General features: G+C 35.3%; 2 protein-coding genes across 2 annotated transcripts; both read right to left on the bottom strand.

Moving 5' to 3' along the window:
• Positions 1 to 22,389: 22,389 nt before the first annotated feature.
• On the bottom strand, positions 22,390 to 33,124 carry LOC145662471 (uncharacterized). Its single transcript, XM_081728077.1, has 3 exons — positions 32,978 to 33,124; positions 25,927 to 26,784; positions 22,390 to 22,964 (listed from the first exon to the last, which is right to left on the bottom strand). The coding sequence occupies exons 1-3, from the start codon at positions 33,034 to 33,036 to the stop codon at positions 22,469 to 22,471; spliced, it is 1,413 nt and encodes a 470-aa protein (XP_081584203.1). The 5' UTR covers positions 33,037 to 33,124; the 3' UTR covers positions 22,390 to 22,468.
• Positions 33,125 to 43,654: 10,530 nt separating this feature from the next.
• LOC145661977 (uncharacterized) lies at positions 43,655 to 52,614 on the bottom strand. Its single transcript, XM_081727321.1, has 3 exons — positions 52,521 to 52,614; positions 48,447 to 49,319; positions 43,655 to 44,195 (listed from the first exon to the last, which is right to left on the bottom strand). The coding sequence occupies exons 1-3, from the start codon at positions 52,577 to 52,579 to the stop codon at positions 43,682 to 43,684; spliced, it is 1,446 nt and encodes a 481-aa protein (XP_081583447.1). The 5' UTR covers positions 52,580 to 52,614; the 3' UTR covers positions 43,655 to 43,681.
• Between the last annotated feature and the right edge of the window lie 2,396 nt (positions 52,615 to 55,010).

Below are 55,010 nucleotides of genomic sequence, written 5' to 3' on the forward strand. Positions count from 1 at the left end.
AATTTTTACTATAATGGCTTTTCTAACTAAACCGAATTTCATGGTCGTTCACAGAGCGTACGTTCCACTGGTGATGCGATGTGAGCGTATTAACTACCAACATAATTATTTCTGACTTTATACTACGAGTTCACTACCTCAATTCAATTGGCTTCCCAATTGTGAATACCGAGAAGTATGTGCTCAATTATGAACCAAACCCGAGGATCACGCATACCGAATGTAAGCGAATTAACCATTTGGCTACACGAAAGACAGTGTTTTTTTCTTTTTTAAACTGAGGTTGACAAATTTTTTAAACTATTTTAAAGAGGTTTCCAATCCTTGAATTCTCCAGAAGCGAATCTGGAATTTCTATCACTGATTTGTAGCCCTATTCTTAATCTCACTTCTTGTGCCACTCGCAGAATACAAATGCATCCAATAAAGATTTAACACATCGTTATGCAGTGCACAGATATATCTTGACGAATTTCCTCTTACTCCAATTTTTGAGATGCATTATTTTCATGTCTTTAATGAAAGGTTTTTAGTACATATCTAATGAACTGCTTTTACCCCAGATTGATGTGTCACTGTATTTATGGATTGGAATTTAACAAATTGAGGGTGGCTGTGGCCTACCAATGGTGCTTAGTAGACTTACTCACTGGAATCAAACCCACTAGCTTCATGTAAAATTAGGAAAACACTGGGTGAAGGAGGATCTAAAGAAAAAGCTGCACTAATGTTATCAGAATTAATAGCTTCACTGGAATTTCATTTATATTTTACCGTTCTGCTGGTCTAGTAGGTATGCGCAAGGCTTTGGTGCTTTTCCCGGGTTCGATATCGAATGGGGGAGCTTAGAAATTACAACGCTTTACGTTGATTGGTATTTCACATTAAATAATTGGCTTACGTGTTTTGTAGCTTTGGTGCTGAAAGAGGGAGCTAAAGTTCAACTAATCAAACTAACTAACTAACTAACTAACTCTATGATCTATGGAGCCCGGAGATTCAATGCCGCGTTCACAAAAGCTTTCCATTGACTTCTGTCCTTAGTCAACTGGATCCATTTCTACTTTGTATTCCTGTTTCTGCGAGATCCCTTAGTATTGTCATCCCATCTGCGCCTATGTGTTTCTAATGGACGTTTTCCAGTTGGTTTTCCAGGAAAATACGAAACACGTATTCCCTCATTTTTCGTCTTGAATAGCTGTGCACAATTTCATTCACTTCGATCAGTTCTTCTTGCCTTTCGGGTGTCAACTTTCATAATTTTGGGTGGGGGCTTTTGCCTCCTAAAACCGTTTTTCCGCAGAAAATAAAAAAAAACTCATATTCGTTTGTTTCATGTTTAATATCTACTTGCCAAATTTTATCAAAATCGGAGTGTTATACTTGGGAAGTGTTACATCTTACAGTTAGATAAAACAGATATTCCTATTTACATTAAAATCAGAGGGTTGAGCACCTGAAACTCTTTTCTCTAGCTTCCTAAATAATATGCTTTTTTGAGCCTTAGGAAGGAGTCTATGATCATCTAGTAGCTTAGAACTATCTGTTAATTCAGAACTAAGTTAACACTGAAATTCATAAGCACGAACTTCCTACCCAAGATATGTGAAGAGGTAGCATCTTTTTTATTTTTATTTTCCTTCTAGATGTTATTCGGTAGTGCACTGCAGTTCGAAAACTTCACAAAATAAATTGCATCTCAAGTACTATTTGGTTTTTCGACGGATTGTTTTGTTCTGTATGTTTCATAGAGATCTTGTCCATTCCAGATATGCAGTATTTTTTCTATAACTTTCTTTCCAGTACTTCTGTATACAAATTGTTAGCATTGGAAAAGGATTAATTTTGACAGAATGAACTGTATCATTGTAGCAATAATTTTATCTGTGCGTCCAGTCTCTGACGTTTAAAATTCATAATGAACTTGGAAATTCACGATAGAAATTTGTTATTGCCAGTAATTAATGGAACATAAGCTCCTACTGCGGAACAAACTGTACGTCCCATAATACTCTATGTACTCTATGACCTATTGATTGTTTCAAATCCATATCAGTTCCTACGACAGTGAGTTTTTGATTGAACCTTTTAGCAATATGAATACATTGAGTACTTCAGTATGTGTCTGCTCTAACCTTCCCGTGCTTTCCAAATACAGAGAACTCCAATAGTTAATACGGTTGAACACAGTACACAGAGTTTGCGGTTTTTTCAATAATATTTATATGAGGATCCCACAGTCCTTCTCTATCAGAATATACTAAGTTTCTGAGCAATTTAATCGTGTGCAATATATTATCTCAATATAGAAATTTCTCTGAAGACTTCCTACTTTGCTCTATAATGACCTGAAAATCTTTAATAAGTTGTGCTAGATTAACGGATTGATATTGCATTGCACTTTTGGATTCTTCAGCATATCCAGGCGTTAAAAATTTTCTCTCAATTTCTGAAGTTCTTGCCAGTCTTTCGTGTAGTAGTTACCTTGATGCTCCTTTAGAAATATCTGAACTTGAAGATGAAACATTGTTTCACCCATCTCACCTCCTAGGGTTTGGACGCAACCCCCCAAATTTACCATTCTCCAGCTTGATTGTACCATTTTCAATTAAAAATGATTACCCGTAAACAACCTCAGGGCGAAAAAAGCCCCTAAAATTCGCCTGTGTGTATCTCTGATTTCACCTAACATGAACATATTGTTTGCATTTTGCATGCAGTTCTTACCTTCAAAAACCACAAAGTTAATCACAAAATAAACAAACAAGCTTTATGCGCAACACTACACTCAAATCTGCAAACTTTCTGGGTGAAGACATTTTGCCAATTCTGATTTTACTCCGAAGTTGCCACATCAAACAGTGTTACTTGGAGTGTGCTAGAATTGGATCACTTGATATGCACAATATAGAATATATTCTTCAGCTTTAAGAATAGAACAAAATTATCGTGCTCTTCGAAGACCTTACATTGTGATTTCATGTTAATTTTTCAATATTTCTTTACTCTTAAACATAGGCGGCGCCACAGTGAGTGCAGTGGGTGCAGCTGCACCCACATCAACTTCGATTTTCAGATTTCCTAGAATAATTCTTTCTATTTTGTATATTTCTTGTTTCCTATTTTTGATATATTTGAGTGACTGCTTAAGTCTCTCATAAGTCACTTGCTATCATAGTGTTTTTCTATTTTTTTAAAAAGGTAAAACCTAGTTATTACTTTTGAGATCTTAAGGCTCAATTGTGCAGAGCGTTCTGGCAACAATGTTAGCCTTCCGAGCCTGCACCCACATTACCAAACTCCTGGCGCCGCCTATGCTCTTAAATGCACAATTTATACTAATTTATATCAGCACTTGAATATTCTATATTTGCAGTTTATATTTACATTAACTGTAAACCATGTTTCATTTTCGGAGTTGGGAGTGGCATTGAAGTATATTTTTTATTTATGGTGAGCTTGTAATTCACTTACATTTAATAAAATTTAACATTCAAATATCTTAATCTTGTGCAAAACAGTATTGTAAGCTGTTATTTATTTATTTACTGACAATTTATTTTGGATCGAATCGAAGTCTTTCAGAAAGGGGATGGACCCGAAAGAACAGTAAGGAACTATATTAAATGAGCATAATGTTAATTACATGTGAAAATTAAAAAAAAAAAAAAAAAAAACTTCGACGGCCTTCGAATTCTCAGGAATCTTCCTTTCAATATGTCCCTGGATATTGATGATGTAAATATTTAAATATAGTGTAGTTACGTACTGTTGAAAATTAAGCACAGAGAGCTTCAATTTACAATAATTTGCATTCGTCACTGAAGTCGTTGTCGGCATGTGGAATCTTATCAGGTTAGAGTTCCTACATTTTGCACTAAACGAACTCAATATCTTCCTTAGGTTTTTACATGGAGTAATGATTTTGACACCTTTTGAAGGCTCTTATATTAGTTTTTCATGTTTATTTTAGGGTCTTTCTTTATATACTGTATCTGATAGTTTTTACATTTGTAATTGAATGCAAAAATTACTTTGACGAAATATAGCTTTTTGTCATTTGTGACACTACTTTTACACAGGGAAGAAATACATAATTTATGTATCTTTAAATATATTTAGGCATTTATTTCCAACGATTCGGTGCAAACGATAACTTTTTATCTTCATTCATTCACGTACTATAAAATTTTCAAGATTTAAAAGTAATTTCGCTTGGCCGCTATGTTGACACCACCATGACAAAAAAGTGTTGGGGATAGGGGACAAGCACCCGGCTTTATTTTCTTCCCTACATAGCCTATGCAAGAATAAACCAGTAATTATATCAACCGGACAAAGACATGCATACAGAAGTGCTGCCAGCTGGTGGATTATAGCTTAGCTATCCAAGTGATAGTTCTCATAAGTTATGATGTATCCAGAAGATGGCAGTAAATGCTGTTTTGCATTATTTCCATCTAACGGAACCAATACTAACTATTTGTAGGATGAAGTCAAAATGGATAAGAGAAAATATTAGGTTACCTATATGACCAGTTACCGCGTTTGTTTAATGGAATTGCTGTTGTTTTATATCGTATTCTATTGGTTGAAGGAGTTGTCGGGAAGAAACATCTGATTGATGAACACTAAAAGCCAATACACATACAGGTAGTCGATTTCTTGGTTAATGTTGTAGTATTCTTAAAGTAATTATAGTGATTTGAAGTGGAAAATGAAGAAAAAAAAAAACTCCCCCAAATTAATACATTCCGATATTAGAACTTAATAGCCTATACCTAGGTAAAATGTTAATAATTTTGTAGAAAAGAAAGGAAAATAAGTGGCCTCGTATTGAATTTAATAAAACAACGGCAATGCCTGCTCGTGCGGCAGACAGAAAATGGCACGGTGGCTCAGGGGTAGAGCGCTTACCTCTGGTGCGTGGAGTCCCTTATTCGATTTCCGGCCAAATAAGTTTATGGTGGCTAACATTGTGTCCATGAGTTTTCTCGACGTACTCCCGTTTTCTCCCACATTTTTATTCTACCAGTTCTTCCATCATTATTCACTTGCCTAAATCTTCCGTCTTCCTTAATCTAACGGACATAACCATGGGACGTAAATCAGTGGCGTAGGCAAGGACCTGAAGCTCTCAAGCCTACCCTCTTCTCTGTTAGTACTTACAGTGATATAAAAATTTATTCTGCGAATATGCAGTATGTTCCATTGTGATTCCTAGAGGCACAAGTAAGTAGCGTAGCCAGGATGTGTGTTTGGGGGGGGGGGCAAGTGCTGTTATAGGCACATATAGAAAAATTACAAACAAAAAAAATATATAAACATAAAAATATATTTTAAAAATACAAACATCAAAGTACCAAAGTATATTGTCGGACCTCTTAGGGGGGGCGGCCCCTCCGGCCCCCCTTCCCTACGCTTCGAAATGCACGACGAAACGAAATGCGTCAGAATTAAGTAATTTTCAGTTTCTTGACGTTTTATGATATTCTATGTCTATTTTCATTGGTTTCCGTTGCGCGATTAAACGCGAAATTTCTAACAATACGCGAGATTTTAAAACTACGTGTTCATTAATTTAAAAACGGCAGTTTTCCGCTGACCGAACGGTAGAACATGGCATGAACGGGGTATTTTGGGTGATTCGGACACAGCTATAGAGAACATGTTGCGTGTTAGTTATCACCATCGCAGCTAGATGGGGAGGAGTCGTTTTAGTTAGCTAGCCAATGGCATGGACAGGTGATGAGTGACAAACTTACAACAATGAAAGAGGAAAATGTGGAAACATGTAACATGCTGATGTTTAATGCTTAAATGTAACGTGTTCCTATGTTTTCAGAAGACAGCCAAACTTTCCTATACATAGTAAGTTGAGTTACTGATTTATCTTAAGTTTGATTTAAAAAATATAATTTTCTATAAGTGAAATTTACAGTGTCAAGTAAAATATTCAGTGTACTGTGTTTTCAGGTAATTAATGGATTATTTCTGTAGTGATCTCTGAATAAAAGGAACAATTTTAAAAATGCCAGGGAATATCCTTTCCACAAGAGCTACGAAATGCGAAACTTTATTTAGAGAATGCAACAAATCACGAAAAATATGAAAAACGGAACGCGAATTTTTCAAATTCTCGGTGCGAAAAAGTCGTGCCCCTAGTGATTCCCAATAATTTGACTTCTCTTATAATTTATCACAAGTATTGGGATCAATCGAAATGAAATCAACCAATTTCCAGGTTAAAGGTTGCTGACAAAATTTATTTATTTTTGATTTTTTAATCTAAGATTGTGCCACATTTAGGGAGTTGAAAACGAATATTCATTTATTTTCTAGCCGCGCATGTTTGTTTGTGGCGGCCATTTTGTATAGGCGCCTGAGCGTATTTTGCACTTTCCAGAGGATTCCGTTAAATGCTGTAACTAGAGATGCAAGGGCTCGGAAAAAAACCGGCTTTTTTGGAAAAAAACTCGGTTTTTTTTTGCTTTGCTTTTTTGCTTCGGAAATTTTGGGCTTTTTTCAAAATACTGCTTTAAATTGATAAAACAGACTTTGTATCGCTTCTCTATAACACAAAAAAATCATTTAATTAGTGGTTGATGCTGATAATAATATAAAACATCGAAAATAAACTATGAATTTCGAAAAAAATATTTCAAACAATTTTTCTTCAACATATTTACATTATGAATTCCACAGGATTAACCAATGTATATAATAAGAATTTTTTAACCTCCTATATACAAAAGTAAGCAGAGTTGGCAAGAACCGTGGTTGTTTTTGAAAATGCCAAAAACCCGTTTTTTGGGGGATGTTTAAACCAGGCTTTTTTGGTTTAAACCAGGCTTTTTTGACTTAGATTTTTTGCTTTATGTATTTATATTACATATTCACAGAAATAGCCGAAGTTTGTTTCGCCTTGATGTTACTATGCAACAGCGGGGTTATGCCGGAAGAACTCCTATAAGCTTAAAGAAGTGCGGTCAGTAAATTTCTTAAGTTGAGAATCTCCCGCCCTAGCCATTGGGAAAATCCCGTCATTACTTGAAATGTAAGACAATAATGGGAAAATCCTGTTATTGCTTTGCATGTAAAATTTAAAGGTCAACGTACCATAATCAGTACGCTAAAACTGAGGTATTAAATTACAAATTTAGTACCGGTACGTAGATATCATTGAAAGTCCAATCCAAGCTAATGTTGGAAGCTACATAGGCAATCGATAAATTTTGCCAATTTCTATCAATATATTTAAGCAATATTGGCTTCTTTATAAAACAACACGCATTTAGGCATGTAGAAATATACAATTTGGTTTGTTTCGTATATTTAGGCTTAACATCCTTACGAAATACCGAGGTTATCAAGGAGAAGACTTTCGCTTAAACTGACATCCGAACCGCTACTTGGGTTACGCATGAAAGAAGGATTTTGGTTCGACCGAGAATTGAACATGGGACACCTTGATTAAAAGGTGAAAGGGAAATAAAACTATTGCAGGTAGTTTGATATCTGGAAACGTTACCATGAAGTTCACACGATTCGCATTTTTTATTCTTTTTATTTTTGTGGTTTAAACCAGTTATTAAAAAAAAAGTTGGTGTAAATCAGCCAACCCTAAAAGTAAACACTTCTTTTTAAAAAATACACAAATAACTAGCAAAATAGTATGTAGTATTTTTACTTCAAAATATTCCATACCCTCTTTTTGAAACAAAATAAAATTAAAATAAAACATAAGAGAAATACTTAGATTTATATGATACACTTAAAGGCTGCACATCTAGAGCTTTTGGTTCTGTATATTCTTGAAATTCTACAGTTAAGTTTTATAGAACCACCATCACAGTTTACCCAATCCTCAAGTTTTCTGAATTTTTAACAAGAGGGATTCAACATATCATTACGGAACTCCCCCCCCCCCCCAAAAAAAGACTACGGAATATATTTAAGTTAAGCTAAATACAACTGCACAACAAACATGACTGAGTGATTAGCTTTTGCGCTTCTATCGGGAAGTCCGGAATTCAACCAGCATTCGACCATTCTGACAAAGCTTTTCTTCATTCCATCTATGAATGTAGAAATAGTGCGTGTACTGTGAGTTGGGCGACTTCCTTTTTTATTGTTTTTAAATCGTTATTATTACTAATTACCAGCAGTGACGGTTTTGCGAAGGTTAGGGGGGCGGTCTTTCGGACTGAAGCCCGTTCCCCAAAGTTACGGAATGTCTGCAACAAACGAAATACCGTATCTATTATTTATGCCTTTACTCATAAACTTTAAGCTCCCGTCAAATAAAAATTACGAATGTTTAAAAAAAACTAAACATTAGTAAGAAACCCTTCCCAAAATACTTTTCTAAATCCGCCACTGATTCTCAGTATAAAATGATTTTTAAAGTTGTATCCGGAAGATTATTGCTAAACATATAAACGAAACGAAATATTAGTTATGCCTGTACTCATAAACTTCAAGCACTTCCCAAATAAAATTACGACTTTTTAGGAAACGAAACAATCAGAAAAAACCCTCCTAAAGTACTTTTCTAAATCCGCTACTGATTATTTGTATAAATTGGTATTCAAGGTTGTGTCCGGAAAATTATTGTTAAATCACTTCACAGCTACAGTATAACAGAAATGTGGAAGTACGGTTTGACGGATATATTGAAAAACGTACGCTTTGACGGATAAATAGAAAAACGGGCAAATTTAACTTTTGCGCTAGAAGCTAGAGTACTAAAAGCTCTTAGAAATGAAACACGGATGACAAACTAGAGAAGAAAAAAGATATCGATAACTCAAAAGTTAAAATAAAGTTAAATAGCCTCTAAAATTACCCTCAAATACTACATTCTTCATGTTAGCTTTAATTCGTAAAACATGTGCTCCATCCATCTTGATGGTGAATTTCAGAGCGAAATATCACATTCAGGTCATGGAATTTTTATCTAACTATAGAATATACGAGGGCAAGTCAAGAAAGACTTGGACTGATTTTTTTTCTAGGCAATTTATTATTACTCAGCAACAGGCACATGATCCTTTTCAAAGTAGTCCCCGCTCATTTGAATGCACTTTTTCATTCGAGTCTTCCAGTCCTCAAACACGTGTCGCAGGCCATTCTTTGAGAGGTCCTTCAAAACCGCCTCCGATGCCTTCAGAACCTCGGAATTATCGGAGAAGCGCCCTCAGGATCGAAATGATGAAGCCATGACTCATCGCCGGTGACAATTGACTCCATATAGGCGTCTCCACCATCCTCAAACCTTTGCAACAGCTCCCTGCAAGTCTCCACTCGAACGGCCTTCTGCTCTGGTGTCAGGAGTCGCGGAATCCATCGCGCACACACTCGGCTCATGTGGAGGTGGTCATGCAAAACTTTGAAGGCACTGCCATGAGATATGCGTAGTGCGGCTGCCAGATCGTCTATACTGATGCGGCGATCTTCTCTAACAATGACTGCTGCCGTGTTAATGTTCACCTCAGTAACAGCTGACGCTGATACACCTGGTCCACCAGCTTTCGTGATTGTCATTAGGCCCTCTTTAAACTCTTTGAACCACCAGAACACGGTACTTCGTGGCAGAGCGTCATCTTTGTAGGCTGCTCTCAACATTCCTAGAGTTTCTGTTGCACTTTTCCCCAGGCGATAGCAGAACCGTATAGCTGCAAATTGTTCATCTCGTAATGACTAAATTTCTTCTACAGGCGACTTCTAGAGGCGGCGCAGAACATCACCTGCAATAAAAAGTCGTGGTTACCAAACATGCAATGATTCCTTAACAACATTTTATATATATGCACCGCAAGACCCACCCTACTTGTATGCCAAACTATGAAGCTCCAGCGTTAACAGAACTGCAGGGAAAAAAATCAGTCCAAGTCTTTCTTGACTTGCCCTCGTACTATAAGAAAGCTATTTAGATAGAAAAATCATGAAGTTGAAAAAAAGCCAAAATTTCCAAAATTCTTGTTTTTTTCCCAAAAAAGCCGGCTTTTTATGTGAAAAAAACCATCGATTCAAAAAAGCCGGCTTTTTTGCATCTCTAGCTGTAACCTTTTAGTTTTTAAAGATAATGAGTTCAAACCAAAACCATATGAAAGATAATGGAATGGACAACATTCTGTTCTGTGCACATTGAGATGTACTTTAGAACGTCGAAAAAAGAAGCTCTGAACATTGAGGTTGGAAACCTAGAAATGGTCATTTTTGAATGTACACTTATGTCCAAAATTGTTGTCGCATGTCTTTAGAAATTACATAAATAGAAATAACTCTCTTTCTTGTGATAGAAAATGTCACATTTCTTCTTGGAAATAAGCAGAGAGACAAAACACATATTTCCAAAAAATATTTCAATAAAAAATTAAGAAATAAGCAAGTTATAATTAAAAAAAGAAATCTCCGAAACTTTCATCGAAAAATTCTATCTCCGAAACTTTCATCGAAAAATTCTAAGTTCCATTTTCGTAAACGTGGCAAACGCGCAGCGAAATTTACAAAGAGGGAGGGAATTTTTTGCTTTGTTAGAAATACAACGTAAATCTGTCATAAGGTTAGTTACTATACATGTGGCACAGCTCTAATAATCATTGCTATTAAGCATTTTACATTTAAACAAAGGACTAAATAGAAATAAGCTACAAAATGTGCGAAGCGATCAGGCATTTTGTGTTAGTGGTTTCGTTACATGCGTCTTCCAAGATGCAACCTTTACAGTGTTTTCGTAGAGAAGTCGGTTAAAGCTTCTTCTTTACATACTTTATTTTTCCACGATCATCACTTCGAATCCCATACCCTATAGTAACTTTTTTTTTTTTTTTTTTTTTTTTAAAGAAAAGCTTGATTCTGTGAATTTCTTAAGGAACAATATTTTGTTCTAATAATGCTCCTTAGTATTATGCTTTTCATTCTAGTTTGTTTGAATATTTCCAAATAATTTAGAATTATGTCTTTAAAAACATTAAAATTGTTAAGAATTTTATAAAAAAGCGGAAGCTTCGTTTATAATCATTTTCATAGCCGAAATGAGAAACTTACAAATAGTGGAATTTTAATAACAATTGACTAAACTTTCATAAAACTGTAATTAAATAAAACATTTATTCCGCATAGTTTCTGCAAGTAATATGCAGGTAATAGACAGAAATAATGAACGTAAACTATTAGGTGTCGATTAAAAATTAGTAGGGATAGTTCTAAAGCCAAGTTGAAAATTCTCTCTGCTTCGTGAAAATAATGAACATTTTACAAAAATAATTGTATTTTTGCTATATCGGAAATTTGTTTAGTAAATAAATAAATAAATAAAATACAATTATATAATTCAATCACGGTTACTCGATAGCTTGAAGAGAAACTGTGTCGGCCGCGATCCTTTGGTTTTCTTCGTAGCACACGAAGGGACACCAAGTTGATCCGAACCAAAGGAAAGGGTGTAGAAAGAAATATTGGCACGCTACAGAACGGCATGATATGTGTGAATGGTCACGGCAGTGACACGGACGGATCATGGCAGGGGAATGACATGGGCATGATACACTATGTGTGAATTGATCTTTAACTGAAAACTGGCATTTTCAGTGCACAGGGGAGTCAAGTTCACTTTTGATATTTTAGACATGTTTTATCTTTAAGATCTCTACTTGAATCTCCTTTCAGAACGCACAAGGTTCAAAGATTTATGTTCAGAGATTGTTAAAAATGCGAAGTATATCTGTCATAATGTTAGTTACTATACATATGGAATAGCTCTAATAATGATATTAAGCATTTTACATGGACACAAAGGAATAAACAGAAATAAGGTACAAAATATGCGAAACGATCTTTTGCGTCGAAAAGGCGTACGTGAACCTTATGATCACGAAGGAACAGTTTTCACTTCAAGGAGAAATCCCAATTGGAGGTGACTTGAAAGAGTTTATTTCGGAAGAAAGATTAAATATTTGCATGAACTTCAGAATGGTTAACTTTTTCAGGTCTGAAAAACCTATTTAGTTGCGTTTGAACTTTTGGAAATGTCATTTTGAAGGTAGATAGAGTCTTGGGTGTGTGTGTTTCATAATGTATTTTACAGTGACCTTATTGTTTCTCATAGTCATTCTCTGAAATGAAGTTTTTAAAGTGGCAATTTTAGTCGAAGTCTTTTATTTTAAGGTATATGTATGAAATTAAGTTAGAAATCCCCCATCAGTAGTGTTTGAAGGATTGATCTTAAACGCTTCATACTTAACACGTTATCTTTCACCCAGTGCTTCTTCCGGACAAGCTCTGACAGTGTCCCCTCCCCCGTAATACTGACAAGGAGAAGGCAGAGTTTGGTAAGTGAGCTTCGGAGCCATTTTTTTGGGAGGTGGTAGTGCACATTTAAAGAGTTAATATTACAAACTGGGAGAGCGCAATGGCCAAAAATAACGGAGAAAAACCGTCTTAAAGTTTTCTACTCGCCGCATATATCGTACGATGTACGAATTTACCAGTTGACGGTGTGGCAGAGTGAGTAAAATCTGTAACTCGTGTGTAAAGTGTCCCGGATTCAATTCCTGTTCGAGTCATACATCTCTTTTTTTCTTCAACCAATAAAGTAGCCATTTGTAACTATAAGTAAAATATTAATTCATCGTACGTTTATAATGAATAAAACAATAGAAATTTTCAAATAACTTGTAAAATCTTTCAATGTTCCATGTTAACTGGCAAACCAAATTTAATCTATTCCGTAAATATACTGATATCACGAGTTATATTATGGTTACGACATTTAAGATATTTCATTTACTTTAATATAGTAAATAATATTTCGGGGGGGCTTAAGCCCGGAAGCGCCCCCAATAAATACGCCACTGGTTACGACAGTCATTGTGCAATAAATGTTCTTGACGCTTCGTGTCTACATCTGTTGACAATGTACGAATTACAAAGGAGTTGAGGGGGAAATCCCCTTTGCTAATACTGGATGTTGCTATAACCAAAGGAGATTTCCTCCTCATTTCCCTTGTAATTCGTACACTGTCTACAGATGTAAAGACAAAGCGTCAAGAACATTTTTTTACACAACGACTGCGGTAACAATAATATTTACGGAATAGATTAAATTTTGTTTCTACCGTAGTTAAAATGGAACATTGAAAGATTTTACAAGTGATTTGAAAATTTCTATTGTTTTATTCATTATAAACATATAATGAATTAATATTTTACTTATAGTTACAAATGGCTACTTTATTGGTTGAAGCAAAAAAAGTATGACTCGAACAGGAATTGAATTCGGAACCCTTTACGCATGAGTCAAAGATTTTCCTCACTTTGCCACGCCGACACTTTGTAAATGTGTGTGTCGTACAATTTATGCAGCGAGTAGAAAACTTGAAGACGGTTTTTCTCCGTTATTTTTGGCCATTGCGCTCTCCCAGTTTGCAATATTAATTCTTTAAATGTGCACTGACAACTCGCAAAAAGTGGCCCCGAAGTTCACTTACCGAAGTCTGCCTTCTCCTTGTGAGTGTGCAACCCCCCCCCCGGAACATTAATTCTGAAAGAAACAGTGCTTTCACCAAATACTGATTTTTGTTTCTAATCTTGTAGACATATCTGCTGAGGTGGTAGTCATAATTTACGTTTTAGCGAAATATTTCTGAATAGAATTTCGTTCAGACAAAGGATGACTTCAAACCTATACTTCGTACACATTATGGATTACAGGGGATACCTAGTACTTTGCCGTACTATGTAAGGTATGCCGAACAATTTTTCGTAAGGAGAGTGCACAAGAAAGTAAAAAAGCAGTGTCATCTTTAGATTTTTATTCAAAACTTTCAATTGAAAAATAATTCGTTGAGCATTGAGACAATTTTAAACAAATTCAAAATACTTTGATGGATTCCTAATTGTAATTCTTAATTCAGAAATCTGAGGACGTCTGTATTCTAAGTGACGAAAATACCAGAGTTTCTTGTCTAACGAGTTGATTGGCTTCCTAGCGTAATTCTTTATTTCTTTTCTGTACACGAAAATACATAGATTAATACCTATGATATTAATCAAAGAAGCTTCTTTCTGACGTAACAAAGCAATTATTATAACCACACTTATTTCTAATTTAATATGATGTATAACTCTTGTTATAGATGTTATATCAGCTTGAGAGTTTATACTGTAAAAGTTATAGGAAGAGAGTCCTTAGCTATCTGATGATTAGGCTGCTCTAGAGTGTATTAACTGCTAAGGGGTGTGGGATTAAGCATTGTTCTATTGTTAAATTATTATTTATTAGTTAACACTATTTTGAAGAGGGAACATAATTAAATTAACCCTCGCAGAAAATAATAAATATTTTACAAAAAACAATTGTTTCAAAAACTTTATCACATGCATGATAACTAATGAATGTAGGTGTGCAGTTAGCACTGGCGCTTCAAAATCAGGAGTCTCCGTGTTTCAATTAAATATCTGCCTTCTTGGCTAGAGATTCTCCATCCCATTACGCGCAGGTAGGGATACATATATTCAATATATAGACCATGGCTGAATTAATAAATATTCTGTTCATTTTTTGTTAATGTTTCAGTGCACCTGGATCTTTTGGGCTATCAACTTTATCTAAAATCTTTTAAATAAATAAAACACATAACGCAATCACCATAATTTGATCCCACATTGAATACAAGAGTGAAGTCAAAACATACCCTTTCAACACATTATACAGCTCAATGAAGACAGTAAATATAAATTATTTATTCTAAATGAACGTTTAAAATAAATGTGAATACCATATTGTATGTATACTGATAATCAAATAATTTCCCTAATTTCAGAGATTCAGTTATTCAGATAAGATTGAATACTAGCATGTGTAATCCTTCTAGTTAGTGGTTGTATACAGGGTGTTTCAAAATATTTAGGATGTGATTAATGACACCAAGATAGGACAAAAAGTATAGACCAGTCTGGGTGTACAAATGCTTCCTTTCGGAGTTATAGTATGCCAAAAAATATGAAAAATGAACTTCAAAGGTCCATAGGTCCAAACCTATGGCACCCACCGTGGTCGGGTCAAAACTTCACTTAGGAACTATATGTGCTCTCTCCAAATATCAAACTTTCACAATCCTGCCGTACTTCCGCAACAATTTTTAAAGAGGTAGTTGGTGAGTACTTCAAATTATATGCCTTTAACCAAACTTCCTCTATAGAAATTGTTGCGTGAGTACCTTAAGATTCTGAAACATGCATTTTTGGATAACGCACATATTAGTTTCTAAATGAAGTCTTGACCCGACTACGGTAGGTCCCATAGTTTTGGACCTATAGACCTTTAAAATCCTTTTTTTTTTTTTTTTTTCATGTTTAAGGCAGCCTATAACTCCGAAAGGAAACATTTCTGAATTCAGGTTGGTCCATATTTTTTGTCCTGTCTTGGTTCAGGAATCACCACCCAAATGTTATCGGTGTTGTTTTGAAATATTCTGTATATTTAATACCAAATAATAGATATGGTTCAGAAGTATAAAAAAGATAATAATCAAACTTCAGCAAGGTTTATCAAATTTGCTTTGGAAACACGCGAAAATCTAGTTAAAATTTTCAAAAGTACTTTAAGAAATTTATCCCAATTTAGAGATACGAATCCACTTTATTTTAATGACGTAGAGGACTCGGATTCGATTCCCGGTGGGAGCTCATATGGTTCGGATTCCACGTGAGTTAGTAGGTCCACGTCTAATATATTCTCTCTGCTGAACGGGACGTTAAACTCAAAGTCAACTCAACTCAACTTCATTTCAAGTTTGGTTATGAATTTCCTTTAAATCACTTGCAAAGAAAATACAGCTTTCGACTATTGCATTTTCCTTTTTCATCAGTCAATAATGAAGTCCTACGTTTTCAATGCAAGAGACGTCTTCTTAATAATGCCAAACAATGGTAGTAATTAGGTATCTCTCTTGTATATAATTTTTAATTACGAAGGAATGTTACGTATGAAATTTTGGCGGCTTGGCAGCAATTGTGCAAGGAATTTGTAGGCGTAACCGCTAGTGAGAGGCTAGAGTAGAGGTAGCATTTCGGCTTTTCGTAGTGAGGGTTGCGAGATCGAATCCCACTCAAAGAAAAATTTATTTTAAAAAAAATATATTTCGATGATTGCATCACAATTTTTTCTGCATGCTTAATCACATATTCACATAACATTTTATGGATGAAATGTAGCCCTTAAAAGGGCTGTTTGAAACTAAACACGTTCTTAATATGATGTCCAGTGACCACCTGCTTCAACAACCGCTAACATTCGCCGAGGCATTCTTTCTATCATTCGACGGACATAGCCCGTGCCATTCGTAGCAAGATCTTCCCAAGCATTAACGACCGAATCCCAGAGCTTATTGGAAGTCTAGGAACTTCATTAGCCCATATCTCCCTCAAACACCTCTTTACCTCTGCACAGACATTTTCTATTGGGTTAAGATCTGCTCCGCGTGGAGGCCAATTGATTACCTCTACATCATATTGCTCTGCCAGCCATTCTTGGACAACTCGTGACATATGGACAGATGACCGATCGTGTTGATAGTGGATTGCTCCCTCAGGATAACGTTCGCGAACAGATGGCAGCATAATATTCTCCAAGATGAACTTATACTGCGCACCTGTAAGACGCCCATCAATCCTGTGAAGATATCCAAATCCATCTGCAGAGATCCAGCCCCAGACAGCCACTGATATGCGTCCGCTGGAACGCTTGTGCCATATGTATCGAGGATCGAACCTGGAATCTCTCTCACGAAAGACACAGACTGGTCCATCATTTGCAGAATAAAATATACATTAATCGCTGAAAATGTCACTTGTTCAGATCCCTTGCATATTTTCCTCTGCAAATTGACGTCGTCGTCTGATGTGTTCCGCAGAAAGAAATTCCTTAATGGCTGCACGCCGAGCGAAGAGATTAGTCTCCCTGAGTCGCCTAATAGCTGTTTGACGTGATCCAGGAAAGTCAGCGGCTTGTCGCAGTTGACGCGAATTTGAATGGGGAGTTTCCTTGGCTTGTTCAACCAGACGACGGTCTTGCTCGTTTGTGGTAACTCGCCGTCTCCCATTACTACGACGACTAATTGTTTCCCCGGTAACGCGATATCTGTGTGCCCACTGCTGACCTGTTCTAGGTTGAATGCCTACATGTTCCGCGGCTTGCTTAGCGCTGTAACCTTCGTCAAGAAGCGTTATGAAACGAATTCTTGCTTCCTCCATGACGCCTGCCACTCAAATGTAAGTGAATGTCTATCTAAAACAATCCCATGTATTACGTGGCATTTACTAGACACGAATTCTTTTTTATCGAATTTTGATTGGTTGTCATATCAGATATTTGGTAGTGTGAATTGAGTCCTTAATAGCCTTATACTTAATAGCCCTACAGTATCACACGAAACACAGCCAGAGGCGTTTTCTTTCAGCTTTACCTTTGAATGTGCATAATGTAACTTGTATTCTCTAGGCGTTTCAATAACCAAACACACTTAACTTCAGAACTAGTAACAGTATATGTGTATATCCCTCAGTTTCATTCAATGACATCTAGAATACTTCTTACAGCACCGAGGTTATATAAGACGTAGACTTACAGACTAGCGTTTAATTTGAACCAATGCACATTCACCGATAATCGAATCAGGCCCGTATCCAGGGGGTCTAGGGGGGCCGGCCCCCCCTAAATTTTAGCTGCCTCCTAAAAGTTTCACGGTAAGCTTGAAAATGAAATATAATATGGTTGGATCGGGCCTCCCCTAACTTCAGCCGGACCCCTTTACATTTTTGGGCTGGCTACCGGCCTGAATCGAATCCAAAGAGCCCCCATTGCTTTCACAAGGATACCCCTTAGCCGCAAGTGAACGCAACATTCCTTTAAATTATATATACCTAAACCATTTTAAATCACATATAGATCCTATTTGATTCATTTTTAATTTTCTTCGTAACAATAAATCCTATTTAATGTATGTATACAATTTACCGGTAAAATAAGTACAACTGAAATAGGAAATAGCGATGGTCAATTCCAGAATTTTTACTTCCCGGAATCCGGAAAGTAAAATCGGAAACATTCTAGATTTCGGAAAGTTCCGATTTTGGAAAAAAAATCAGAATTCGGAAAAATTCCGGATTTCAGTAAAATTCCGATGTCGGAAAAAACTCGTATTTTTTCCGAAGTCCGGAATATTTCTAAATTCCGGAATTGTTCAGGCATCGAAATTTTTCCGAAATCCGGAAAGTAAATTTACCCATTCCGGAAAATAAATTTTCTGGATTCCGGATCGCGAAAAATTTTCGCCATCGCTAGGAAATAGTAGGTTGTAATCTATTTATCAAGGGTGCATTTCGTGCTTGCGTTTTAACCTGCATCTGATTGCTTCAGAGAAAAACGTAAAATTTCTACATTTATTTCTTTAATAGCAAAGATGTCCGTTCATTGTACGGGAAAAGTAGTTTTATTTGAAAAATATTTTGAAGGTTGTTTGGACCTTCTTCCTCCTCTCAGAATGCATATTTGAATTGAAGTGAACTGATGAAAACTAAGCTCGACTCAAGTGCTTACTATGTGCACAAATTCATTTCAGATGGTTGAGTCGTTTTTCGTGGTGAAACAGAAAATATCGATGCAATTTTATACTGTTTATTGAGAAAACATAGAGGAATAATTGCGCTTCCTCCTAAAAGCGAAATTTTTGGAAACTTTGGCTCTTGTGCCCATCGAGTTTTAACAAGGAGTTTATATACCGGTACCAGATTCCATATTCCAATCATTTGGGGTTCGTGATATACTATATATATATATATATATATATATATATATATATATATATATATATATATATATATATATATATATTTGCATAATTTTTAAACCGACTATCTCCCTAGAGCATTTTAATGAAATTGACATGACAAAAGCAATGTCGAGTTGACTGTTCTAACTTCGATTTAAACACTTAAGAAATTTTCCTATCATGATGAGACTGTATTGTATTCGAATGCGAAAAAAGTAATGGTAGAAATTGCTCCTTCCCTACGTGAAAACGGAATTGTTCAAAATACTAGAACGAGTGCCTATATATTTTAAATTAGGAATATATACAATGACCTTCATATTCTCAACTTAAAGATTTCGTAAGATACTTTATTTTTATGTATACTTTGAATCATGTTGCCCTCCTTAGTATATGTGTCCGTCCTTATTAAAGTAAAATAAATAAATAAATGAATAAAACATTGAGGTGGAAGACAGTGCTAACTATACGTAGCTATTATCATGTTACCTTCATTAAAATATGTTTGCTAAAAGATTAGAGATATTCAAAATGTATGCCAAAAATATATCTTGGAAATCACTCAAGTTTAACAGATGAAACTCAGTATATAAGTTACTTATTAAATCTAAGCTAGTATGAGTCCCAGCGCTTTCGAACATTTCGATTTATGGGTATGAGGATATCAATTTCCATATTATTCTAGTTTCCCATAGTCTGTTCATAAAATAACCAAAATGTGAAAATGGTTACATTGTTTAAAATGAATTTGTGGCTTGCGTCTGCCTGAGTTTTTATTATATCACTTTAATTCATAGAGGCATCCTAAAAGGGGAAGAGTCCCCAAATATACCTTTCTTCTAATCTTCCAGTGACAAGAACCGGCATTTTTCAACTAGTATATTGCGTAAATGAAATCAATCTTGACTATATCGTCGAAACGTAAAAATAAAAGAAGAATTTTAGGAATGATCCAAAAAATGAATCAAAAGATTGCGATCTACGCCAAGAATTAATTTCTGAATCAAGGGCACAAAATTTTTGAATGGTCCCTAAATCAAGTGTTCGTATTTTCAACGGAATAAGCACATTACACTGAGTTAAGTGATAGTTTGGGTTTGGCTACACTAAGGAGCATTATTAGAACAAAATATTGTTCCTTAAGGAATTCACAGAATCAAGCTTTTCTTTAAAAAAAAAAAAAAAAAAAGTTACTATAGGGCATGGGATTCGAAGTGATGATCGTGGAAAAATAAAGTATGTAAAGAAGAAGCTTTAACCGACTACTTTACGAAGACGCTGTAAGGGTTGCATCTTGTCAGACGCATGTAACGAAACCACTAACACAAAATGCCTGATCGCTTCGCACATTTTGTAGCTTATTTCTATTTAGTCCTTTGTTTAAATGTAAAATGCTTAATAGCAATGATTATTAGAGCTGTGCCACATGTATAGTAACTAACCTTATGACAGATTTACGTTGTATTTCTAACTAAGCATAAAATTCCCTACCTCTTTGTAAATTTCGCTGCGCGTTTGCCACGTTTACGAAAATGGAACTTAGAATTTTTCGATGAAAGTTTCGGAGATTTCTTTTTTTAATTATAACTTGCTTATTTCTTAATTTTTTATTGAAATATTTTTTGGAAATATGTGTTTTGTCTTTCTGCTTATTTCCAAGAAGAAATGTGACATTTTCTATCACAAGAAAGAGAGTTATTTCTATTTATGTAATTTCTAAAGACATGCGACAACAATTTTGGACATAAGTGTACATTTTGAAACGGAAATAAATAAGACTCAGCTTCAATTCTTTGTCTACATAGAGACTAGATAGTAAACAACATCCCAAACAAATTTCAGATCTGAGAACCTTTTACTTGATTTTTTGGAAATTTTAAAGCTTTTGCGAATTTTCGAAAATCGTGTATTTTCACTACCAAATATCTCAGGGAAGACAGAAGTAAAAAGTCACATGTATAACGTGAAACGTTTCTTTTGTGCAACATAGATGAAAGAACGAAGTAAACGCTTCAAAACGAGAAAGTGAAAGAATAAATACAAATTTAGATTAATTTGTATATGAAGAAAGGATTTTGTAATAAATAATGAACACAACATTACTTGAACATGCCTTTCTTCCCTAATTATTTAGAAACGATTTTCTTTTTTTTTTTCTGCACATACACTAACATTCTATTAACAAAGACATTTTGAGTGCAAATAATATTTTTCCCAAGCATTGAGTGTTAGACAACATTGCGTAACTTTCGTTGGGAATTGCAGAAAAGATGGTACGGATTAGACGTCAAAAAGTTTGAGCCAGACAGTAGTATGGACGGAAACCAAACGGCTAGTGCGATTGGAAGAATTCTACCGTTTTCCAACAAATTCACTTTCTTTTCATTTTTTCGTATTTTTAATCATTACGAAGATAGCATATGGCCCCAGTCTTTCGTTACATTCAGTATAATTCTTACATCAGAACCATTCTATTTAGCTCGTAAGGGGGACACAGTGGTTCAATGATAGAGGCTTACCTCTAGTGCGTAGGGTCCCTGGTTCGATACCCGACCAAGTAAGTTTGTGGTGGATAACACCGTATCCGTGTTTTTTCGGTATACTCCCATTTCCTCCCACTTTCTTATTCCACCACTTCTTCTATCATCATTCACTGGCCTTAATCATCGTCTCCTTCAGATTAAAGGACATAATTGTGGTGCGTTAAACTGAAATATTTTATTTTATTTCAATATTTAGCTCGTAGATGTTTATATTTATCGGACTTTCATCAGAGAAGATGATGATCACGAGGTACCTTTTTTTTTTATGCCCAGCCATAACTTGTGTTCATATACTCCTAATCCTTCACACTGCATGCTTTTGGAAAAGTTTGCTCAATCAACGCATATCAAAAGTTGCTTTTTTCTTTAAAAAAAAAAAAAAGTTAATTTCTTTCTCTCAGACAAAGGTAAAAATATGAGTGGAATATGAACACTCTTCAAAAGCACGCATCTTACGAGAATATTATGAATGAACGAACACACCGTATTAGTAATACACATGCACATAGTACTCCCTATGAAAATTCTTAGTACACTAATAATTATGCACTTCCTTCATGCTGAAACATTAGGAAAAATCCAGGACATCTGGGATCCGTACACGCACGGAACTTCTTCTGTTTACATATGCTCTTATATTTTTGTAAGCGATATATACAAGCAATATTCAATTTCATGTTTTCTCATTATTTTTATTTTAAATTGTATTCTTTCTATATGGAAATTTTTATTTTTTCGTAGTATTTTTCTTAATATCATATTTCATATATGAAGAATATGTAGGTTGTCACGCTCTTTTGTAATTATTTGTATTCTTATCATATTTAATATATTTTAGGTGCAACGTATGCATGTAGTTAACAGCTATGAAAAGATTACAGAACCTGAACTTCGCCACGTTAAAGAAGTCGTCAATAGGCCTGAATAAGTAAATTAGTTTCCTTGAATCATGTGTGGCACCATTAATCTTTTGAAGTTTGAAATAAACAAGGTTGAAATGAATCAGAATGTATAATAACAATGTGTTTTATTATTATTACTAAGTGAATGACAGTTTTATATAATTACAATACAATGAGATATTTCTGTCTATTGAGTTCTAAAAGTTATAGCACCTTTAGGTGGAAGTTGCTCGTATGTGTAAACCTGTCCGTTGAGTTCAACCGAAACGTCTTCAGCTGTATTCTCGTTCCTGTTGAAGACAACAACTCCAATTGAGTCATCAGGGTTCTCAAAGGCTACAGAAATGAGAGTTCCAGTTTGACCAAAATTTTTGGGACTTCCAATGCGAGTAGCACCAGGAGATGCGGCTTTGTTCATGTGGCCAATGGCATGGTATTCAATGCTTTTCACGATTTTACTATCATCAGAATAAAGAGTCACAACGCCTCGACAATTCTTCCAGCCTCCGGTTCCGTTGTACGTTGGTCCAGAGTTTTCGTTGAGAACTAGATTCCAGAGGATTCCAGTAAGAGCTCCATTTTGTACTTGTTGGACGAATAGTGTGCCTAAGTTGTAGTCAAACACACGAGGCCAATCTGTGTTATTAGTAGTGCCGGTGAATTCAGTAAAGTAATAGTTCATTCTGGAATTTAAAAAAAAAAAATGAAATTACGACAATATTAAAAACTCATTTTAAACTTTTTCATCGTGAATGGAGCGTTCGATTCTGTAATGTGATATTTCTCAAGTTAGACGTCTTACTATGTACTATGTTAACGTTTTTCATTCTAAAGGTAAAGAAGAACATTACTATCATTTCGTGAGTCTAATGAACATAATAGATAATGCACGATATAATACTTCAATTCTACATAAATCGAACAAAACTGTGATAGATGTTTAAAGTCAAACAGCAATGCAAGTTTCTCGTTAAGTTATTGAACATAAATTCTTAGGCAAAATATCATTAAGAAATATTTTTTTTAGAAATAGGAATTAAACCATGTAGTATATACCTAGATATTTAATGACCCAATGCTGTTTTTAGGTCTTTTTTAATTGACCAAACAATTGGGATCACAGTTTATAATGTCATTGTTAAATGTTCGAATTTCTGCCCTATATTATTGAATATTTTTAAATGATATTTTGCCTAAAATTTTACCAAAATCAACAACTTGCAGGAAACATGTATTGCTGTTTGATTTTAAACATCTGTCAGATTTGTTCGATTGTAAAATTGAAGTATTATGTCGTGCATTACCTATTGTATTCATGAAAGGTCTTTCAAATAGTTAGTACACTTAATAGCAATTCGTAATAATTAAATGAACTGACTTCTCAAAAACTATCATATTTTTTTTGTTGGTAATCTATATATGTATACAAGGTGTTACAAAAATGTATCACAGTATTTTGGGAATAGAATCTTCATATCAAAATAAGAAAGAAAAAGTTCATATGGACCTGTGCTCAAAAGTGGATAGTTTCGGAATTATAGGGTGCCGAAAACGTGAAACAAGTGAGCTTTAAAAGTTCATAGCTCCACTTTTATGGGATCTATCGTAGTCGAATCAAGACATCACTGAGAAACTAGTATGTGAACTATCCAAATATCAATGTTTAAGAATGATCCAATACTTGCACACCAATTTTATAGAGAGGTAGGTGGAAAGTAATCAGGTAATCCCAAACAGTCTTTAAACTTAAGCTGAAACAGAAACTTAAGCTAACTTAACATATATATTAGGGTGTCCCTTATATAAGGTAAACTCGTGTTACGATACGCATATCCACTAAATATATTCTATGTGACCGTAAAAACACATTAGTTAAATAGCGGCTCCCTACAAGAACGTCGTTAACCTGTGGCAATTTGACGACAAAGTCATGAAATGACGTTTCCACATTATAATGTAATTTAGAATGTCCATCCACGATAACGGAGAAACCAAAAGAGACAGAGAAACGAAACTTTGCATGAAGTAACTAGAGAAAGGAAGACACCTGCCCGTGTATTGACGATCATCACCAATGAACAATATTGCCAACTCCAAATAGAGTTGTGTTAGGAATGACAGAAGGTTGTGTATATTGCTGTTTGTGTTCTAACGGTGACACAACTATTCCTAACATTGGCAGATATACAATTAGAAGACTGTGTCTATTATTGTTTGTGTTCTAACGGTGAACAAATATTCCCAATATGGAAAATATACAATTAGAAGATTGTGCATATTATTGTTTGTGTTCTAACGGTGACACAATTATTCCTAACATTGACAGATATACAATTAAAAGAATGTGCATATGTTTGTGTTTTAATGATGACACAAATATTTCCAACAATGATAGGTGTAATTAGAAGATTGTGCATATTATTGTTTGTGTTCTAAGGTGAGACAAATATTACTAAGAATGACAGATATACAATTAGAAGTTTAAACATATTGTTGTTTGTGTTCTAACGATGACACACATATTCCTAACATTGACAGATATACTTCCAACAATTAGGCACATATTATTATAAAAAGAGGTAGATGAAAGTATAATGAATTTAAAAATAAATGAAAAATGTTTGGAGGATTCCTACCTTAGTTCTGAACACAGTGGTAATTGTGTAATGCACTAATTGTACTTATGGGAAAATCTAACATTTCCTATCAGAATATGAACTCACATTGATGTTCAACTAATTTATGAAAATTAAAGAAGACAGGGCCTTAACTACTATAATTTGATTTATTACATAAAAATCTGTTCTTATCTTGATTAATCTTTCGCAACATTGATCTTCATTTGACAAAGATTTCGAAACCATACACGTGACTGCATCTTTTCCGTGTGATAATTACAGTGTAAATGCTTTAGCTAATTAAGCGAAATGCATAGCAATTCCATTTCGATACTTTTATTAATATAGTTTGCAACTTTAGTTTGTTTCAGAGACAGAAAACATATTACTTTAATTTTGAGTTCCGTTCACACTTTCTTAAAAGAGTATTAGAAATTTGTACCTAATAATAAGTTTTGTTATTGCTTTATAATTACAGTAAAATACATTAAATTTTTCGCTTCTATGCTGAATGTCTAATTAATTTGGCCATATATCTCTGGAATCATGAAGATATACTAATATTATTTTATATGATTCTATAATACTGTATTTGTGTGAATTACACTTTTTAAATCAATTTAAGCTGGTTTTACTTATAACAAGAAACTGATTTTCTTAAAAATTAATCTTGAAAATTGTATGACCCTTATTTTGATTTAATTTAGACTGGAAAGATGGAATAGTTTTATATTTCGGGATACGTTATAGAAAAATAACACGATTGAAGGCTAACTAAAATCGTTGTAGGAAAATGCCTTGAATAAGATATTAGTTTCGACAAATGTTATATTTAAATATCATGATAACGATTGTAATTTTAAAATAATCATTATTTAGAAATATCAAAATAAAATGAAGTTTCGAACATCATTATCGAATGTGTAATATTAAAATTAAGGTAAAATATTGCTTTAAAGAAATTACTATAAAGATGACCAAATACAGTGCATAACTTAATATATTAGTAATGAAGTGAAGTACTTACTCAGGATAAACTGCAAATACATCCAAAGCTCCATCTGGATCACCTCCATAACCGTGGCATGCAAATCCGTCGATGTTTTCTCTTGCCTCGTCGTCACCCAAGACCTCCAGAGCATAGTCAACAGTGTCCCAATCATAATCCCAAATTACAATTTTGGTATCAATTCCAGCATCACGAAGTTTTGGACCAAGAATTTTGGAAATGTTGGCTTCGTCTTTTGCGCTTAGAAGCATTGTTGGGTACTCTCGCTCTAAGACTGGTTCATTCTGTAAACTTAGGGCATCTATAATCACACCATTGTCCTTAAAACCTTGTAAATACTTCAGAAAGTAGTTGGCATAAACTTCTGAGTATTCACTAAGAAAGTATCCACTGTTGTAGTCATTGTTGGACTTCATCCATGGAGGAGCTGTCCAAGGAGCTGCAATGATTTTAATATCTGGATTAATCTCTCTGGCAGCCAATATGGTTGGAATAACGAACTCCAGTTCGGATTCAATGCTGAAATTCTTTAGCTCAGGATCATAAGTGTCATCAAATGTATAAGCAGGTCCCCTGGCCATGAAATCAGAAGCTCCCATAGGCAAACGAATAAAACTAATGCCTACTCCTTTTGTGGGGCTGAACAGAGTTTGTAACAGCTCCTCTCTGCGTGTGCTATAGTGGATGAGATAAGCTGCAGAGTTTGTGAGACCTCCTCCAAATCCATAAACCTTCTGGAATCGTTGTGTTGGATCTACAGTAACTGTTCCTGCTCGTAGCTTATTTCCTTCTGAGGGAGAAAGGCAACCTGGTCTTTGTCCCGCATCGGTGTCATTGTAATGTTCCTGCGGGTCAGTTACCCAATATTGTAGTTGTCTGGAAAAGTAAGAAGAAAGTTTTAGTTTTATATATTAAAACTACTCAAATATTTATTTGTTATATTTATGTCCGTCTATGAGGTTGATTGGTTTGGAGTATGTATTATACGCTGCAGAAACAAGGGAACTAAACAAAAATAATGAAAAGCGACTAAATACCCTAGACCGAGAAACAAATGAAGGGCCTTTTGCAAAATCGGGAAGTAGAAGAACAATAGGAGGAATATATATATATATATATATATATATATATATATATATATATATATATATATATATATATATATATATATATATAATGAAACTGTAAGATTTGAGAAGACATTGTATCTCGAGAGATGTGATCGAAAGTGTAGTGGAACGTAAGGGCGATAGGAAGAAAACTGGAATTGATGGACGATGTTAAAGTACACATTTTTTACGTAAAAACAAAATGTAAAAATGCTTAGCAAGAGACTGTGGTGGATAAAAATATTATAAGATGTTTTAGCGATATTTATTCTTAAGTTTGTTCATGGTCTGACCATGGGAGCCCACAGAGGGGGGCAAGAGGGGGTAATTGCCCCCTTGCATTCTCGAAAAAGTTTAACTTTTATAGGCTCTTCTGGTGACAAAAGTTTAAGTTTAATTGCTTTCGGAAGCCAAAGATGCTTTCATTTATTTTTTTTTAAATATTTGTTAATGGTGTAGTGTTCAGAACGGATATAAGACTTTTTTTCTAAGAGGCAAAAAGATGAGAATAGCGTTCTCCGAATTGCGGAATCAAGCAAGTTGAGAGTAACAGAAAGAAAGCTAGTTCCTATATTATCTTGCATCTTTTCATGCACAACACATGATATATCTCTTCGAAGTAATAAATCAAGCTCGGTCGTGTTCCTTGATCTGTTAGACTTTTGTGTCGAGGCTGGAGAAACTCTGCCTTACGCAGAGTCGTTTTGAGGTATAATTAGCGCCGTACTAAAGGCCTGACTGAATTGTTTTCAGTTTGTGAAAATGAATTTTAAAATGTTTTAGTTAAGGAAGCAAAATAAAGAAAATCATTCTGAGTAATTGCTGGTGAAAGTGTGGGCATTTCTGATGTAGAGCAGTTGTCAATAGGAATTAGATATTTAGACTCAACTCTAAATCAACCCAAAATAGAAGAATTCCTTGGTTTCGTGACTCTACAGGATCTTAATGCAAAGGCAATTGTAACTGAAGTTTTATCCTATTTGTCAAAATGTGACCTTGATATGTCGAAATTATGTGGACAGGGTTATGACGGATGCGCCACAATGGTAGGAGCGGAAGGTAGTGTGAACCGAATAATACAAAAACAATATCCTAAGGCTTTATTTCTTCACTGTACTAGCCATAAATTAAATTTAGTTATTAATGGCACTAACGAAGTTAAACACATTCGAAATTCAGTTGCAACTATGCAAAATATAATAATTTCTTTTCGTGAAAGGTCTGTCAGAAAAAAAATCTTTTTCTAATGTGCCTTTATGCTGTGAAACAAGGTTGTTTGCAAAGAACAAAAGCATCAGAATATTTTTGGAAAAATCTCAAATATAGTGAATTGCCTAAAACAGCTGTCCGCTTGTGGAAACAGAAGCGCGCAACAAAGTGCTCATTACGTACTTACATTCTTCAGCGTCATCTGGTACATTTATAATATAAATGCACATCATTGCTAAATACAGTGCTATTTTAGAGCCAACTACAAATGCTCTGCAGGGAGAGGCAATAGCTCTTTCCAAGGTACAAGAACACATTGAAGTTATTTTGGACATGCTTGAAAATCATCGCTGAGATGTCACCAACTGCTTTCACCAACTTTCACATTTGGTACATGAAGTCCTCGGTTCGATCCCAGCTCGCGCCAAGTGAACTTTGTTTTAGACAAACACCGTGTGCATGGTTTTTTTTATCGGGTTTCTCCCATTTTCTCCCACTTTCTTCATTCCAACATTTCATTCATTTCTCATCATTACCATTTCCTTTAGCCTAGCCGGCATAATCGTGGGACGTAAAACTTAAAGATTTCATTTGCTTTCATTAACTTTACACAGCTACCATTGTGTAAAGTTACTGTCACTGTTGGGAGTGTAACAGAAGTATTTCTTTCGCTTCCAGCGACTAATTAAAATAGTAGAACGTTCATTTAGTACTTTAATGAGAGTAAAAACTTGGTTACGCTCAAAAATGGAGGAGGAAGGACTCAGTGGACTGTGTATTTGTGTCCACCGGAAACATGTGCTTGTAAACAAAAATATGTTCATAGAGCAAGCAATTACAAGATTCGCTAAGGAAGGTCCTTGTCGGCTAGAATCTCTGTTCAACGAACACCAGTGAATGAAGTGTAGGCTAAGTAGATTATTTGTGTTGTGTCTTTTTCGTGTTAATGCTATCCTAATATCTAATCTGTTGATTTTTTTATAAGAAGATATACTATGTGCTAAAATAATTGATCAGTTCGATATGAAGGATTACGTGCATACGTCTTTTGATGTGATTGTGTGAGAGTGGGATATATATCTACGTATCTATATATCTATATCTATCTATCTACCTACCTATATATATATATATATATATAATATGTATGTATGTGTGTGTGTCTTGCCCCTCCTTGGAAAAAATCCTGCGGACGCGCATGGGTCTGAGCAATGTTAACTAATGGGTAATGTTCTTGCTTACAGATTGAGAATTTAGGTATTCAAATCCATGATTGGCCTCTTGACTAGATTTTTTAGTTTCCTTCAGTTCCACTAGGTAAATGGTGAAATGTTACTTTAAATATAGGACGTGCGGGACTTCCTAGTTATTGTAGCTGTTAATGTTGTAAATACTGTCACTGACAGCTAGGTTGGATTCACACATGATAATGTGACTTTTATACAACAAAGTGGTTGAGGGGGTCATGGTGGTGCGTGAAGTACGTGGTACGATCCACCTCGTGCCAAGTGGGCTTTGTGGTGGACAAGCATCGTGTGTAGTGACGTGTCGTGACACTTTGACGATTGTTACCGGTTGCTGATACTACAAGTAACTCTCGTTTCTCAATAACAGAAAATCTAGTACTCACTTTTTCTTTCAGAGTATCAACCATTTCAAACTATAGGCATTGGCAAAGGGGTCAAATCCCACTTCATTTACTCTTGATCTTTTTGAACAATGTGACTCTTCAGGTTCTTTCAGTTTTTTTACTAAATATTATTGAAACTGTCTCTCAATGATCTTAGACATTATTCAAACTCAACTCTTTTCTTTCTGCAGTAACCTACATCATGAACTTTCTTTTGTAAGATATTGAACAAGATTTCTTATCTTGATGCTATAACAGAAAACAGTTCAAATAAAAAATTGAAGTCAAAACCGTGAAATGTTTGATAGATTTTTGCTACACAAACTTTGGTTTGAGAATCCTATTCGTCCGTTTTATCCATCATGGATTTAAAGACTTCTAACATTTCATCCCTACTTCTATAGTTCCATACCCTGTGTTTGAGACTGTTGGGATACTTTCGTTGACTAAATAATCCAGAGCATTTGTTCTTTTTGAAGACTTCGAGGAAGAAGAAGCAAGTCCCAACACAATTAAAAAAAAAAAAAAAACACCTTATACCCTTTTCCAGTAGCGTAACTTGAAGCTTCAGTGCCCCCGCAACCTAGTTATGCGCCCCTAGTTTCGATATATTTTGCGACCCTGGAGCTCGTTTGCGCCCTCCCCCCGCCACAAGGGTTGCGGGGGTGCTATTTACGCCTGTGCCCTTTTGTATAATCAACGGACTTTTCTAAAACTAAATTAAGTCTATGGGCATAAGAATGAAAATATAATTAACAAGAGGCTGCAGTTCCCTACCTCACCAAACATAACTGGAGTTTCATCGTATGTTTGAGCAACAAGTTTTCCGTATTGAAAATTAGTCAGACAGTCAAACTACGGTTCGATGAAGACGATTGCACAGTTCTTTTTCAACACATCAAAGTGCATCAAAGTGCAAATTCAACTAGTAGGCTAGCGGCTAGAGTTGGAAATTTGTTGCATCGAAAGTTTTCTATACTAAATTAAAAACAAAATATTTTCAACTTAATTAGCATAAATCCTAAATAATAACAATTACTCCAATTGGAAGGAGCGCGGGCAACATCTCTGCTTTGCTCTAATTATTACTATTCCCCCTTGCTCTTGAAACAGTTCCTATATAGCACAATGTGTTTCATCGATAGGCATTTCTATATATTTAATGACACTTCAGGGACTGACAATATCTTTGCTCCTTCAGGCATGAGATAACCATCTAAATTTATATATACCGTTTAAACAGAAATAAAATCTCAATTAAAAAAAAAAAAAAAACAAATAATGCCCGTAAGCTCAAATTAACATTTAATGAGAAACTTTATTTTGAACCAAAGTAAACCTATATTAAATTTTTGTTAGAATATCCTATGGAATATATTCTTCTTGTTCACTGTTGCTGTATTATTCAAAATTAAAGATAACGTAGGTCTATTAACATACAAAAGTCGTGTAAAAATGATAGACTAACATATAAATAATGCACTGGAACATCAGTCTCACAGTAGCACGTGTTAAATGCTATTAGTATGAAAAACCTGCTACTTATATTTGTCCGAAATTGTATGCTGTTAAAACAGTGAAATAACCTTATGAATACTGAAATTACAGCGAAGTTTCTATCCTTAGAATGGGGAAGCAAACGAAACAGTATAGCAGAGTTACCGCCCGCTCGATCCTCTACAGCGAGAGGAGAGCGAATAGACTCCTAAGCGGGCGGTGAGTAGAACATACATGTTGATGATATTCTAGATTCTCCTTCTTTTGACAGGGAACGTTCCTATTTTTTCCTGTTCCACTCAGCCGAACGGTAACATAAGGGCTATTCCGAAAGTCCAAATACGAGCGCGCAGGATGCTTCTGGCTGGCACGCTAAAAGGTGCTTCTGGAGTGAACGAACGCTATCGGGGTTCGCGTTACCTCTGAAATCTGCGGTATCAACAACAGTATGCTCCTATTTGGTGTTGGCATGTTGCATTCGTTCACAATGTAAATGAAGCATGGGTTATCCAAACTTATATATATATATATATAAAAAAAAAAAAAAAAAAAAGAAAAAGCAAATGTAAACATCTTCCCATGTCGATAATGAAATTTGAAGATATATGAAAAGAACGAAAAACTAATATTTTTACCGTTACCGCCGGTAACAGCGGTAATATGCACTACACGTCCCTGATCGTGTGTGTGAGTTTTCTCAGGGATCTCTAGTTTTCTCCCAATTTTTCATATCCCCATTATCATCCATCTTATCATCATCGTCTCTCTTAGTCTTGGAGCACAAACGTGGGACGTTAAATTTAAGCAATGTGTTCACAAGGTTTAAGCTTAATATTTTTAGTCTTCAACATCTTTATATGAAAATCAGAGAAATAATTACTATTCTCGAATGGATTTAACCAACTTAACTCACGTTTCTTCTTCTTCTATTATTATTATTATTACTGCTGTATCGCGGTTTAAACCGGTTTCAGCATAATAATCTGTCGGTCATCTCTGGCAAGTGCAGATTATTTGAAAAGTTCTCCAAAGAACTTCTGACCACATGATAGGTGTCTAGTATTACTGATTTTTGTAGGTTTGTTAGAAGATGTTTTGCGTTTATCTGTTCAAGTTGTGTCACAGCACTCGTGCTTTTAGGGACTATTGAAGTAGCTTGGATAATTACCGGATAATAAACATGATTGGTCTTACCCGTAACTTTCTGGCATTTTCATAGTTTCTTGATTTCGTCTGTCAGGTTTTTGTATTTCCTTATTTTTGTACTGAATGTTTTTGTACTTCTTATATTATTATTATTATTATTATTATTATTATTATTATTATTATTATTATTATTATTATTATTATTATTTCATTATTTAACTATTCATGGTTATATTCCTAAGAGTGAAAATGCTAATTTTAATAAAATTTCTTTTTCTGAATAAGAAAGCTTAGCTAGCGCGTCATAAACCCTGTTCGATGCCAAATTTAAGATTAAGTATGATCCCCGAACATAAATGAATTATAGATTCAACTAGGAAAGTACTAATATTAGGGAAAAAGATGTACATCAATACAGTAATTTAAAAAAAAGTTTACTACTATGATAAATATTATTAAATTAGGTAACGTTACTTACCTCTCCGGACAAGCAGAGGTTGCAAAATGAACAAGTGCTAATACCAAAAGAACCTTCATTTTTTTTCTACGGTACACAGTCCTGTACGAAGTGATATTGTACCTTCTTGGTTATAAAGAGTGCAGGCCTCTGTAGAAAGCCAATCACAAAGCAGAATCTCTATATTATTATTGTTGTTATTACTTTTATCTATAGTTGAAACTAGGTTTTCTAACTTGATATCGTATTGTCACTAAACATGATTGATAAAATCATGTAATAGATATTTCACTGACGATATTGCACTGTCAAAGATATTGACTTTTTCCGTGCTTACAAACGAAAAATAAAAGTATCTTTATCGTTTGTTTCATTGTTATATAATCGATATTAACCTTCCCGTAACAACAAAACTATCATTAAAGTAGGTCGATGATAAACTAACACTTGACCTTATATATTTGTTGTTACTATACAACTAAAAGCTTAGTCATAAGCTCTTCATTGTTTCTTTTCTTTAAATCTTACCTGTTCTTGTAAAATAATACTTCTTCACAACGTAACAAAGCGTGAATAAGGAAATAAAGATAGTCACAACAAGTAGTAAGGGCGCCACTGTTAGGACGAAATATATCATTGTTAGGAGTAAGGGTTTCTGTGTTAGGATGAAGTATATCGTTGTTAGGAGTAACATCGTCACTGTTAGGAAGAAGTGTATCTTGTTTGTTAAGGACGTTAATTTTACAAGAAAGTATACCTTGTTTAGTGTAAGGGCATCTCTGTTAGGACGAAGTATATCATTGTTAGGAGTAAGGGCGTAACTGTTAGGACGAAGCATATCATTGTTAGGAGTAAGGGCTTCCCTATTAGGACGAAGTATATCGTTGTTAAGAGTAAGGCCATCACTGTTAGAATTAAGTATACCATTGTTAAGAGTAAGCGTCACTGTCAGGATGAAGTATATAATTGTTAGAACTAAGGGTGTCACTGTTAGGATTAATTATATCATTGTTAGGAATAAGAGCATCACTGTTAGGAAGAAGCATATCATTGTTAGGAGTAAGGGTTTTTGTGTTAGGATGAAGTATATCGTTATTAGGAGTAAGATCATCACTGTTAGGAAGAAGTATATCTTGTTTAGTGTAAGGGCATCACTGTTAGGACGAAGTATATCATTGTTAGGAGTAAGGGCGTAACTGTTAGGACGAAGCATATCATTGTTAAGAGTAAGGACATCACTGTTAGAATTAAGTATACCATTGTTAAGAGTAAGCGTAACTGTCAGGAAGAAGTATATCATTGTCAAGAGTAAAAGCGTCTCTCACATGTCGAAGTGTATCATTGTTAGAAATAAGGACGATATCACTGTTAAGTGGAAGTGTATCACTGTTACGAGTAAGAGCGTCACTGTTAAGACGAAGTTTTCATTGTTAGGAGAAAGCATGCCACTATTAGAACGAGGTATATCATTGATGCAGTGTGGTGTCATCTAGGGATGGCCGGATCCGGATCTGGCCAGATCCGAAGATCCGGATCTGATTGGGTCCGGATCCTTTGGATCCGGATCTCGAATCTCGGATCTGGATCCGGATCTCGGATTTCGGATCTGGATCCGGATCTCGGATTTCGGATCTGGATCCGGATCTCGGATTTCGGATCTGGATCCGGATCTCGAATCTCGGATCTGGATCCGGATCTCGAATCTCGGATCTGGATTCGGATCTCGGATCTGGGTCCGGATCTTGGATTTCGGATCTGGATCCGGATCTCAGATTTCGGATCTGGATGCGGATCTCGGATTTCGGATCTGGATCCGGATCTCAAATCTCGGATCTGGATCCGGATCTCAAATCTCGGATCTGGATCCGGATCTTGGATCTGGATTCGGATCTCGGATCTGGGTTCGAAATTCGGATCTCAGATCTTGATTCTTATCCAAACCCACATCCCACCCAAATTGTGATAAACTTGAATATCAAAAATTCACCGAAAGTAATTTCACGAAGTCCTGACAGTTAAGAAGAAAACAGAAAATTAAGACGGATATTGACAAGTCTATTTGTCTCCTTCATTCTACCTAAAGATCAAATGCTTGCCTTACTAAAAAATAATCTGATTTAACCCGGATAAGAATTCGAATGTCGAATCTAGATCCACCCGGTTGCAGGACCGAGATGAAGTACACACATATTTATATTTGAAACCGGAATACAAAACTCGAATATTTAAAATTCCTTAATACACCTACTTCATTGGCAGTTAAGAAAACAAACAGTTAAGACAAGTATTGACTAGTTTTTACGTATATTTATCTTGCTCAGTCTCTCTAAAAAACAAATGTATACCTTACAATTAGATTTAATAATTATTTAGTAAATCACAATATGAGCACCGAGAATAAACTATGAATTTTGGTGCCCCTTATCTAGATTTGAAATTTCGGATTCATACATAGAATCAGGCTGAAAGATAAATATTTGAGATCTGTACACCGAAACAAGTGCTAGTACCAAGATCGTAGCCGTTTTACCTAGGTAATGCGAGCGGAAGGCGAGCACTAATTCGGCATGTACCGGTACTTTGGGGAACACGAGAAACAAAAAACAGATAAATATCCTTTTTCAGAGGCAAGTTGCGCTTTAACATGACTTTTCATGAGTGTTGTGTTCAAATACGAAAACTGTAATGGCGACTTGTTTGAAATAAATGCCTTTTCTTTTTTAGCAATAAAGTTAGGTACTTCCAAATTGAATAAAAATTAGCAAAGCACATTTCACTGATTAGAGTGCTGGTTCTTATGGAAGCTTTCACACTGAACCGAAGATTTCCTCATGTGGGTATTGGATTGCCACAATTCACCTTGCTGAAAGACGTGGTTTATCAGGAGGTTGGCCAAGATTCTTTTGGACTTAGCCTGTAGACTGCTTCTGGTCTCAATTATTCCCATATAACAAGACTAACCATATATAAAGTTGGTTCGAAATGATTTAAAATATCAATAATTGACCTTAAGGGGATAATCGCGATTTAAATATTCGTAAATCAGAAGAGATGTAAAAGTTAAGCGTTAAAATAAATCCGATAATTCCTAATGCAACCTAATGATAGCAATAAAACTCCTTATGTAACATTTTCAAAGCTAAGATTAACAGTTTTGTTCCTGAAGAGGGTTTATGGCAACATAGAATATTATAAATCCAATTATCACAAGTAGTACCTCTGACAGCCCCGCATTTCACATCACCATCGCCCTTCATCCTGACAAGTGGGCAATTCACTTACTCACAATGACTTTTCAGGCATTCCAGTGAAATCAATATCTCAGTTTGGGTTTGGGATCATGCTTCGATGAACCTTGACTATCACCATCAGCAGCTATTAGAGAATCAGAACTTATTTCTGATTAGATAATGTGGGAAACTATAGCTTTTCGTCTATAGAAGACAGACAGCGTGCCTTAGGTGCCCGTGGTCATGGGTTCAATTCCCGGAGAGGCACTCAACAATTTCGGTGTTGACCCAGAATCGTGAGGACAATTGGGGAGTTATCTTAAGTAAGAGGTAGCGGACTGCAGTCTAGAAAGCCGGCATTAGGGACTTCGGGTGTAGATGCGTTGACTACACATCCCCACTTTCAACTTAAGCCCGCTGGTAGGAACCAAAGGACTGTCGTGCCAAGAATTTAGTTTGTTTTAATTATCATAAATGGCTTCTTTATTATTAAATTTTATCCAATATTTTCTTTTCAACTAGTTTGGGAAACTCAGAGCTAGCTACATCACCTTTTTAATTCATGTTCATAGTTAACACAACTAATCACTAAGGAAAAACAACCTTTTCAATAAAATTCGCCTCTCGTCTTTCGTAGCTCTAAGTTTAGTTATTTTTAGTTTTCTTTTTTTTTCAAGTTGAAGGGCGGTTTATCATTTTCCCGTCGCTTACCCTATTCTTTTTTCTAGTTTTACCTATGTTTCTTTGCACGGACATTGTGCCTAATTATACGCACGTGCTTAGTGCGTTCGTTTACAAAAGTGGGCCATTTTCCTGCCACTATAGAAAGTAAGAGTGCACTGTATCAGAGAAATATTAATTGACGTATGTAAGTGAATATATCTGTGACGAAGTCATAACTACTCAGTTTTTGCATCGTACATAGTTTCCTCATCCGTATTAATCTCTTCACCCCCACTTCCTGAATTCCAGTTCTAGTATTCTTTCTTAATGGGGAACTGATGTCTCATGTAGGCTCATTAACTATAACATCAGCAATAAAGAAAGTACGGTTTAATTTGCACTAATTTTAAAACATTACATTAATTAAATAATAATAATAATAATACGGAGCGAGCTCAGGCTACTTGTTAGGATTCTTGCTTCGCAATTGGATAATACCGGGTTCGAATTCGGAGACCAGCCATCCTGACAAGATATTCCAGGGTTGTTCCTCTGTTATACTGGGCAAATGCTAGGTTAGTACCTTGATCTAAGGCTCTGAAGACCTTCCTTTCATTCCTTTTCCAATGTTTTCATCTGTTGATTACTACAGTGTAAAATGGCCTCTGAGGATGTATCTGGTAGCTTATAGTAAATAAACAATAACGACGTAATATATCTTCACGAAACGTGTGGGTTAATTTAACTACAGCCTTACAGTCCCAATAGATAGCTAAAGTTTTAATATCAATTTCCTGACTTTTATATACTATTTTCATATTGTTTCAGCTTTCAATTTTCTCATGTATGTTCCCACCGAGAATTGAACCTGAGATCACATGAACAAATGCGAATATGTTAAATATTTTTGAACACTTTAATATGCGAAACACAAAATGCTTCAACGATACGATGCATGGATATGTTTTGGTAACGTCCTGCAATGAATGATTAAAGAAGCCAGGAGGGTGAAGAAAAATAAATCATTTGATTATATAATTAGTGTTACTTTTCTTAGCATACAACACAGTGTCTATTAATATACGTACTCATCCAAGTGTTTTAGTTCTTTTAAAAGCTGTGGGCCGTGGTGGCTCAGTGGTAGAGCGTTCACCTCTGGTGCTTGGGGTCCCGGGTTCGATCCCAGCCCCCACCAAGTGATCTTTGTGGTGAACAAACACCGTGTGCGTGGGTTTTCTCGGGGTTCTCCCGTTTCCTCCCACTTTCTTCATTCCACCATTTCATTCATTACTCATCATCACCGTCTCCTTTAGCCTAGCAGGCATAACCGTGGGACGTAAAACTCAAAGATTTCATTTTCTTTTAAAAGCTGTGATGTATGCTACAAGTATAAGTATATGAAAGCAGTTTTGATAGTAATTGCATTTAATGCCTTTACGTAAATGGGCGTTGTTTGCAGCCTGAGTTAATATAATAATGTCTTCATGTTTAGTCACCGACCGACCTTATAAAGCGAACTTTATTGATTCTTAACAAAAAATCAAGGATATAAAATAGATACAAAATGGATGAGTTTACAGTATAATGCTAACTTCTGGTATACAAGTTCGTCGTAGATTTAATAAGAACATATTGAGGGTATAATCTGAGGAAATTTACCCAGGACAAAACATTTCCCCAGGTATAAATTTATCTACAAGTTCTCTACTGAATTCAATACTAAGACGCACGAACTTAAGATAATAATCATGTCCATGAGCTTTCTGAGAATTCTCCAGTATGGTTTGCGTATGGATTAATTTTCTTCAATTCCAATTAAGCGACTTATTGTTAGTAATATAAGAATGGATTCATTTTTATGTGGAATTTCGATGGCAAATATCAAGCACAATTGTCAAGGATACTATATATATATATATATATATATATATATATATATATATATATATATATATATATATATATATATATATATATATATATATATGGGAAAGTTGTACAAAATGGGGACCCTTATATATTTTAGTACATAAAACCAAAACGATCAATGATAAAATTGCTAAATGTAAATCAAAATATTCAGTGGAGTGTTGGCTACCATGAAACAGGCCTTTTTGTATCAATAAGAACGTTTATTTTAACAAAAAATAAGGGAAACTGAAAAAGGGTGAAAGTCCCCGTTTTATACTACTAGTCGGGTAAAATGGGGTTGCCTTTAAAAACTTACCAAATACTTTCAAAACTTACAAATATCTTGCTTAAAACTTTTTACATCTTGTTTACAAGTTGTTTATATATTATACATATATCTAGTTTACAAATATCTTATTTATAATTAATCAAAAAAGAAATAAAAATGAGATTTTCGTACTAAATAAAACCAATTAGAAGTAAAATACTTTTGTCTATTAAGCAACAATTTAAACTTTACGTGCTACAAAAGTCAAAACAGATATATCATCCTTTTTGTCCACGTTAGAACAGGCATCGAGTGCCCACCCATTGCAGCCAGAACACCTAATCCATCCTTCTTTTGCTTTTGAATGACTATAGAGTCTGTTGAAAAAAAAAAAAAAAACACTTGGGGAAAACAAACATGGAAGGCAAAAAATTACCAGTCGCGAAGAAAGGTTAGGGTGCCTCAGAGAAAACCGTAAGCCAGTGTCTTCCAGCAATCTTCTTGTCTCTGTTAAACGAGTGGGAAATACGGTTTGCTTCAGTTAACTCAAACGCAAGAGAACGTAAATCGGTTAGTGCCAGGCCAAAAAGACTTTCTTCTAGTGTTAGTATGTGCTGGACTGTAATACGCAGCCTCAAGCGGACTGTAATACGCGAACTACAAGTAAATTGTAATGATGTTACATGTCGTATAAAATGGGGACGTCCCCAATTTGTACTACCTTCTATGTCCCCGTTTTGGAAGAATGTGACATACATGGAAAAACATGGCTTCCCTATGCTCATAGGTTATATAACCCAATAAGTGAAACGTGTAAACAATAGCTTAAATCTAATGAATACATTAGTGTATTTACCAAATTTATTTCTACATGTAATCAGGGAGTAAGTCAAATAGTAGAAAGGCGACACATCGAAAAATATTTCGCCAAAAACTTCAAAGCAATACACATCTACACTAACTGTACAGTGATGTTTTTATTCCTGTCCAAAATGGTGTAATCGTTGTCTTGAACAATAATGCATAGCCTTGCCGCTGTAAGCAGCGCCAATCATGTAGAAACACCGTGCCCCCGTTTGAACCGCCGTCCCCGTTTTATACAACTCTCCCCTATATTAGGGTGTCCCTTATTTTGGGTAATTTCGTGCTGCGATACACACACCCCAAATGTATTCTATGTGACCATAAATACACATTAGTGAAATAGCAGCTCTCTACGAGAACATTAACCCGTGCCGAATTCACGACAAAGTCATGAAATGACGTTTCCACATTATAATATAATTTAGAATTTCCAAACAAGATATCGAAGAAACTAAAAGAGACAGAGAAACGAAACTTTGCACGAAGCAACTAGAGTAAGGGTGACATCTTCTCCTGACAAACAGCACTGGATGAACAGTGTTGCCAACCTTAGAGAAAGTTGTGATTTTGTAAATGGAATGACCTAAATTGAATATCATCATTGGAAGCAACAGTAAAAATAAAGACGAAAGAGATGGTAAACACAGATCAGTGTTGCAAGCTTCTCGAGAAATAACGTGTAATATGTATTGCCGCAAACAGGGAGTGAGGTACTAACGTTTTGTACATCTTAAATCAGAAATTGACAAGAACCGTTTGCGTTGCCTCTAAGTCTAGAAGGATTTGCTGAACAGTGTTGCTGTCAACAGAAGAGAAAAATTGAGTATGGAAAACATACAATAACTCTGTAAAGGCCACTAATGCTTTATGCCTGAAAACCTATAATGCAAGGCGGTAGAGCATGAGGAGTACACCGTGGTTATGTGAGATCGATAACTGGCCGAGATATACGATATCTTGTAAAAACTGACAAGTAAGGTTTGTGAAAGGTGGCAACGCTGCACAGCTGGTTGGAATCCCAAAAACCTTGTTAAAATATGAAAACAGCGTTCAATTTGCATGGGTTTATGTACTCGTGGACTTTTGAGGACGCTGATAACCATGATGACATCAAGAGTAAATAATCCGCCGCTCTGCAGCGTTGCCATCTTTTACAAACCTTACTTCTCTGCTTTAATAAGGTATCGAATATATCCGTCAGTACGTGAGTTATCAATCTCACATAACCACAGCTCTACTCCTTATGCGCTACCGCCTTGCATTATAGGTTTTCAAGCATAAAGCATTAGTGACTTTTTCAGAGTTATAGTATGTTTTCCAAACTCAATTTTTCTCTTCTGTTGATGGCAACACTGCTCAGCGGATCCTTCTAAACTTTGAGACAACACAAATAGTTCTTGGCAATATCTGATTTAAGGTGTTCAAAATGTTAGTACCTCACTCCCTGTGTGCGCCAACACATATTACACGTTATTTCTCGAGAAGTTTGCAACACTGATCTGCTTTTACCATCTCTTTTGTTTTTATTTTTATTACTGCTTCCAATGATGATATTCAATTTTGGTCATTACATTTACAAAAACACAACTTTCTCTAAGGTTGGCAACATTGTTCATCCGGTGCTGTTTGTCAATACACGAGCAGATGTTGCCCTTACTCTAGTTGCATCGTGCAAAGTTTCGTTTCTCTGTCTCTTTTAATTGCTCCCTTATCACGTTTGGAAATTCTAAATTATATTATAATGTGGATCGTAATTTCATGACTTTGTCATTAAGTCAGCACGGGTTAACGTTCTCGTAGAGAGCTGCTATCTCACTAATGAGTGTTTGTGGTCACATAGAATACATTTGGAGAGGGGGGTGCGTATCGCAACACGAAATTACCCAAAATAAGGGACACCCTAATATATATATATATATATATATATATATATATATATATATATATATATATATATATATACAGGGATAGACAAAAAATCTAAAAACATTTCATACAGGACACGTAAGTTTGACCCTCCACTGTGCAACATGTGTTGCGGTTGCCGATCTTTTTTTCTTTTTTTTGTTTTCAATGTGTCATGTGGACCTGCCTCTTCCGTCAGCAGTAACCAGTTCACCTGGAGTGTCGTGGTGTGAAAGTGGTGCGATAAAATGGGCGAGCTCACAGACTTTCAAAGAGGCATGATCGTTGGTGCCCGTCTGGTTGGAGCTTCAGTGGCAACAGTGGCGAACATTGTAGGGGTATCGAAAGGCACTGTGTCCAATTCATGTTCAAACGACGTCTGCAAAGCACAACAGTGGTCGAAAGACAATCCTGTCAGATAGGGACCGGAGGGGATTTAAACGGATTGTAGCAGCTAAAAAGACCACTGCAATGAAAATTACGTCTGAACTCAATTCCGGCCTACAGAACCCGGTTTCATCGAAAACAGTGCGACGGGAACTTCATAAAATGAAAATTCAGGCAGGGCCGCTATCACCAAACCCCTGGTCACAGCAGTAAATGCGAAGAGGCGTATCCAGTGGTGCAAGGACCACAAGGCGTGGACTCATGAGCAGTGGAAACACGTAATGTGGTCCGATGAATCGACCTTCAGCTTGTTTCCAACAACTGGTCTTGTTCACGTATGGAGAACACTATCGCAGGCCTATGATACAGACTGTCTGCTCCCAACTGTAAAGCATGGGAGTGGTTCTGTTACAGTAGGCAGTGATATCGTGGTTTTCTGCAGGTCCCATCATAGTCCTGCATGGAATTGTTCCCTGATGGTGATGGCATCTACGAAGATGATTTGTCACCATGTCACACTGAAAAAGCGGTGAAATCATGGTTTGAGGAGCATGACCAGGAGCTATCACACCTCCCCTGGGTTCCACAATCACCAGATCTAAACATCATTGATCCATTGTGGTCTGAGTTAAAAAGGCGTGTTCGGTCTCATTACCCTCCACCAGCACTCCTTAGGGACCTGGAGCATGTTTTGGAGGAACAACGGTACAAAATTCCACACACCACGATTCAGGAGCTGTATACGTCCATTCCGCGTCGGATCCAAGCTGTTTTGAACACAAAAGGAGGCCCTACACCATACTAGACATGATTTTCACACTTTTGCAAACGTTTTAGATATTTTTGTCCAATCTCTCAGCTTGTCAAGATCTACCACAGTGTCAAGTTCTTTCAAGATCGGATGAGTTCGGTTGTGCGACGCATATATATATATACGTCGCACAACCGAACTCATCCGATCTTGAAAGAACTTGACACTGTGGTAGATCTTGACAACCTGAATATGCATATTATGAAATATTATGGCACAAGCTTATTATGTTTCCGAATTCTGGTCCATCGATTTTGGGGTTCGATCGTACAAGTTTAACTAATCTTGTCGATCCGTATCAAACTAGGCATGCTAGTACCAATACTCATTGATCTGCTTTATAAAATTGGTGAACTATTGTGGTGTTTATTCCATTGGTTCTTGAACTATAACTCATCAGGTTTGGGAGTTTGGATTTATTAGAATGTTTTCAAAACAATTTTAATAAAAAGACTTGCTTAAAAGAATCAATGATGAACGATTATTTTCGCCATAAGAAAAGTTACCAATACTAGTATACACATTCTTGTTGCTCAATATGACGATACTATTAATATTATTAGTGTCATCTTTAATATTAGTATAGAGAACAATAGAAAGCATTCAAAAGTTTGAGGTATTGGTGCTTGATGTTAAAAAATCAACACAATAATGTATACATTAGTTTTATATTTAAATAGAATTCTTTAATACAAATCAGACAGTGGTTGTGTTGTTCTAAATGTAACTGCTCCCAGTGGAGGTACTTCACTAAATGAGTAAGATGTATCTCCAAATCTCACTTGGACATCCTGTGCTGTATTACCATTGTTATTAAATACAACAATACCAATTGTTTCATCAGGATTTTCAAACGCAACAGAAGTGAGAGCTCCACCGTCTCCAAAGCTTTTAGGACTTCCAATTCTGACAGCGCCTTGTGATGCAGCTTTATTCATATGGCCTATGACGTGGTACTCAATATTGGTCTCAAAACGACTATCGTCTGAATATAATGTAATAATGCCACGACATCCTTTGCAGCCACCATTTTCATATGTTGGTCCAAAGTACTCGTTCAAGACTATGTTCCATAGGATTCCATTCAAAGCTCCATTTTGAACCTGACGAATGAAGTAGGTGCCAAGCATATAACTGAATACGCTTGGGTAGTTAGCATCTCCATTCAATACACTGTATTCGGTGACGTAGTAGTTGACACTGTAAGAGAATAAAAGTTTGAATAATGATTTTGTGGAACATGTTTACAAATTATACGAAATAAGATATCTATGCCTCTATGTAATGAGATACTTATAGTCAGAAGGCATGAATACGAATACATGGCAAGAATGAGTCTTCCTTCTAGGTGGTTCTTCGCTGAAGATATTAATAATTTTGTGGAAAGCTTATAATTAAAATGTTTTTCATAAAGCAAGGCATAAGCGTAGCCACGGGGTATTCCTGTGCACATACTAATAGAATGGTTTGATTCTGTTTTCTTTAATTGTCATATGTTCTAAAAAAATATCTGTAATTTTTCAATTCATTGAAGTAATATTTTCATCTGATTTTTAATGTACTTACCAATAAAATGAACACACATGAATGTTAAATTGAGAGAATGTGTAATCTTAATTACCATTGTGCACACTCATATAAAAGATTCTGCTCTAACTACCTTTGTGCACACCCATACGAAAAGTTCTGTTTTAACTCTAGTTCTGTTTTAACTAACAAGGGAGGTTCACGCAGTGGCTTCGCTGAGATTCGAACGAGACAATTGTGTTTCCATTTGATATGTTATAACTAGATGAATCCCAAAGTTATTCGTGCCACCGAGTGGAATATCGTGAGTTACAACAAATTTTGAAACGTAAAAACTACAAAAAATTACCTGGCAGAATATTTTGAACAGTCATTTGTTCGGAGACGGTTGGGTAAGTGGAAAACTCGGCCAACACGTATCCCATCATTTTCAACGACAAACTTTTTGGGGTAAAAAACTTTGTCCTAGGGTCCCAGACGAGGTCCAACTCAAAATTTTCAAGTGGCAAGGGGGTTAAGTAGCACATCACTTTAAAGCTGTTGTAAAATGAAAGAAAATGCAGCAAGTCTCGGCTCTCTACAACAGCCCTGTGCAAAATGGAGGAGGGTCAAAATGTAAACAAAAACTTAATTGAAAAGTCCATGACCACTCCTATAAATCGGAAACGGTAAGACAAATGTGAAAACAGGAAAGGAAGTGTGGCATTATTTTCAAAGTGCAACGATTTAACTGAAAACGTCTTGTTCCAGGATCCCCACAGGGCCCCAGGTGGGGCCCAACTAAAAAGTTTCAAATGGCAAGAGATGTAGCACATCGTTTGAAAGCTCTTGTTAACTGAAAGAAGATCGAGCACGTCTCGACTTTCTACGACAACTCTGTCCAAAATTCCGGCGGGTCAAAATGTAAACAAAAGCTTAATTGAAAATCTATGGCCATCTTGAATCCAAGATGGCCGCTTAAAACCTATATCGAAAGGATAAGCATACCAAACTGCTGAAGCTAGGAAAACCAAAATTTGACTAATGTAGGTGACGAAAATATGCGAAATGTTCAAAAACGCGACATCTTGTGTTCAAAATGCCACACTTGTATCGAACGCATGTGTAGCTCACACTATTGGTGTTGGAGAAGCGAAATTATACGGTATTTACGTTTGTGGTTAATAGTAAATATCCACAAAATATCAAAGAGTATAATCTGTAATTCAATATGGTTGCCAGCGTGAAAAATGAGTTTGTATATAAATGTGTTATTTCTTGGAATACTGTGACCAAACCAATGAAGTTCGGTGTACTGAAATGACTTACACATGGTTTGGTACTACTCGCCAATCTTGCAAATGAATGTTTTTTGTATATTTGGTATTGCTTGAAGCATTGCGATCAAACCAACGAATGACATACAAATGTAACCATCACGAATACATTACAATGGAGCCCCCAACATACTGGTGCAACAAGTCCTTTTTGCATGAACTACGCAGGACAAAATTAAAAAAATACCAGAAGGTATTGAATTTTTGTTTAGCAGTATGAGTCGGAAGTCCGAGTTTGTATTCATCGCATATTCGTTATATTCAAGTAAATGATGTCGGGAGAACCGTGACAAACGTGCATTAAGAACAAAATATATATGTGTTGTTACCGAATGAAATAATAGTTGGAGTGAATAGAAATTCCATTGTTCTTTAGTTTTCCTATTGTTTCTAAATACACAGTAGAGAAAAATAGAGATTTAGATTTATACTGTTATGAATGACATAGGTTTTAAGCGGCCATCTTGAATTCAAGGTGGCCATAGCTTTTTAAATAAGCTTTTGTTTAAATTTTGACTCGCCGGAATTTTTACACAGGGTTGTCGTAGAAAGTCGAGACTTGCTCCATCTACTTTCATTTAACAAGATCTTGCAAACGATGAGCTACTTAACCCCTGTTGCAATTTGAAACTTTTTAGTTGGACCCCATCTGGGACCCTGTGGGAGCCCTGGGACAAGACGTTTTAACTTAAATTGAAAAGAATGCCACACTCTCTTTCCTATTTTCACATTTATCTCACCGTTTACGATTTATAGGGGTGACCATGGACTTTTCTATTAAGTCCTTTTTTTTTTACATTTTGAGCCTCACCTATTTTGCTCAGGGTTGTCGTAGAGAGTCAAGACTTGCTGCATTTTCTTTCATTTTACAACAGCTTTCAAACGATGTGCTACTTAACCCCCCTTGCCTTTTGAAAATTTTGAGTTGGACCCTGTCTGGGACCCTGCGAGGACTTTGGGGCAAACTTCTTTTTATCCGAAAAAGAGTGCCCTTGAAAATGATGGAATACGTATTGTCCGAGTTTTCCATTTACCCAACCGTTTCCGAACAAATGACTCTGTTCAAAATATTCTGCCAGCTTTGTAGCTTCTATATTACAAACTATGTTGTAACTCACGACATTCCGCCCGGTGGCACGTATAGCTTTGGGATTCGTCTAGTTATAACATGTCAAATGCAAACACAATTGTCTCGTTCGGATCTCAGCGGAGCCACTGCGTGACCCTTCCTTGTAAGTACACGTCCATATGAAAAGTTCTAGTTCAATTACTTTTGTGCACACCCAGATGAAAATTTCTGCTTTAACTATCTTTGTGTACATCCATATGAAAAATTTTGCTTTAACTACCTTTGTACACATTCATGTGAAAAGTTTTTGCTACGCCTATGAGCAAAAAGTTAGAATGAACTGAATAATTAGGATAAACTAAGAAGTAGATGCTTAGTAGTAGATCAATCCCCACTTTAGTGAGGGACTCTTGATTCTATGTGGACTCATTTTAAATTATACTGGAGGATATCGTGTTGGTGGATTTTCTTAGTTTTCAGTTATTATTTCGTCAATTCTTGGATCATTTCCTCCTAATTCTCATCTGTCTTCCTTAATGGTCAACCCGACAGACGCTAAAGTAACAATTTTTGTTCATCTGTAGCAGTATCTATGCAGTACTTAGGTTTATATAAGGTAGTAATGCTTTACCATGGAAGATAAAGTATCTTAATCTCATAGGTACTGCAGAGTAAAATCCGTAATTTATCATAAATACAATAATGATAAATTTAATATAACTGATTCACGTATTATGTGACATAAGTTTGGAAAATTGAAGCATCTCAAGCTTACGATCCTCAAGCAATGATCAACTGTTGGACAATTACCACATATACATGTATAAACTAAATATCAAATGCAAAATATCGCTCCAAATGTTAATTTTTAATAAACTCTTAAGCTCAAAACCCATTCAGGTTTGAGATACAATACTGGTTCTGGTACGTTTTATGTAATCTATGGATTCCTGATTTGTCTGTAGTACTCACACGTGCGTTTCAGAAAACAGTTATTGCTTGGACAGTAACTACCAGTTTTTATTAACAATAGGAAGTATTGGGAGGTAGACTGAACTACAACTACATACCTAAGAAACTGAGAAACGGAACACTAATTTCTCTTTCCATATCTCAAACTAATTGCGCTTGAAAGTTTCGTATCAACAACAAATGGTCGTAATGATTCTAATTTCTTTATATTATTTATTACTACTATAGTATTGAAAATAAACTCGCTAAATACAGTATATCTGTCATATTAGTCAGTAACAAGTGCGGAAAGTCTAGTTTATAGCAAAATTAATATATGAGAACAATTGGCTTTTTAATTATTTTAAAATATGTGACTTTATGAAATGAGGAGTAACTTTTCATGTGAAATCGCAACCATATATTATCACAGTAAACTGAAGAAAATTTGCATGTGAATAAATTGAAGAATTTGAGAAAATTAATCTCCAGATGGAAAATATAAGACAATTCAAGGTATATCAAACTTGTGATTTTAGATTTACGGTTACTTAGTTCAAATTGCTTATAAATAAATATAAAACTTACTCAGGATGTGCTGCAAGAATGGTCAATGCAGCGTCTGGGTCACTCGATGAATAACCATGGAAAGCAAATCCATCAACATATTGTTTCACAACACTGTCATTCAGTACTTGAATAGGATATTCTGTATTGTCCCAATTAAAGTCCCATACTACGATCTTTGTGTCAAGTCCCGCTGCTTCCAACTTTGGCCCAAGAGATCGTATGAGGCTGATTTCATCTTCCGCGACAAGTTGCATGGTGGGATATGCAGATAGCCATAACGGTTCATTCTGTACTGTTAAAGCATCAATACGGATTCCTTGTTCCTCAAACGCTTGTAAGAACTTCACAAAGTAATTCGCGTAGACATCTGTAAACTGATTATCGAAGCTACCTCTTTCAATGAAGTTATTTGTCTTCATCCATGGTGGAGCTGACCATGGACTGGCTAAGATTTTTATATTCGGATTTATTTCTTTAGCAGCAAGCAGTGTTGGGACCACAAATTCAAGATCAGCTTCGATACTGAAGTTCGTAAGTTCAGGGTCGTAAGTGTCATCATAAGTATAGGCAACTCCTCTAGCCATAAAATCACAAGCACCCATTGGAAGACGGATATAATTTACACCGATCCCTGATGTAGTATTGAAAAGAGCTTGAAGTAATTCTTCCCTATGTTGACTATAATGAATCAAATAAGCCGCAGAATTTGTGACGGCAGCACCAAACCCTTGCATAGTCTGGTGTCTTTCTGTTGGATCAACCTCTAAAATAGCCGGCGCTCGAACACCTTTCCATTTTTCAGGTGAAGCTGGAGAGAGACATCCTTGTGCTTGTCCAGCACTCGGATCAGTAAATTGATCGCTGGGATCTGTTACCCAATATTCCAATTGCCTATGAAAGAAAAAAAAAAGATATTAAATAATTTCTATAAATGAATTATGTATAACATCATTACTTAATTATTGATGTCCTAGTCGTGTCAGCAGTCAAGTGATTTTTTTTTTTTATTTTTGTATTTGGATCCTGTATCTTATTGCCTTCATCTTGAAGGTAGATTACTGACAGATGTTTTATTTACTTGCTGAATTGACTTGTTTGCTTCTAATGCATAACTACTTGATGTTTGTTTATTTATTTTACATAAATGTGTGGGAAATAAAGTAAGATTAATTAAAAAATATATTAAACAACTTTCTAATTATCCTTTAGTTTAGCTGCTGAATGTTTAGTCAAGCATTCCACAAATTCAAAAATATTGACCAGGGAGAGGTTCACGGTAATATCAGTATCAGTTATATACAGTCTTGTTAAAAAATCTTTCATTTTAAGGTCCTACTATTATGCCCTTTAGGTTAAGGGAAATGGATGATTAAGGCAAGTGAATGATGATGATGGATTAGATAGTGGAATGATAATGTGGGAGAAAAGGGAGTACCCTGAGAAAACCCACGTACATGATGTTGTTCACCACAAACTTACTTACCTGGGAATCGAACCGGGACCGTACGCACCAGAGGTAAGCCCTTTACCAGAGAGCCACCGTGCCCCTCTTGTTAAAATAAAAAATTCGGGGTACCCACTTCTCTGTGAAAAGTCCTTGGCCCTTATTGCAGTTACAATTAAATCAAACAAATGTGAATTTCTTTTATAGTAATTTGGTCTTTATGTAAAGCCAATGTATTTGATTTTCTTGCGTATGATTGTCAAAATATTGTCTTTTAAAGCAATATGAATGGTGAAGATTTTTTTTTTTTTTTTACCAAGGTTGTATTCAAAAAGCTATCATACCACTCATAAACAGTGTTCACACTTGGATAAATTTCTAATTACGCTTTTTATAGCCTACTAATTTGAGGTTGCTGAATCCAATAAAGTACAGTACATATCAATATATCCATCCAGGAGATCACGAGAAAATAACCTCAGAGTTGGGACCTTTGAGGTACTGCTTATTCAAGTATAAAAGTGTCCAAATTTCGATACATTTATAATTGTGCTATTTTATATTAATTTGAAAATCACAAATCCAATGGAACTATTTCCAAACATATCTTTTCATGGAATCATGAAAATCATCTCAAATTTGGGATGTTTATATTTATTTATATCCCTAATTCGAGGTCACTTTTATAGGCACCCTATGGACTATATGTATTAAAATTATTCCGCTAGATTCAGCGTCTGAAATTAATATAAAACTTACAATTATAAATGTATCAAGAGTGTTCACTTTTACTATTGGTATAAGCGGTACTTCAAATATTCCAACTTTGAGATAATTTTCCTCGTGACCCCATGGTAGGATATATTCAGAAATAGTTTCATTGGTTTCATTAGTATTCTTAAATTGGTACACAACAGTGTTGGGCAAAATCAATTAAAATCAATTGCAGTTGATTAATCAATTGAAAGTAATTGCTGTTGAAATTAATTACAATTGAATTAATTGTTAATTACGTTTGCTATTACTTTCAATTCATTGTTTAATTGCAATTGATTCTCATTTATTAATAGCGAACTGTAATTAACAATTGACCATTACTTACTTCAATTTGTTAATTGCAATTAACAATTAAATTTACAGGTTAATTGTTAACTGTTAATTCAATTGAAATTTGCCCATACATGCATTTGCCCAAAGCGTAATTAGAAATTTATCCAAGTGGTTACACTTTTTATGAGGGATATGACCGTTAGTTTTATTTTTCACATAACACAGAATTCGTCTTTGTAATTTTCCATTAATTTCATTTCATTATATTTTATTGTTCGTTATGTTAAGCGTAACAAAGATTAGCAAAAACCAAGGATTCTTACTTCTTCTAAAATGGCACTGAATTGTTGTTGTAGTAGTATTCTAACTAGAGCTATCTATGGAATTTTGTACAGATACGTAATTCCAATAACAACGCAATACTTTCTCATAATTTTCGTTGGACCATATCATGTTACTGTAAAATTATTAAGGTATTAATATTGTTCTCTAACTATATGCCGTATATCCTATTTTGTTATGCAACCAGAAATGCTCTGGAATTGACATGTACGGTAGATTCTCGTGATTTAATTTTGTTTCACATTGTGTAACTATGATAGACTTATAGAAATGTTTGAATGTGAATACACCAGTAGCGGTCTTACATTGTTGCGATTGACTAGGCGTCACTTTTTTTTTTTTTTTTTTTTTTTTAGAAGAATGAAGTATTTTACACATGGTTTTTAAATCATGAAATGTTATGGATTTCAAAATACATGGTATTTCTTATGTTGATTTTAAGCCATTCACTCGTCATCGAAATGTAAAATGAAATCCTTGAGTTTTGCGTCCAACGATTATGCTGGTTAGGCTAAAGGAGACGGTGGTGATGAGTAATGATAATGAATGAAATGGTGGAATGAAGAAAGTGGGAGGAGACGGGAGAACCCCGAGAAAACCCACGCACACGGTGTTCCCTTCGTCATAGAATACTCGTTATATAAAACTAACCACTTTCATGTTAAAATCTTAACTACTGGCACCACTGATCCTTCAACTCCCTTAGTTCCAAACAACGTCTCGATCTTTCCAATCGCACGATAAATGATTCATTTTAGACGTTGCTCGGAACTGGGAAGTGGAAAGTTTAGAACTGGTTGTTATAGTAACGACCACAATGTGAATCCTAACTTAGCTTCGTAGATTTGGTGATTCTGCAGTTTGGATACCATTACAAAGTCTTCTGCATTTCTATTGATAAAACGATGTTGCCAATTCAATTCTCGCGATTACCATAAGACAATTGGCACTGCAATTGTCGCTTAGACATTATACATAAATTTATATTTTATAGCTATTTTTAAAATGAAAAAAACAAAACAAATAAGGGCATACATTTGGTATATAAATACACAAAACGGGACGAGATGAGATGAGAAAAGTTTTTTTTTTTTTTTTAATTTACGCGAGATGAATTTGAAAATCGAGAAATTTTTATAATGAAATTTTGAAAATCGAGACGAGGCGAGGATTCGACAAAATTTGAGATGAGACTAGAAAATATTATTTTTTTCGTCTCGTGGACAATCTAGTGCTAATAAAAAAATTCAACTCACCCTTCCGGGCATTCACAATATACAACATGAACAAGTACCAGAAGCCAAAGAACCTTCATTGTTAATCGTGTAATAGTAACAAGAACTCTGTATATTTATAAGTGATCGAAAAATGATAAACATCCAAATCAATAACATTTATACTTGCTATTAACTTCTTTGACTTAAAGAAGTGATATCACATTGTTTTATTGTTATATCGTCTATAAACACACTCGACACGCATTTGCCTATCAAGAGGTCAAAATGTAGTGAATCATTCTTTTTCTGTAAGACACACCTTCAGGTTGTGATAGGCTATCTTATTTAATTAGCTCGTATCGCAGTTTTGATACTGAAATGCAAGTCATGATAAGTAGTTGTTATGTAAAACTAACGTGAAATGTATTAAAGTATTAAAAATAGCCAAAGATATATGTTAGGTCAGTAAATAGTAAATATCATAAGGCCAAATCAGGAGAGACCGCATAGTAGACTAGTTCGCGCAGGGGCTAGATGGGGTCGGAGAAAGCAAAGGGCGTGAAGAGTTATAGCAAATGGAGAATTGACAACTTTGCTAATAGAGTCGTCGGTTAAACTTATGTGTCGATAGATGCTATTCGCTAAGAACGTCTCGTTTTGCGTGCACGGTGCAAAGTAAGTGATTATTTCCCCAAAAGTTCGGTATAAATTCATAGGAATGTTGTGGTATCAAATAATCAAACAGTAATGCATATTTGACTTAGTTCAGCATTGAAACTATCGTTATACGTATTTCACCACCAGTTTGCAAAAATGGACCTAGGCTATGAGGGTTTGTCGCGCAATCATGAAGTAGGGGAGATCACGCAAACATTCATTGCACGCATTAATGAGATAGATTGCGCATTTGAGATAATTGACATATTTTTGTTGAACATCATACTAGAGAAAGTAATGAGAAAATATGCAATAACTGCAATTGTTTTCTGTAGGAACATCAGGCATGTAATTAAGGGATAGCCAGGAGGAATGAACCTTCCTTGGACCACCTTTAGTCCCCCTGAAACTTTCAACTGTTTGTTGGAATGTATCCCTTATCCATGAGAAATGAACTCGAGTCAGCCTCCGGAATATAATCTCCCTTACCCTAGAACTCTGACGATTACGAACTCGAAGTAAATGTTTCAACGCAGTTTTATCAGTAAACTACCTGCCTATTTCCAGGATGTTTGTTATTGGTAGGACAGCTTATAATCATAACAGTTGTATCATGTTTCTAAAACATATTTTATTTTTTCTTTACTATACCAGGTTGTTTCTGTAGTATCATCGTCAGACGCAATCTTACCTGCCGCTGTAGCAGGAATCGCACAAAATACGGGTTTTGAAAAACGGTCACCATTAAGAACACAATCAGTTTCAACAGTAATTTGGAATCTGGTATTCCGCACAAGGTGTACAACTACACATTGCATCGTTCTTAACAATTTTATTTCAATATTGGTTATTTTATAAGAATTATACGCGAACTATTCTTATTTTACCATATAGAAATTGACATATTGAACAAAAATTAGTTACTCTTCTAGAGCTAACATTGGTCCGTTATAAATGGTGTTTACACTGGTAGCACGTGATTAAATGACCCGTCATTGCTGATCCATGACCACTAAAATTAACCAGAATGAGCACGCCACTTGTTTGTGTTGTGTGTTGAAAGAACTCGTGAAAACAGTCCAATTAAAATTACGACAGAATGGCTAAAAGTGTCAATACGTTTGGACGTAGGAAAGTTGCTCAATCAAGGTATAATATGTGTAGTACCAGGGTACACGATACCTATAACCTTCCTAAATTTCTTAGGCACTTTTCTTTTTTCTAGTGAAGGCACTTTTCTAGTGAAGTAACTGCTTACAACGACGAAAGAATTTAGCGAGAAGACCATTTCTGTTTTTCGTGTATGAAAGTAATTTTTTTCTTGATATTTTGAACTGGTTTTCTAGTTGCTCATAAGCGGAAATGAAAAGCAAAAGCTGTGGTATATTTAAGTACCTACTCTTTCTACATCTAGGTAATTTTTATATATTATGTACTCTTTTTTAAATTGACTTTTGTTGATGGATGGGTTTATGGTTACAACAAGGAATTTGGGCCTTGATGTAGCAGAGAAAATATTTTGTAAGTACTGATCAGCATTTGTTGTAATTATTTATGAATATATCTACTGTTGTAACCAAGATGTCTACTTCCACGTTCATTGCTTGTTCTTTTAGCAAATAACCTGATGAAATTGTATTATTCATAAGCATACTTCCATACGCATATTGTGTTTCTAGTTAAAAAGTTACTTTATAAGGCAAAAGAATATTTGTAATAAGAAGGAAGGAACAGTGAATGGTTTCTCTATAGTACTTTTTATCGTTTATTTTATAACAAATTAGTAGTTAAAATCGATAAGCATTATATTTAATATTGTTCCTTGACATCTCTGGCCATTGGTATGTACACAGTATGTACCAAAGGACGAAA

This window comes from Thermobia domestica, chromosome 10 (assembly GCF_964235325.1).
Source record: "Thermobia domestica chromosome 10, izTheDome1.hap1.1, whole genome shotgun sequence".
In the NCBI taxonomy this organism is placed as follows: Eukaryota; Metazoa; Arthropoda; class Insecta; order Zygentoma; family Lepismatidae; genus Thermobia; species Thermobia domestica.

Excerpts from the sequence above, each read along its gene's own strand:
- LOC145661977 (XM_081727321.1), bottom strand. The coding sequence starts at position 52,579 with ATGAAGGTTCTTTGGCTTCTGGTACTTGTTCATGTTGTATATTGTGAA. Across the intron at positions 49,320-52,520 it reads TATTGTGAATGCCCGGAAGG|GCAATTGGAATATTGGGTAA; the intron begins GTGAGTTGAATT and ends TTTCTTTCATAG. Across the intron at positions 44,196-48,446 it reads ATTCTTGCAGCACATCCTGA|TGTCAACTACTACGTCACCG; the intron begins GTAAGTTTTATA and ends ATTCTCTTACAG.
- LOC145662471 (XM_081728077.1), bottom strand. The coding sequence starts at position 33,036 with ATGAAGGTTCTTTTGGTATTAGCACTTGTTCATTTTGCAACCTCTGCT. Across the intron at positions 26,785-32,977 it reads ACCTCTGCTTGTCCGGAGAG|ACAACTACAATATTGGGTAA; the intron begins GTAAGTAACGTT and ends TTACTTTTCCAG. Across the intron at positions 22,965-25,926 it reads GTATTTGCAGTTTATCCTGA|AATGAACTATTACTTTACTG; the intron begins GTAAGTACTTCA and ends TTTAAATTCCAG.